At 36.6% G+C, this 72,089-nt stretch overlaps 1 protein-coding gene and 1 long non-coding RNA gene across 2 annotated transcripts; both read left to right on the top strand.

Moving 5' to 3' along the window:
• The first annotated feature begins 17,463 nt into the window (after positions 1-17,463).
• On the top strand, positions 17,464-52,307 carry LOC145683139 (uncharacterized). Its single transcript, XM_081754505.1, has 2 exons — positions 17,464-17,978; positions 49,100-52,307. The coding sequence occupies exons 1-2, from the start codon at positions 17,614-17,616 to the stop codon at positions 50,880-50,882; spliced, it is 2,148 nt and encodes a 715-aa protein (XP_081610631.1). The 5' UTR covers positions 17,464-17,613; the 3' UTR covers positions 50,883-52,307.
• A 144-nt stretch (positions 52,308-52,451) lies between these two features.
• LOC145683143 (uncharacterized) lies at positions 52,452-66,442 on the top strand. The gene is made up of 2 exons (XR_014130968.1): positions 52,452-59,485; positions 63,949-66,442. It is a non-coding gene; the product is annotated as an uncharacterized LOC145683143 (long non-coding RNA).
• Positions 66,443-72,089: the final 5,647 nt, after the last annotated feature.

Below are 72,089 nucleotides of genomic sequence, written 5' to 3'. Positions count from 1 at the left end.
TAAATTAATATTGTAAGTTTTGAGACTAGATTTGAAGGAGGGGCATTCATTAGTATATCCTGTTGAAAATCCATGTCACCACTGATTTACTCTTCTGCAAAATTCCTACAATGTAATTTTCTGAGAAATACTTAATGCTTAATTTTCTCAGAAATGCATATTTTGACGCAGAATTAATATAAATCTGTGATTAAAATTGGTATTCACTGACTGAACTTATTGAATGGAATATCTGTCGACCAGTCCCACAAACATCAGATAACAGGATGATACAACCTGGTCATGGGAGTAACTACACTTTTACACAAAACAGCATTACTGCCGCGACCAAGTTGTATCATCTCGGTATCTTACCTGATGGTTAGTAATCAGGAGATTGTAGCACTGGCTCTGTGATCAATTTCGAAATTTCTCTAGTAGTAGGAGTTTTGGGATTAAGCTACAGTTAAAATAGTTTAAAAGAAAATACTTCTGAAAGATTTATTTATAAAGAATCACTGATTTTTGTTAGCCTCATTTCCCCAGGCTTTAGTTAGTAGAATAGGTCCACCAAATGCTGACTCCGTTTTCCTTGAAGATCACTAGTATCGCTTATTAACATCGCTGCAGAAGGTTTCTACTTAGTTGCCACGGCCAAGAGCGTTAGGAAATTAGACGTACTAGAGACAAGACCAGAAGGTAGACGAGAAGGAGAACCAGTACCAGTAGCAAATAGTAGGTGTTGGTAATATTCAGTACCTTAATTTTCTCGAACTATTGGGATACGAACAGCAGAGAGAATGACAGAAATAATAAAAACTTCTGCTCTCTTCTTTTACTGTATATTAAACAAGGCCTCTTGATATTATTTGATGATAATAATTATAATAATAATACCAAATTATTTAATGGATGCTATGCATTTGTTCTATGTCGCCATAATCGATGGAGATTAATTACTTAGTGTACGAAGACTTCTTTCGTCCAACACGAGTCGTTTTACTGCAGTTTATTATTGCTGCAGTGCTATTTGTAAGTAAGCATCTCTTATTTTAGTATGATTTTCAACATTCAAGCAAATCAGAATGCAGACTGATTTTTCTTTCTTTTCTTTCTTTTCTTTTTTTTTTTTTTTTTTTTTTTTGTTGTTGTTCTGTCGAAAACAAAGAAGACAACCAGATACAGGACAGAGGTTAAAAGGAACGTTCAGATGCTGAGGTCAATGCATGCACCTTACAGATTTAGATAAATTTGATCTTGCTGTACTACAAACAAAAAGGAGCCTGAAGATTTTTTGTTCGGAACGCAGACTATTGCAACATACGATATTCTGCAATTGGTAACTTTGTTGTCGAGATATGTTTCGGTAGAAGTTTAACTTGCGGCCACTATTCACTCACCGTTTGTCCACATATAGCAGCATCACTTTGTGTGTGGGGGGGGGGCTAGGGAGGCCAAGATTTTGAGCAAGGGGGCCTGGCCCCCAGGCCCACCCTTGGCTCCGCCACTGCACTGTATTGCATAATAAATGTTCTTTGTTCAGTTTTAAATTTACTGCGTTCTTTATGTACACAGTTGGAATTTAATGTTCATTCGTGAAATGTCTAGTGAGCTTTTGTTCTAATTAAATAAACTTTGGTGGATTTTTGTTCTACTCTTAATAAAATACGCTCCGCATAGTATATATTGCAATTCTGAATGTTTGCTTGGTTTCAGAAGGCTGGTAAAATATGCTTTTTAAACATTTTTTTAAATTTTTAATTTATTTATTTTTGGTTTAGGAATTTGTCTTGGGATTCTCGTATCTCCATTCGAAAGAAACGAATTTGTTAACTAATTATGTAATTAATTCTTAGAATGAAATAGGTTGTATTATGTAATTCGTGTATAAGTGCAGAACAGATAGTGATAATAATAATCTTAGTAGTACAAATATAGCTGTTATTGTTGGAATTAGCTACGTTCGTAACATTATTGCCAACTAGTTGCTGCATCGTCGCAATTTCGTGTGGTGGTGGCAAATTTCAGAACTAAAGTAAGTGAATGAAAAAGGCACAAGACCTAAACGGCACAAGTCCTAAAAATCATATCGCGGCACAAGTCCTAAACGACAAAAGTCCTAAACGGCAGAAGTCCTAAAAATCATACCGCGGCAGAAGTCCTAAACTGCAGAAGTTCTAAAATTTAGGTCTAGTGCCTATATTTTTAAGATTTCTGCCGTTTAGGACTTCTGGATGACACCCGGCACATCATGCTGCCTCAGTGATGGTTTGTGGGGAGTGAGCTACTCAAGCACAACCCAGCTGTATTTTTGCGAACAAGGTGTTAAAACATCTGCCAAGGTATACCGGGACACAGTGCTAACACCTATAGTGTAACAACTGTCTGCTACCATGTTCCCTGGAGAAAGGTGGACCTTCCAACAGGATTCCGCTCCAGGCCACACAGCGAAAACAACTTAGGACTGGCTGGCACGGAACGTCCCTCACTTCATTTCTACCATTGATTGACCTTCTAGCAGCCCGGACCTTAACCCTTTGGACTACAAACTTTGGGCAGTCCTTCAGGCAAAGGTCTACCATAAACGGCATCCATCTGTCGACAGTCAGAAACAATCCTTGGCTCGAGCAGTGAACAATTTTCCCATGGACAGTGTTGGGTAAGATACATGTAAAAATGTAACGCGTTACAAGTTACTTTACTTTTAGGTCCGAAACTTAGAATATGTGAAAAAATGTTATCACTTCAATTTTTCGTACTACTATTACTATCGCTTTTATTATTATCATTATTATTATTATTATTATTATTATTATTATTATTATTATTATTATTATTATTATTATTATTATTATTATTATTATTATTATTATTATTGAACGTTCTGAATCGCTTTATGAAAATGCAAGGACAAATTTTTACTTGACAGCTATAAATTATGAATATTTTCATATAATGTAACATTGGCTAAAATGCCATACTGCGTTACTCGTAGGGATGGGCTAGGGTAACCAGACGTACTGATTTTCGTAGTACAGTACTGTTTTTCAAAGAGCTGTCCTGCGTGTTACGAAGATGCCTAGGAAATCGAGAAATATCCTTCTTCTTTAAAATGTCCAGATTTAATTTATTTGCAATATCTTAATGTTTCATTCTTTATTCACAATATTTTGAATCAAACACACTATTTTCCTGAATGATGAACCGCTGTGTTTTTTAACACTCCTCAAAAGACTAGAGATGGAGAACAATCAACAAACCATTTTTTACAATACATTGCTTTTACTGAGAAGGGCTTGTTGAGATATCGGTAAAGTAGGAAAGGTTTCTTTTTGAACTTATGATAGTGATGCTAACCTAGTTAAATAGAAGTTCCCTTGTGCCGGTCTAAATTTTCTCTCATTTCTTAAAATAATACCACGCTTCGAAATTTATTATTTTTTTTTTATTTTTTTAGCTCAACACGAACTTTGACTGTACGTTCATAAAATAAACCAATTTGTTATTCATCAAAGCATTTGGAGTTGTGTGTAATTCCTTTAGTACTTTTGTTCAGTGCTTCTTTTTAACAAAAATGTTTATTAACTTAAGGTTAACAGTAAATGAAATAATGATATGCGTATTGCCGACGCAGTAAGATATCATATACTATTGTACTTGTGTCCTACTTTTCGATTGTTAGAATGTGGTCATCCTACGATGGGCACGAGCGAGTACGAGCGAATATTCTTTGAAACTCAATTCGAATAAACAGACATCTTTGAACTCCATTCGAAAAATTTCCTCCAACTCGACTCGAATTCGGGTCGAGTCGAGCCAAATCTGGTTTGTAGTTTCGAGTATTCTCTTCAAGTATCTTGCATAGACAATATAGGTTATCAATGATACTAGTACAACTTTTATTATTATTATTATTATTATTAATAATAAATAATAATTATAACAACACTATGTTTAAACATGAAAGATACGCGGTCTGTATTTGAATACTAAAAAACTAGTTGATTGCGAACCTCGGTAGTCGTGAAGTCTAGGTGTCAAGGATATTGTTCACGAGCTTCTGAATTTGGGTTGAGAGTTTAGGTCGAGTATTCGGGCTCGAGCCAAACATTGTTAAAAGTTATAGGACACTGGCCAAATATCTTCAAAACTGTTCGGCCCGGGTTTACAATTGTCAACAACTTGAGTAGCTCGGCTCACAGCTCACTCACTATCGACCCGAACCGAGAAGTGAGCCGAGCCAACAGCTCACCGAACCGAGTCAGCTAAAGCCTTCGGCCCAGATGAGCCGAACCGAGCAGATGGCTCATCCCAACCAAGCCAGCTCGAGCTGATGGTTCGCCCCAAGCGAGCCGGCTCGAGCCATCGGCTCAGCTTTTACTTCTCAACTGAGCTGCTTATTAAAAATCTATTGTGGTCTCGATATCGAGACGAGAAGACATGCGAGCAGTGTTTCCTCTAGTGAGCAACATTAACCCTTAAGGGAACCTGGGTTTTTGGGGTATGTTTTAGACTTTCAGTCAAGCAGCTACTGCATCGTCACTATTTATTCTAGGATCATGGTTCATTCTCTTTAGAATGAAGCTGGCTTTCAAATGGTACCACTTGCATGCCCATATCATATATCAGAAGAGGGAAAATTGATGTCAAAGGAAAATTTCGGAGGGAACTTTTTTTCACATTTTGGGCTCCTCTGGAGAGGCACTGTGTAAACGTAGAGATCTTCCAAAAATCTGGTAAATATTACTTGGTAGACTGAATGTGTGTGCCAAATTTCAAGCTTCTATCTTGAATAGTAAGGTCGGGAGAAATTTTATCAAGAATTTCCACAATGCCCCAAATTACCGCAAAACACCATGATCTCAGGTAAAAAAAAATCCTGAGACATCCCTAATTACCCTAGGATCATGGTTTGCACATCATTTTCTTTAGAATAGAACTGCCTTTCAGACGGCATGACTCACGTGCCTCCATCATGTATCTAAGGCGGGAAAATGACGAAAAACGGGATTTTTGGGGTAAAATATCCCTTTTTCAACTTTTAGCCCCTCTGGACCGCCCTGTTTTAAAGCAGAAATCTGAAAAACATCTGGTAAATACTACTCGGTGGACTGAATGTTTGTGCCTAAATTGAATCTTCTACGTGCAAAAATAAGCCCGCCAGAAATCAGAAAATGCCCCATATTTCCCTATACAGAAGTATATTTTGATAGAAATTCCCTGACACATCCCTAATTACCCTAGGACCATTGTTTGCACATCATTCTCTTTAGAATAGAACTGCCTTTCAGACGATATGACTCACGTGTCTCCGTCATGTATCTAATGCGGGAAAATGACGAAAAACGGGATTTTTTGGGTAAAATATCCCTTTTTTCAACTTTTATCCCCTCTGGACCCCCCTGTTTTAACGCAGAGATGTGAAGAAAATCTAATAAATACTACTAGGTAGGCTGAATGTTTGTGCACAATTTCAATCTTCTATGTGCAAAAATAAGCCCGCCAAAAATATATATACCGACAATGAACCATATTCCCGTATACAGAGGGATATTTTGTAAAAATTCTCTGAGACATCCCTAATTACCCTAGGATCATGGTTTGCACATCATTTTCTTTAGAATAGAACTGCCTTTCAGACGGTATAACTCACGTGTCTCCATCATGTATCTAAGGCGGGAAAATGCCGAAAAAAGGGATGTTTGGGGTTAAAATATCCTTTTTTCAACTCTTTGTCCCTCTGGATCCCCCCTGTTTTAACGCAGAAATCTGAGAAGAAAATCTGGTAAATACTACTCGGTGGACTGAATGTTTGTGCAAAATTTCAATCTTCTACGTGCAAAAATAAGCCCACCAAAAAATCATTAACATAGGCTTCATAAGAGAAAATATATATTTTAAAATTATGACGTCATCACCTCCTATGTCTGGACGCAGGAAGATGTGAAACCATACGTAATGTCTTCTACAATGCCTCTGGACTTGAAAAAAAAACGGACGAAAAAGCTCAAATAGAAGAGTTATAACGCAGTGTACCATGAAACACCCGTATCGTACAAATTGTACCATAGGATCCCCAAAGAGTTAAAAGTATTCTATATTACTACTTAGCTTACATTTCTCATGGCTTTCGCTTTCCAGTGTAATCAAGCCATGATTTCAAAACGAGTTAAAACGTAATAATAACAACAATAATAATAATAATAATAATAATAATAATAATAATAATAATAATAATAATAATAATAGTAAATATAAGTATTCCATACATATAGAAATGCTTTTGACCAAGCACACAAGAAATTACATTTTGTCCATTTAGCACTATCATTCTTTTGTCACACACAATTATTAATATTCATATAGTAAATATCTTATAATTCTTATATTTTAAAATCAATTGACAGAGCTCTGATTGCTTTTATGAGAAATAAATCTTTGGTTTTATTGATCCTACGCAGTGGCGATGCGTCATCGTGCTTCATTTCGGTCCTATGGCGTTTCGGTCCTGCGCCGTGTCGATCCTGTGCCGTGTCGATCCTGTGCCGTTTCGGTCCTATGCCGTGTCGATCCTGTGCCGTTTCGGCTCTATGGCGTTTCGATCGTACGTATTCTATGCATATAACTTGCACAGGCATAGAATCGACAGGAGTTTATAATTTGTAAGAGCAAAGATTAAACAGATAATAAAAATAATATTTTTTTAGGCACATGATTAAAAGTTAAATTATTTCAGAGCAGCAGCGTAAGAGCAAAACGGCACAGGACCGAAACGGCATAGGATCGACACGGCATAGGACCGAAACGGCACAGGATCGACACGCACAGCACCGAAACAGGTTTCTGAGCTGAATTGTCGGTCGTATGCCGTGTCGATCCTGTGAAGTGTCGATCCTGTGGCGCATCCCCACTTTTTTCACGTATTTTTACATTATCATACTAACTACTTTCTAATTGTTTTATGACTTTGTACTCATCTTGCTACTTTTTATTATTTTTCAACTATTCAAATCATTAAATTTTACACGTTTAATTACCTTTCTAAATTGCCGATATTCTTGTTCAATACAGTGGTAATGATATTATGCACAACTTTGTGATGCTTGCTACAAACAAACAAACAATTGCCGGGAGAGCGTCGTGGATACGGAAATAAGCAACTGCAGAAGAGAAGGTTGGAAATATAAAGTTGCTATTGTGAACCAGCGTTGCCAGATCTAGCATATTTTGCATATCTTTAGCATCTAGCATCTTGCTTTTAGCATCCTGTCCAAATCTAGCATAATTTGAGCAAGTTTATTAGAAAGCCGTAAAACCTGGAGATGTGAAAGAAGTTGGTCGTGGGAAGAAAAAGAACGGCATAAATGTACCTCTCCCATTGATTCATAGAGTCGTTAAACCATACAGGCAGTATTATTTTCCGAAGTTAGAAACGCCTTTGGGCTTTTTCTTTTCTTTTTTCTTTTTTTGGCTCCACCCAGGGGTTTCTAATCCTTTAACTGCGAGACATGAGCAAAGCTATGGGAGCCATTCTCCCCCCAAACTTTTTGATGTTGCACATACAGATCTTTTTTTATGTGCTTTTGTTTATCAAGTTTTCGTTTAGTGACGTCAGGGTGAATGACGTGTATTACCTTACGCCCTCTAGTGACAATACGTAAGGGCAGTTGTAGTAGCGAATATGCACACACACACAGTTACAGTTCGTGTTCTGTATGAGTGCTGTGCGCTGGAAGTTGCTGCTCTGTAGGAAGCAGTCGTATGCAACTATCGTAGAGTGCGGTCAACACAGATCGTGTGCCTGTCTAACACAGATCGTGAGTTTAAATAGTAAGTGAAGTGAATATAATTACGTGCTCCGGTGTGATTTTTATAGCTACTGGAAGTTAGTACTGCAGGAAGTTGGGACGTGTATAATATTGGACTCCAGCCTATGCACAGGACTGACTGACAGTGTAAAAATCACGTCGAATCTTCTAGAAGATAGGCAGATCAAGGGGAGCATTACCTGTAAGAGAAGGTTTTTCTTTTTTTATCCACGACGACGAACGGAAACCACGTTTGTGGAAATTGAGGTAAGATACTCACGTATTATATTTAGTTTTTTTTCTTTTTGTAAAATTTCCAACATACTGGTTATGGGCCCAGTGTGCTTAATAAGGCCCAGTGTGCTTACTAAAATTTTCCGAAACTGCTGTGTCTGGTTTTAAGTGCTTGAATAGTGCGACGAATGGCTTACGCATTATTTTAGGCGTGCTAGTGACATATGCATATTCTAAGTGAAGTGCAACTGTTGTGGTGTGAAGTGCAAATAGATTTATTGCATTTTACGTTTCCTAGTAGTAAAAGTCGAGACGCTTGTATTAAAATACACCTAGTAGGTTAGTTGGTCTGGGTCAGTTTTTTTTCTTTAAACACGAAGATGGATTTGTTAAAGAATATAAAGCCGTTATCGTGTGAGAAAGAGTGGCCCATATGGAAAAGAAAAATTAGGGACTTATTAGAATACCATGAAGGGACACTAGAAGTTATCGATGGCAAATTGCGAAAACCGGAACCGTTAGAGGATTCTGCTTCAGAAGCTCAAAAGAAGAAATATAGAGCAGAGGCTGACGTTTACCGGAAAGCAAATAGTTATGCCAAGTCGATGATAACTAGTGCAGTAACGGACGAAATCTACCAGAAGATAATGGAGAACGATACGGCTGAAGAAATGTGGTTAGCTTTAAAGAAGCTATTTGAGGCAAGTTCCACAGATCAATTGTTCAAGATTTGTATGGACTTTTTCGCCTTTTCTTGGAGTGAAAGTGAAGATGTTTCCACGCACATAGCTAAATTGAACAGTTTGTGGATGGAACTCAACAGTGGATTGAAGGACAAAGGACATACTGAATTGCCGGATCTTTTGTTGATCTGTAAAGTGTTACATATCCTACCCAGTACTTTTGAAACTTTCAAGTCAAGTTGGATGTTGCTGGCCAAAGAAGTACAACGTACGTTTGACGAATTAACTACACAGTTGTGTATGTTCGAAAAGAACTTTGTACAGCGGTCACAAGTAGGCAAGTACAAGGATGCGCCTTCAGAGCAAGAAGCATTAGTAGTGAATCCGCCGAAACAATTACAGAAGAAGGTCAAGAAAGATGATATTTGTAATTACTGCAGACGAAGAGGGCATTGGGTTCGAACGTGCAAAAAGTGGATTGCAGATGGGAAACCGCCTAAGAATGAGAAGAAGAATCAGAAATCTAGTGAAACCAAGTTGACAATTGTCTATGCTGCGAACGAAGAATGTTCTACAGAAGAAAATGGACCTTTCATTTGGTGGATTGACAATGGTGCAACGAAGTATGTAACACACACACCCGATTTCTTCCTCAATTATCAGAAGTTTGAGAACCCGAGTAGTATTTCAGCAGCAGGTAAAGAGAAGCTGCTTGCATTAGGGAAAGGTGACGTCAAAGTGCTTTCAAAAGTGAAAGGCAAGAAAGTTGACTTAATCCTTACGGATGTGTGGTACGTTCCGAATCTTACGAAAAATCTGTTCTCAGTTTTGGCCGCACAGGATAGGAATAGGAATAGTAAATTTACGTCCTCTACCACAGAGTGTTTGTTAGAAGTGGACGGAGTTGCTATCGTTCATGGCAAAAGAAAAGTACAAGGGGCGTTGTTCAAAGCGCAGTTTGAACCAGTACCCTCAAGTAATTGTGAAGAAGTGAATGTTGTGATGTCTGACAAAGCTCTTTTACAATTGTACCATAGCAGATGGGGACATCAGGACAAGAAACATATCAAAGATTTAATGACGAAAGAGCTGAATATTTCTGTGAAAGATGAAAATGTTCTCTGTGACTCTTGTGTTTACGGAAAAGCGCACAGACTACCGTTTAGTAGTAGAAAACTTTCATCTTCAGTGGGACAATTATTATCAGCAGATGTCTGTGGTCCCTTTAGTGAATCGTTTCAGAAGTACAAGTACTTAGCTATATTCAGAGACGATTATTCAAAGTACAGGTTTGGTGTTTTTCTACATCAAAAGTCAGAAGTGAAAGATGCGTTGAAACAGGTGTTAGCCAGTGCCTAGGCAGAAGGACATACCATTAGGTTTAGGTGAGGTAGTTAGCTGTTTGGCACAAAAATGTGAACAAATGTCAAAGTGTGATACGGTAGTAATAATTGGGGGATCAAATGATGTGGCAAAAAACGAAGCTGACAACGTGGTTAGAAATTTGAAAAACATCTTGCCAAATCTCACAGAAACAAATGTAATTGTATCTACTCTGCCTCATCGGCATGACTTAATCGGTACATCAATTGTAAACAAGGAAGTTGAAACAGCAAATGCAAAAATCATTAAATTGTGCAGAAGGTTCAAAAATGTAAAGGTACTAGACATAAGTATGTATCCTAGACAATACCATACCGTACATGGTCTGCATCTAAACGGTAAGGGGAAACAATGCATGGCTGATAAAATATGTGTATTAGTGGAGCAATCGGAAACCTATAATGATACTGGTGTTATAGCTTTACCATTTAACAATAGTCTCAAAAGTAAGACCACCGTTGCTGTCAGCTCTGATGTAAACAGTACTAATGCGTATAAAGAAAGGGAATTAGACAGGATCTGCCTCGTTCAAAAAATACACGTAAATACTGAAAGTACTGTGGAAAATCTTGGAAAAGCAGGTAATGTAAGTGTGCCTAGTCCAACTCAGCGAAAATCAAATAGAATAAGAAAGGTTCCTACAAAGTATGATGATAATAGTTTTTTAATGCAAGTCCCAATAATAATTCCAAGCACTTAGCCAATAGAGGTAACAGTGACGACAATGTAATAAATGCATATTACCAGAACGTGCAAGGTATAGCTAGCACGGAGCAAGGTAAACCTCAACATAATGCTATACAAGGGTGCACGAAAAACAATACAAAATTGTTTACAGAGTCATATAATGGCACAGCAAAAGAAATTGAGCAAATAGATAATAATGAAGTTGGTCGAATTAAACAATCTAACTTAACTAGACTTCTTAATGTTAGAAACATAAATGATATAATTTTAGCACAAAGTAACTCTGGTCTGTTTTCAAATATGAAAGGTGTTATAAATTCTGACTTTGAAAATATCTTGCTGTTCCACATTAACGTACAATCAATAAGAAAGAAATTAATTGAAATTGAAATTTTTCTTGACTCATTTCCGTGCCATATTCTTTGTGTTAATGAACACTGGCTTAGAAATGAAGAAATACTTCTATACGTACCTAAAAATTATATCATGGCAGCAAGCTATTATAGAAGTAGAATTACCCATGGCGGAGTAGCAATTTATTTAAGAGATGGCTTCACCAATGACTATATTGTTATTAACGTAGATAATTTCTGCTATGAGGGGGAATTTGAAGTAGTTGCAATTTTATTTCCTAACGCGAAAACAATTGTGGTATCAATTTATCGAACACCAGATACGGATGTCAATGTCTTTCTTGCACGCTGGGAAGACCTTACTAACTACTTAAGTAAGCATGATAAATATAACATATTATATCTGGGGGATGTAAATATCAATGTTTTAGTTGATACTCCTACCAAGAATTATTTTTCTGATATACTTAGATCATATAACTTTTATTTTCTAAATGATCAGCCAACAAGAAAGGAAGTTTGTTTAGATAACATTATTACAAATGTATATAGAAATGATTTATCGTGTGGTGTAGTACAGTGCTCATTGTCAGATCACGATGGCCTATATGTGTTATACCCCTTTGTCAAACACAATAATACTAGGGTGGTGACCAAGAGTTTTCGAGTACTTAGTTTAGATAATATCTGTAGTTTAAGACATAAATTAAAAGAAATTGACTGGCAGCAAATATTCTTCAGATGTAAAAATGTAGTAGAAGCGTGTGATTTTTTTATGTATAATTTAACACGATGCCTAAACGAATGTTGTCCAAGAAAATTTAAACGCTATAACTTATCTACAAACAAATTACAGCAAAATGTTAGTAACTGGTACACTCCGCAACTAGCAGAGCTTCGTAAGGTTGTCATTGCTTGGTACAATAGGGCTAAATCGGGCTGTCCTGTGGGAAAAGAAAAATACATCAGAGCTAAAAGACACTACAGAAAGGAAATAAGTGCGGCAAAAATTAAGGCAAACGACAATTTTATTGTAAACCATACAAATAAATGTAAAGCAGGGTGGACAATTATAAACAGGGAAATAGGGGTACGAAAAGAAAATGATTTAATATCAATATCCCCTGACACTTTTAATGAATTCTTTGTAAGTAGTGCTAAGTATGTAAATGGTAATAAAAGCAATATCCCTAAGTCCACAGAAAACGGTGTTATAGACTTTAAAAGTATTCTAAGTTCATGTAGAAATCATACTAGTAACTTGACATTTAAATGGACAAACGTAACACCTGAAGCAATTTTGTCAGTGGTTCGCAAGTTTAAGACATCTGGTAGCGAGGATTATTATGGGTTTACTAATAGTACAATTAAAAACATCATAGACGTAATAGTGGAACCCCTTACACACTTAATTAATTGGATACTAGTAGAAGGAGTGTTCCCAGATTGTCTTAAGATTGCGGTTACTATTCCCATACATAAAAAAGGGGACAAAAACTGTCCCAGCAACTATAGACCAATATCTCTCGTACCAATTGTATCAAAAATTATTGAACATTGCATGAAAGAACAACTAACTCTGTACTTTGAAAATAACAAACTCATTAACTGTGCACAATATGGGTTTCGGAAAGGTATGTCCACAATTAAAGCTGTTGAAAAAGTTGTATCTGAGATAATTGATGCCTTTGAAAACAGTTCATTCGCTTGCGCAACATTATTAGATTTAAGTAAGGCTTTTGATACTGTTTCACATGAAATATTGATTCAGAAATTACAGTATTATGGGATCAGAGGAACTGAGCTCCTATTGATCAGGTCTTATCTTGAAAGTAGAAAACAAGTTGTGTGTGTACAAAATAAACAGTCAAACGTACTTGATATATTAACAGGAGTGCCACAGGGAAGTGTCATTGGACCTTTTCTATTTCTGGTATATATTAACGATTTACCTGACTACGTATTAGAAACCACTGTTATGTATGCCGATGACACTACATTTATAACGAAAGATAATAATATCAACGCAATACACACAAAAAATAATAAAGCAATAGATAAATCTACTGTTTGGCTGTTCCACAATAAATTACATTTGAATCATAATAAAACAGAGAAGTTATACTTTCATCTCAGCAGCTCCACAACTGATACAAAAGAATGCTCCTCAGTTAATCTATTAGGGATATACTTAGATACAAAATTAAATTGGAATGTGCATACTATGCAACTTTGTAAAAAATTATCAAGGGCAGTATATGTGTTACGTAAATTAAAAATATCTGTAAGTAAAAGTCTATTAATCACTGCATATTATGCTTTCTTTCACTCTCATCTTTCGTATGGCATACTATTATGGGGTAATTCTTCCGGGGCACAAACAGTATTTAAGTGGCAAAAAAGAGCGATAAGAACGATAACAGGAATTCCAGAGAGAGAATCTTGCAGACATTTTTTTAAAGATTTTGGAATAATGACCATCCCATCCTTGTACATATTATCGTGCCTTATGTATATCAAAGAAAACTGTACAAATTATGTTACTCGAAGTAGTGTTCACTCACACAATACAAGGCGCAAAAATGAAATAAATATTCCCCATGTGCGGCTGTGCAAAACTCAAAATAGTTATAAATATATAGGGATGAAATTGTATAATCTGTTGCCACTCAGAGTGAGAGAAATGGAGATTAAAAATTTTAAATGTTTTTGTAAAAAGTGGCTCTTAGAAAAGTGTATATATAGTATTTCAGAATTTCAGGAAGAAATTTCAGGATTAGAATAGAAAAGTAGTACTAGGTAAAATATAAAATATTGTATTGATTAATTAAAATTGTAAATATTACATGTACGCAAACTTAAATTTTGACGTTGTCTATTACAACATCATGTTGTTTAACGACAATAAATTATTCTTATTCTTATTCTATTCTTATTCATTAGAGAGTTTCTTGGCGACAACGGAGGAGAGTTCGATAATACCGAAGTACGGAAGATACTGAAGGAGTATGGCATCCATCAACGGTTCACAGCGCCTTATACACCGGAACAAAATGGGGGCAGTGAGCGTGAGAATAGAACCATTGTGGAAATGGCAAGAACATTCCTTTACTCTAACCAAGAAGTGCAATTTCCGCAAGAGATGTGGGCAGAAATGGCCTCAACAGCGATCTACATTCTTAACAGGACCGGAAAATCTTCACAAAAAGGTGTCAGTCCATATGAACTTTGGAAGCAGAAGAGACCAAGGATTAAGCATAGGAGACAGATCGGTTGCAAGTGTTACGTGCACATTCCAGTACAAAAAAAGAAGAAAGATGGACAGGAAAGCCAAGCAAGGATATCTCATTGGTTACAATGGAGATGAAGCATGTCGAGTCTGGATTAAAGAAGAAAGAAGAGTTATTATCTCCAGAGACGTCATTTTCAAAGAAAGTACACTTGAAGAAACTTCTAGAGAAGAAGTACAGCTACGAACAAGGGATGTTCAGAGTAGAGAACCGGAAGAGATATCAAAACCTATAGTCAAGCAAGAATCGGCAAAAATGAAAGAAGATAGACGCTAGTGTCTCCCAAGCCGAGTACGGAAGAGAAACTTAATGGTTAGGGCATAGTGTTGCGAGACCGAGCGACTCTGAAGAAACCTGCAAAATACGACGATTATGTGATGGCAGTAGAAGAGTTAGTTAGACTTAGACTTAGTTAGACTTAGTTAGTTAGACTTAGTTAGAAGACTTAGACAGTCCCAGTTCCTATGACGAAGCCATACAAAGCAAAGAAAGTTTTGAATGGAAGAAGGCAATGGACAAGGAAATGGAGTCGTTGCGCGAGAATGAGACCTGGGAACTATGCGATTTACCCCAAGGAAAAAAGGCAATTCCGTGTAAATGGGTGTACAAGGTTAAAAATAACCCAGATGGTAGCATTGAGAAATACAAAGCGAGACTAGTGGCGAAAGGTTTTAGTCAGAAGAAAAACATCGACTACAAGCAGACTTTCAGTCCAGTGGCAAAACTTGGTACAATAAGAGCAATGTTGAGTGTAGCAGCGAATGAGGGACTACATCTACTTCAATTCGACGTATCCACAGCTTTTCTCTATGGAAATCTAGAAGAAGAAATATATATAAAGCAGCCAGAAGGGTACCAGGATGGCTCAGAAAAGGTGTGCAAACTTAAGAGAAGTCTGTACGCATTGAAGCAACCATCCCGTTGTTGGAACAGACGGTTTGGTGATTTCTTGCTTAATCAGGGTTTTAAGAAAAGTGATGCTGATCCATGCCTTTTTATTCGGGAAAGAGATACGGATAAAATACTCTTAATTCTTTATGTGGATGACGGCCTGGTCGCATTTAGTAACAAAGAAAAAGTTAATGAATTCCTAGCGACGCTGAAAAGCGAATTCAAGATAACTGTTCAAGAAGAGGCTCACTACTTCCTGGGATTGGAAATAGAGAGGCGTGACAATGGCGATATCAAGATACATCAGACAGCATACAGCAAAAGACTGCTTCACAAGTTCCATTCTGATGCGTGTAGAGCTGTAACAACACCTGTTATTAAAATGAAAACATCTGAAGAAGAAAAGGTAAACAAAGACTATCCTTATCGCAAGGCAGTGGGTTGTTTGATGTATCTCATGCTAGGTACGAGACCAGATATTGCCTACAGTGTGAGTGTGCTTTCAAGAACGCTTGAACATCCTACAGACACTGATGTCATGAGACTAAAACGTGTATTTAGATACATAAGAGGTACTGTTGGGCTAGGAATTGTTTATCAGCTTAACAAGAATACAGGTATTCTTGAATGCTTCAGTGATGCTGACTTTGCTGGCTGTGAGAAAACAGGGAAGTCAACCACGGGAGTTTTTGTGCTGTATTCTGGAGGAAGTATAAGTTGGTTGAGTCAACGTCAAAGTATGGTAACGACCTCAACCACAGAAGCTGAATTAGTAGCAGCTACAGAGGCGGCGAAAGAAGTCATCTGGCTAAACGGCTTTTCCAAGAGATTACACAGCTGGAGAAGATGCCCGTCATTCAAGTCGATAACAGCGCAGCGGTGAGACTTGCAGAGAACCCGGAATTCCACAAGAGGACCAAACATATTCAGACCAAGCAGTTCTTTATTCGCGAAAAGGTGACTCAAGAAGAATTAGGGGTGAACCAGATCTCAACACAAGAACAGCTGGCAGACTTGCTGACAAAGCCTCTCATGAGAAATAGGTTAGCATTCCTTTGTAACAAGATAGGCCTTGTAAATTAGAACATAGTTAGTTGTACATTAATTGTATATATATATATATATAAGTAACTTTGATATTGTTATCCATGTATCATAGTATTGACGAAAACTTGTCAACAAGGGAAAGTGTTGCACATACAGATCTTTTTTTTATGTGCTTTTGTTTATCAAGTTTTCGTTTAGTGACGTCAGGGTGAATGACGTGTATTACCTTACGCCCTCTAGTGACAATACGTAAGGGCAGTTGTAGTAGCGAATATGCACACACACACAGTTACAGTTCGTGTTCTGTATGAGTGCTGTGCGCTGGAAGTTGCTGCTCTGTAGGAAGCAGTCGTATGCAACTATCGTAGAGTGCGGTCAACACAGATCGTGTGCCTGTCTAACACAGATCATGAGTTTAAATAGTAAGTGAAGTGAACATAATTACGTGCTCCGGTGTGATTTTTATAGCTACTGGAAGTTAGTACTGCAGGAAGTTGGGACGTGTATAATATTGGACTCCAGCCTGTGCACAGGACTGACTGACAGTGTAAAAATCACGTCGAATCTTCTAGAAGATAGGCAGATCAAGGGGAGCATTACCTGTAAGAGAAGGTTTTTCTTTTTTATCCACGACGACGAACGAAAACCACGTTTGCGGAAATTGAGGTAAGATACTCACGTATTATATTTAGTTTTTTTTTTCTTTTTGTAAAATTTCCAACATTTGACAACTTCACCATCTTTATTTCTGACTTCATGACCATCATTATTCCTGAAATGAAAGGTCCGAGACTAACCAAAAATCTGCCCCCCAGCAGACAAATCCCAACTCCGCTTATGCTGCGAGGTAATTTTCTTTCAAAATATGTGAACGAACACTTTGAATTCATTTATACGATATATACGCCATTGAGTCTGGCAACGACTGCATTAGTTTATTGAGTTAAAGCTTTGTTGCGTGAAGTATTGAGTTCTATCCACGCATTCTTGCGCTCTGCGTACTTTAAGTTACGTTATCGTATCTCAACCTCGTTTTTTTTTTTTTTTCCTTTTAAAACTCCTGAATTAGTAATTATGAGGATCTAGCATAATTTGACCGAATCTAGCATAATTTCGATCAGGTTTTGAATAATTCCGAACTGTGAGTCTGGCAACGCTGTTGTGAACGTTTTTGTAAATCATTTCGTTAACACTTGTAACATAAAATATAAGGGAAGTATAAGAACAGTGTAAAATTCTTATTATATTTCAATTCACAATGGCTGGTGAGGCGTCTTTTAAGGTGGAATTGATGTGCAAAGAAGAAATTGCTTATGACTTACCTCAGGAAGATCCACTCGAAGGGAAAGGGTGGACCTACGAACTGATGACTGACAACAAAGAGTTAATATTATCTACAACGGAAGGAGAGGAGACAATGGACAAGGATACTGCTATGTGTTCTTTGGATGTGAAACTAAACGTTGAGAGGGTGAAATCAGAAATAGCAGTAGAAGAAGATCCTGCATTTGAAAGTAATATAGAAACGCTAAGAAAAATAGTGCTTCAGGAGACTTGCGCGTCGTACTCTAATGACTCCCAACAATTAACAAAAAAAAGTTTAAATTCAGTTCCGCCAGAAAGGTAATGTTCAATTTTGCATATACTAACTGGTTCAGATTGATAATACGGTTACATGCGTTCGGAAACTTTGTTGGCTAAAAGCAATACTTCACGAGAAATATTTAGGTATACGAGATATCTCGAACGTAAGTTGGTAACCTACAATTTGGAAATGGCATGACACACATAGACTAGCTGTATACCAAATAGAAGTAATAGTAAGATCGATACCACTCATACAAATTTTATGTAGTTCATAGCTTGATAAAATAATTATTTTTTTTTATTATTGATTACATATTTTTAACTAATTGTTGCACATATTTAAAATATGGGTGCTCGACGATATTGTTTATTTATATTGATACTTATGTAAAATAACAAATCGTGAGAATGGTAATTATCCTAAAATTTTCCAAATCTAAACGTGGAATGTATTATATTGGAACAAAAGCTATGGACGTTTGTATTTTTACTTAGGATTTAGCTCAAATGGGTCTAGTCTCATTTTTCCGGAGGGCTTCGAAAGACATAAGCAAAATACAAGATAAAAAATATTTTAACCAACAATGAATGTTCATTAATTGTAGAGGTCCATACATCAATCCACTTCATACCTGCACTCATTTCTTTCAAGGAAGTCGAGTTTTTACATTCCCAGGAATCATTTCTAGGGTATGGACCTCCATTTCTCAATATAGGGGCTTAGTGAACGTATATGATATATAAATTATTGTAAAAACAACGCTAACCAGCATGTGCTAGATGGCCGGTAAAAATAAGATTGCTATGTAGATTAGGGCATTACGCAGAATGTGGGTAAAGGAGGATACGCAAAATTCTGTATTTAGGATAACATATCAATTACGTGTTGAATGCGTTTTTGTACGTTCGTAATTATTTTATAGGTAACATCCTGAAATGCTTTCTTTGCTTGTATATTTGTGTTCCAAAGTAACACAATATATTATGGACGTAACTTCTTAATTATATGGATTACTTCATTCCCGAACATTTTTCTAGTTTCGTGTTATGATTTGCCACATTGAATTTTGATACTTCATTTCGCTTACAGTTGTTACTAGTGATGGGCCGTGGGAATATTCCCGGTGGGAAGGAATTTAAAAAAAATGGGAATATTCCCAGTTTTTTACCCTGGCCTATAAATTTCCGGGAAGGAATTTATTTCCATTTCTTTACTTTATTTTCCAAATTTTAAGAACCATATGACTAATTACTTTGTTTTAATATATTATGATTTAATTCTAGGTTTTAAAGAATTTGGAGGTTAAAAAATTTAAAATTATTTGACGTACTTTATATAACTAATAATATGATTTTTTAAGTTCCATTTCCATTTTCACTAAAAGGTAAAGTAATTGTTTAGTATTGGGGGGCCAAAGCTAGCAAAAAATAGTATGATTTACGGAAAAAATGTGTTGATAGTGATGTTCAAGTAGTCAAAAAAAAAAACAAATCAAACGCATTTTTTAGGGCACTAGGGGATTTATACAAAACAGTAAGGTAAGTGGAAGTGATTTATGAGAGAAAAGAACGTGAATTGTTGGTATCAAAGATAGAAAACAACGTGCCATGCGGGGCTCTAATCCGCCTTCATTCGCTAACGCTCGGTCTGCAAAGATGTTTGAATTTAACGTTGGTAACGTAATTTAACGTATGAAACTATAAAACAGCCGCATCGGAATAGAATATCGCAAAAAAGTAGGTGTAAAACTGGCCCCCAATGCTAAAGAACAGCCAAAATTAGCAAAGTATTAATTTACAAATGATGAAAAACGACCATCTTGTAAAGTAATTTAGAATTATGTAGAAATAGAGATGAAGTACTATTAATAAACCCTGAACCACCATTAATAATAGACGTCGGTCTGTCTCCTCTCTCTCTGACTCGAATTTCTGAAGAGGTACTCGGACTTCTTTTACATGTGAATTAACGTATGGTATTTCGAGAAATAGGTAGAATCAAAGGTCGTGTAAGGCAATGTGACGTGTTAAAATATAAAGATAAGTAAGTATCTTGCAAATTTTGTGAACATAAATATGTATGCGCAAATGTTGATAAATTGGTGAGACATGTATCTTCTAGCATTTACCCAACCTAATTGGTTTATAACATTTATAAATTTAAAGTGTTATAATATCAGTAATAGAGTCAAGTTGAGCAAATCCACTTACATATAAATTTAAATATTACTATATAATTTACTATATAATTTTTTCACACATATTTAATTGATAGAACATATTGTAAATAAATATGCATTTATGCCTACTCTCTAAATATAATAAACTGTTAATAAAGTAACATAGTACCGTTCAGAATATATATTTTAAAGAATCCTCTGTGGACAACAGTCATAATATGCTGTGATATAAAAATTAATTCAACTTTGAAATCATAATATATAGTAATAGAATACAATTTTCTTTCTGATTGTACATAAATTCTCGGATAAATTCCCATTTTGGGAATCTTCTCGGGAATATTCCCTAAAAATATCTTCCCGGGAATTTACCCATCACTAGTTGTTACTAGCTACCGTGACAAGGGGTTACTTTGCACATCGGGCATTACTACCTACAAAATATGAAAAGAGTTTCACAGTCCTCTGTCGGTAAAACCATGAACTGTAAACATGAAGTTTCAACTACCCCGTAAGATAGAACCTGTAACGGTGTTTTCGCGTTAATGTTGGGGGTCAGCATCAGTTCTAAATACCGGGAGGGTTTGTTGTTGAACTGGTATGGAAAGCAGTCACTGTAAAGACCGCTAAATTTTAAAAGAATTTCCGTCAATGTTAAGTCAGTTTCGTAGACTACTAGTGTGCATAATGGGTCTTTGATGTAATTGTTGAAATTGTAATGTTTCACTGGTGGGGTTACTTTGCACAACATACAAACAAGTATGTTGAACATACGTTTCTGTGCAATGTTTTCCCTTCAGTATTTAAACATTTTACTTTCTACACAAAACTGCATGAATTTTATAAAATTGATATTAGAATGATGGTACCGGTATCAGTACTTAGTTTGAATTATCGATATTTGTAAAGAAAATTATGTATTTTCTGGTACCGACTCAGGAACCACATTCTAATAGTTTAGCATATGTCCCACAAAAGTGCCAACTCACGGGCAGGAAAAGTGATCCTCGTGAATTGATTTGATTTGGTTATTCCTTTTGTCCAAATTTATCATTTGAACCGTAATCAGTGGAAGATTTACGGGGTTCGAAGTGTGTCAACTCGAATTCCAGTGGAGATTCGAGACATGTCGACTCGTGCGCATCCCTAAATATTCATATTTTAAATGTGCAATACTACCCCGCGAAAAATGACACCGAAGTTAATTTACCAAAGTCTACTTTCTTCTTATTAGATTAGTGATTATTGTTTAGGATAGACTATCCAAAGTCAGATATGGTTATGTATATTTACACTTTCGTTTCTTTCTTTCAAAATGTATTCCTATCTATTCCCATTTATTATTAATATTTTATTTCTTGCATATATTAATAACTATCTGAAAAACCCATTATTCGCATGGTGGCTGTATTTGGAAGTCAACGCCTGTAGTAGTATCACCGTTGATTTCAGCGAGTGGGAAAACTATGGATTTGACATTAATATTGGTCAATTTGGATTACTTTTACAAGTGTGGGTATCGCCTCCGGTATCCCGACCCGCAACCAAATGCTGTGAATTTGGAAGTTAATGCAATCGGAGTTTCACCATTGATCTCAGAGACCGCCAAAACTATGAATTTTACAGTAATATCGGTCATTTTCTACTACTTTTACATGTCCCTGTAAATGTCTCTTGAAACCCCTTGGTTCGATTTTTTTTTAAAGAACGCTTCATCTTGATCTGGGGCCTTGATGAAGGTACCCGACACCAAAATTTGGTAACTCTCGGTCCTCTCGTCTGGTCTCCAGGCAGCACACAGATACATATAGGGATGCTCACGAGACGAGTCGAGACAGGATTTTCCTGACAAAATTCGAGTCGAGACACGGCTCTTCCAATAGTGAAATATATATTTTTCGAGTGGAGACATCACTTTTACAGCACATTTTCGAGACCAGACAGCCACAAATCTTGTCTCGTGCTCATGCCTAGATACATACATACAGACAGACAGATACATAAACAAACTTTTTATTTTATTTTTATTAGATTAATTGTATTTCAAACAGTTTTCTTCCAGAAGTGTTTTTAAAGGACACTGCTCGCCCGGAGCGGAGAGAGTACCCCCGGAAGAGACCAAAATAATACGTGTATAATATAATAATAAATAGAATAATATCAAAAGTTTCCCCCGGAATACGAAATGTGCCCCCCGGGAACATAGTTTCTGAAAGAAACACTGATTTCAAACACAACAGATAGAACCAACGGTGCCAACTTTCCAAAATGTATGTAGGTGCATATCAATGGCGGGGCGTGTTATATGTTTTCAGGGGAGTCTCGATATATATATATATATATATATATATATATATATATATATATTTGATTGATTTCTTTTCAGTTAAAATCTTTTATGAACGCTGTCATAAAGGGCTGTGCTGTGATAAAGTATAATATACCGGTAATATAAGTTGGGGCTGTCCTACCTCAGTCGGTAACACGGCTCACTTAAACGTAAAGAAGCAGGTTTAAACCCGTGATCAAGTTTAATTACTGTAATGCATATTCCTAGCATATACAATCGTGATATTTAGTGTATATTTTCAACAACTTACATGATGCACAATAAGTGCAAGAAGCAGTGATATTATCAATACGTTACTAAAAGAAAATACTACATTCATACAAATTAAAATGAAAAAATCATCATAAAAGAAAAAACTTTTATTGTTATTGCATAAAGAAATTGCAAGGATTTTGTTGCGGACATAAAGTATAAAGTGACTAATTTAATGTGTTTTTTTGGTCGCCTTTTCAGAAACAAACTTGAAACAAACAATTATGCTTTAGAGGTTAGAAATTTTAACTTCCATCTCGATGTTTTAATTGTTTATTTTTTGATAGTAGCAAGTGAGAAATATTTATTTTATTATGTTTCTATGAACCTAAAAACCTTGCCTGCAGCGCCCAGACAAGATTATTTGTGTGAGTGCTGGAGCCAGAGAGCTCCACGTAGTCGGCTCGCATGGACAGAACAACCCCTAGCATTTCTTACACAACACATGGTTGTTTGGCATAGAACGTTGCTACTATACTAGCGAGTTCCAGCTAGTTAGCCTTTTATTAACAGCCGGAGGCAGCATTCTGTTAGATCGTTGTAGGGAGTCGCATTTTAAAATACTCCTAGTGTCAGCGTTTTCATTCTTTTATTGACTTTGAAGGACAAAACAAATGCCTTTCGAGGAACACAAGTTGCCCTTTAATTCATGAAGTTGATATAGAAATGACCTTCCAACCTATGCTGTGTAAAAATCTGGAAGTCTTTCTAAAACGAGCGGAACGAGCGAGCCATTTATCAAACGGCTCGACGTCAAAAACTGACTCGTCGTCTCGGAACTCGATTCGAGAAAATTACCTTTGATTCGACTCGAAACTTGACTTGAATTCGAGTCGTGTTTTAGCTCGACTCGTGCCCATCCCAAGGCATTAGAAAAAATGACAGCTTATTATTATTCTGTTAAACTAATTATATAATAATAACAATGTTGTTATTTAAAATTAAAAATACAGAATATAGAGAAGCGCAGGATATGCAAACTGATCTGAAAGAACTCCAATATTACATACCATCAACAAACTATTTTCTAGTAGTACAGTAGGCCTGCTCATCAGAACACAGTTTATTCATATTAACCCTTACTGTATATCGTTAATTACGGTACCCTTGTTTTCAGGGTGCGAATTACCGGGGGGATGAGGGGGATTTGTCTCCACAAGATAACAACTGAAGTATCCCCACCGGAGATCCTCGCTTTTCCCCGAAAAACCATGCTTAGTATAACGCCAAATTTCACTGATTTTTGTAATTTCTTGTAAGTTTAATTTGCTAGCCTTATTTCAAAATGAGCGATGTAAACTGTTCAATATTGGTCATTCAAATTTCCCCACTATTTTCACCGTTGCTTAGTTTAACTGTAATATTATGACTACAGTTGTTACTTGCAACGGTATCCTCACTCTTCAGGTCGTCGTCGTTCGTGAATATTGAATGTACTAATTCCGCATAACAAAGTAGGATATGGATTTATAAATGCTCTTAGTGGTTGGCCAAGAAGTAAACAAATAGCTTCCTCCATCATACTCGTGCATGTCATATCCATCCTCTACATTTGTATCGATTACCACCTTGTTTTAATTTGTTATATATCATTTTAGTTCGCAAGTTTGCATAATATTTGTAATATTCAATAAATAGAACAAGTGGATTTAATAGAACATAAGTGGACTATTATTGCTTGAGCATCACTGCCTTTTACAGTTTACGGAAATGAACTTTTGACACTGTACTCAAAATCTGAGTTCGGCCTATATATTCTCTCGTAGCTATATGTTAGTGTATATACTTACGATGCGTACGTAGTGAGCAGACACGTTAGTGAAAGTGAGTAAGAGCATAAGATTTGTTTTAGCATTTGCTAATACTACTGATTCTCCGTGTCATTCATTGTATGTCTGTGTCTGTATAAGCACTTCAACTGGAGCGGGCCGTTTAAAGTTAACCCTTCACTATCTATCTTCCTTTTCGCTATACAGTTTGCTGTCCACGCCAATAATCTTGTCTGGAAAACTTCAATGTAATTATTATACTTCATTTGATAGCATAGAACATAGTGAATCAACTCAGCTCTATCCTAACAGTAAAGTAATTATAAGTGCTGATTTCCTGAGCTCCATCATAGACTTGACTTAGGGATGCGAACGAGACAAGATTTGAGGCTGTCTCGTCTCGAGAATGTGCTGTAAAAGGAATATCTCGACTCGAAAAATGTATATTTCTCTATTGGAAAAGCTGTGTCTCGACTCGAATTTTGTCAGGAAAATTCTGTCTCGACTCGTCTCGTGCACGTCTCTAACTTGACTTGATTTTGAGTTCAATTACAATTGTAATCATCTTTTTCTTTTAACACAAGCAAAGCACGAAGTTTCGAACACGGGTCATCTGGGTGGTAGTTCTGTACGGATCCAATGAACTACGGAATAATAGTAGAAACTCCCTACTCTGTAAATATATATTGCTAATATTCGTAAGTTTCAAGCTTGTAAAAGAACGTAGCTGTTTTTTTTTCTTTCTATTAAGGTTTACGATATTTCTATCGCATCTTGTCTGAGTTGCAAAACGAAAGATAATACATTTGTCGATTTATGGTTAGGGATTGGTCCTTTAAAACATTTAATTATTTCGAGAGGTGATAGAAAGATACTATCCCTCGAAAAACATGCATTTTCTTTTGTGACAGATGAGAGTACTACTTCAAGTTTGACTATTGAATTCATATAGATTGGAAATCTTCGTTTCACACTGTGAAACGATACTCACTTCTTTTAGTTTGGTATTGGTACTCGTAACTCGTCTAATATGTGCAACAAGTTGACACACTTAGTCATAGATTAGAAACTTGTAGCAATTCACGTTGAAACCGTATTTGGCTAACTTCAGCTACATCTGATTTGAATAGCAATTGGTGGAAAATATTCTAGTGATGCTGAACTCTTGGAGGAACACTTTCCTACGGCCCTGAGTTGATTGTAAAAAAGCCGTATCTTGATATCTCCTATTGTTTTGATTCCTGGAAACAAGAATTGAAATAGGAAATAATAGTTAATTTGAAACACTTCCTGTTGATCGTAAAAAAAAGCCGAGCCTTGTATATCCTATTGTTTTGATCTACGGAAAAAAGACTTGAAATAAGAAGTAATAGTCAATTTGAACCACTTCCTGTTCCGGTAGGGTGTTGACAATAGTTATGGTATATTGCCTTGAGACGCTAAATCGTTTGGACAATGATGTTCTAGCTATCTGTTACTGTTTTCGTTCTATGGCGAGGAACGTTCAAACAGAATATGGCTAATTTTAACAAATTCTGCTTTGATCAAAGCTGCCATGGAGAAGGAGGAAGCTATTCTTGAGACGATGAATCGATTGGAAAAAGCTACTTTTTAATATCTTTTAACATTTTTGCTCTACGGAAATCAGTATTGGGACCGAAAGTACTAGTAAATTTGAACAATTACCAGCTTTGGTATAGTTATATGGATAGTAACTATATGTTGTTGCTTCAAACTGCTTCTCGCTATCTGCTGCCGTTTTCGTTCTATAGCGATAAACGTTGAAACTGTTATTGAAACCAGTTATAGTAAATTCTAACTACAGCCGAATTTATTGGAGTATTGTAGATAGTCATGATATGTCTCTTTAGACTCTAAATCATTTGCAGAAACCACTTCTTAATATCCGTTATCATCTTCTTTATATATTGACAAACGTTCAAACTGGAAATTGCTAATTTGAACCAATTCCGGTTTGAGTAGAAGGTTAACGAAGGAAATAAAATCTATTCTTTGGACACTGAATTAATTGCAAAAGACCACACCTTGAGGAATTTACTATTTCTACTAGGCGGAAATTAGAGATTGAAACCGGAAATGATAGTAAATTTCAACCATTTGTGGTTTCGGTAGAATATATTGGATACTCTTGATATTGGCTCTAGATGGTAACTCGTTTTCAAAAATCAGTTCTCGCTATGTTACCGTTTCATGCTACGACGATAAAAGTTGAAACTGTTGTTGAAACCGGAAGTAATAATAAATTTAAATCCTTTTCAATTTTAGTAAAGTATTGTGGATGACCATGATATGTTGCCTCTAGATGCGCAATAGTTTACAAAAAAGTCTTCTCTCTGTGTGTTGCCGTTAAATGTTAGAACCGCAAGTTGCAAATTTGAACCACTTCTGGTTTGAATATAGAGTTAACGGATAAGATTGAACCTCTTCGTTGGATGCAGAATCAATAGCAGAAAACCATTTCTCTATATCACTGTCTTTGCTCTGGTATCTGTCGACAGCAGAGCCCTGCACGGGCCGGGAGCGCCTGGTTCGGAACAGAATATGTCCGTCCCGGCCCTGCCTGCCCGTTTCAAATAATATCAAACTGGACCGGACCCTAACCGGGCCGAACCGGGCCAGGCATATTCCGGGCCGAACCGGATCAGGCACATTCCCGGCCGAGCACAAATGCTATAGGGCCGAAACGGGCCCGGCCACTCTGATAGACGGATCGTAAACTAATCTTGTCAGCCTTTTTCTTAAATGTCCTCCACTACCCCTGCCTTTGCCGTGATCGTACGGTCTTACTGTCAGCCTATGCTAATCGTAATGTGTTTGGGAAGCTGACTCTTTATTCAAAACTGCAAAGTACTGTAATACTACCACTATTACTACATCTACTTTTACTATTATTACTAGGACCACTGCTAATACTGCTACAACTGCTACGACTTCGCGTCAGAGTTGAAATATCTCGTGGTACCGAATTTACCTTCTAAGTACAGAATAAAATGGAGAAATGCTAGTTATTATGGCCGGTCTGCGTACAATGTGAACCGATGCTTGATCTACGAGGGACAACGCTGGCTCAGTAGGAAAAATACTCACATCAGGTGCTAGAGGTAGTCGGATCAATCACTGCTTGTGCTATGTGAGCTTTGTGGTGGACAAACACCGTGTGCTTGGGAGTTTCCGGGGTGGTCCCGCTTCCTCCCACTGTTTTCATTCCACCAATTCACCCCTTCATCATCCATACGGCCTGAGCCGCAGTTACCTAAAGAACGTAAAATAAAGTTAAGTACTTGACCTACAAAATAGAATTTGGTACGCTACCATAAGACCACGGAGGCCAAAACCGTGAACTGGCGCGCTCACAACATCAGTACAATTTGTAGTAATGTTCAATTAGCAAGGCGAATACCAAATAGTGTTACATCTTTCTGTATTGTTTATATTATGATACTACAAATATAACAAAATATAATGATCAAATAAATCACCAAGATGCCAGGGTCGATTAGGTGTTCCTGGAATGGTGGCTCAGTGGTTGAACGTTCATCTCTAGTGGATAGGGTCCCTGGCTCGATGCCAGCTCTCGCCAAGTGAACTTTGTGGTGGACAAACAACGTGTGGGGGATTTCTCGGCGTTCTCCCGTTTCCTCCCACTTTATTCATCCCACCATTTCATTTATCTCTCATCATCACCGCCTCCTTTAGCCTAGCCGGCATAACTGTCGGACGTAAAACTCAAAGATTTCGTTTTCATTGTTTTGTTTTCGTATTACTAGTAATAGCAGTAGTGGTATTCGCTGTCGCATTAGTATAGTAATGAGTAATAACAGTAGTGATAGTATTAATAGTGTAGCAGTGGCAGCAATAGTGGAATTATCACTAGGATTCGTAATAGTAATAGTAGTATCAGCTGTAGTAGTTGTAGTATTAGTATCACATACTGTGTAACAGTTTTACATATCTTCTCTGTTATTCGTAATGCACTAATGAGCGTAGTATAAGACTTTTACGTTCATGAGCTGTATTATTGTATAATAAACATGGCTGGACAGAGCAAGCACAGATAACAAATATACAGACAGAATAGGGACATAGAAAGAAAACCTTGGGTAACCTTTCACACGATTTTCCTATTCGAGGACAAATAGACATTGCAATATTATGACGACACATTTCTCATTTCCCATTGCATATTGAAGGATTGACTTGGCTTATCAACTATGCTCGGTCCGTTTAAAGCCCGGCTCTTTCGTGCCCGGCCAGTTTAGTGTCCGGCCCGTTTGTGCCCGGCTCGAGATTCGGGCCGGGCCGGATCGGGTCGAGCCGGGCACTGAATATAGATCCATCCAGGCCGGGCCGGTCTTTGGGCCTGGGTTCGCAGGGCTCTGGAACTTTTCCTACTTTTATGCACAGCATAGTTTGGAAGTTTAAAACCTGTCCTTGGTCCCATAAATATCATTAACACTAACATATCAATGATACTCTTGTGTATAATTCAAAAAGTTAGCCGAGAAATTTAATCCAGATTGGAAGTAGTTGTGGAAAGGCCTCTTGCTATAATAGATTTGTGGATGTTCAGATAAAATTAACATAATCTTTCTATTTCACAACGGGTGAGTAATGCATAGGTCATTTCTACTGTATATCAACATCACGGAACAAAGCGACTTGTGTCTTCAAGAAAAAACATTTGTTGGTTCTTCAAGGTCAATAACAACAAAATTGCTAATACTAAGAGTACACGCGACCCATTATTCCATAGAAGAGGCAAATTCAACAGACGTATTTACGTATAAAAGACTAATGCCCTCCGGCACTTAGTAGAAGGCTTAACTGGGTGGAAGCAACATAGCAACGTTCTGTGCAAAAGAACGCTCTTTGTTCTATCTGTTGTGTGTATGAAGCACGAGTTTGCTTGTGTGTCTGTCTGTGTGCGTCCTGGGGATCAGATGAGTTGACATAAAGTTACTAAATTTTGATCACGGATACTTTTGTCCAGGCCCCAGACTAGGACGAAGCGTTTTTTTTTTAATTCGACCCACGGTTCTCAGGGGAGGAGTGCATTTACCAGGACATGTAATGATATTAGAAATTGGCCGATTTTGTGTCAAATCCATAGTTTTCACGATCGCTGAAATCAATGGTGATTCTTTCAAAGGCGTTAGCCTCTAAATACAGCTTGAGCCGCGGTGGTTCAGTGGTAGAGCGTTCAGCTCTGGTGCTTGGGGTCCCTGGTTCGATCCCAGCCCTCTCGAAGTGAACTTTGTGGTGGAGAAAAAGCGTGTGTCATACCCCACCAACTCACTGACAATGACTGATTTAACACGTTTGATAACAGCGCGTGTAATAGCTGATTTATACGGAGTTGATATAGCGTGTATACCTGTAGATAAGTGGGTAGCGTGTGTAACAGTTGTTGTAAAAATTCTGTGTTCGAGTCGCACCATAGACTGAATTACATTTTCTTTCAGGGAATCAAACACTATAAATGATGTTCGCGTTCGGTGCTGAAAGAGATTTATCCTATGAAGGAAGAAAACCCAAGACAGGTCCAGGGGCAGGGGGAAAGACCCAGACTGTGTGTTAAAATTTAATTTATTCCCATGTCTTTTTCTCTTTCTTTTCCTTCTTTCCTTTTTTCCAATTTTGTTTAGCTTTGTATACTTTTTCGGTCTCTGCATGATGCGTATTATTATTTTCGTTTTCTTTGCATTAATTTCTCTCTTAGAACTTAACATGAATGAAATTTCTCCAGATTTATCTCGTGGTTGTTTCTCTAAGTGATGCTCTCAGACAGCAATACTTTTCCCTCCAAATGGAGGAATATGCAAGGCTGCTGTATCATACGCGCACAACCCTTATGGGACTATGATAGTGAGTTGCGCAGTTTGAGCAATACGCACGGATAAACCACACTTACATTTATATTTATTAAAATCTCATATTAGGACTTACTCCGCAATACAAACTTTTAACAAATGCGCCTTTTAAAATTCTGTACTTCTTCTTCTTCTTCTTCTTATTATTATTATTATTATAATTATTATAGCAATAGCTATATGAAGCAATTATCTCGGCCAACTTGGTTTGGCCGCGGTGGCTCAGTGGTAGAGCGTTCACTTCTGGTGCTTGGGGTCCCGGGTTCGATCCCAACCCCGCCAAGTGAACTTTGTGGTGGACAAACACCGTGTGTGTGGGTTTTCTCGGGGTTCTCCCGTTTCCTTCTACTTTCTTCATTCCACCATTTCATTCATTATTCATCATCATCTCCGTCTCCTTTAGCCTAACCGGCATATTCGCGGGACGTAAAACTCAAAGATTTCATTTCGACAAATTTGGTTAATACACACCATTCATCAACGGGTAGTTGTAGAAATGAGTCTTTTACAACAGTTGTTAGCTCAATCGCTAGAGCGCTGACTCATATATTCAAGGGTTGTGAGTTCGAAACTATTCCGAGTGAAAGGATTTTTTTCTGATTTAATCCTTCAGATGGAAATGTTTCTCTATTCACTTTTATCCCGTAATTCTGGATAGAGATGTTTGGATGTGAAAAAAGATACTAGAATATAAGAAAAGAAAGATAAGTTACGTGATATCTTTTGCAATTGTTAACAATATTTTCACCTATCTAGGACGTTTCTAAAAGTTCAGACTTCTATATCTCCTTTTCGCTGTCTTACGTGTCCTTTAACTACGTAATTCCTACACTTATTTAATAAGTCACATATACATATATTGCAAATGTATCTCTTTCTCTTCTCTCTACATCATGTCTGAAGATAAAAGTTTTGACAACACGTTACAGACACGATTTACAAAAAAAAAAAAAAAAAAAAAAAAACAATACGATCTACGATATCAGTGATACATGTTGTGGTGTTTAACTTAACATATAAAACAATAAATAGAAAAGCTGGGAATACGAATCTTTACAGAGATGACAGTGCACTGATGCTTCAAATTTGTGTCTTTACTCCCTATACCTATGGTAATTCACTAGTCAAAATAAAAACTCTTCATAATTAATCACAAATTCTTATACAACTATCCCTTCCTTGTAGTACCGCGAGGTAATATACCCGTCACGGCGATGTAACGGTACTTTTGGTGACGAGGATAAAAATACGCATACATCAGAAGTCCCTAAACAATATGGAAAATTGCAACGAAACTTCGTATTGGGACTATTTGCAAAACAATAAATGAATCGTGTTTTAATTTTTGCGGAAAAACAATGTTGGGGTCTAGCCCCATCCGAAAAAAGAATTAGTAATACCGTAATACCGAAGGAAGGAGTGGACCGAAGGAAATGATTTTGTGTAGATATTATGCAGGGTGGTCGTGCATCAATGACGGAAAATTCGGGAGATGAATCTACAGGGAAAAGCAAGCAAAAAATGTCATATGAACATTGGGTAAATGCGGCTTCGTTTGGACGCTAGAGGCGTCTGAAATGTCACCTTCCAAGGCGGCAATTTGCAATATCACAAGAACGGAAAGAAATACGAATGTCGAGTCAAAAGATATCAAAGGAAACCCATCCGATGAATCCAATTATGCATAAGTGATGGCGAAAGAGTGGTGGCGTTAGAGGGGGCACAAAGAAAGTGAATGTAACATGGAGAAAAGTGCACAATTTACACTGACAAATTGTAGGAGGGGATGTTACTTGCAACATGCAACAACAAATGTTAATGAACGAGGGCAACAATGGCTACGCTGTAGGGACACTATGGGAGGCGGAATGTAGAAATACAGTATCTTTGTAACGGAAAGAAATAGGAATGTCGGGTCAAAAGTTGGCAAAGGAAACCCAGTTCAAACAATTCAGTTATGCATAAGTTATGGCGGAACAGTGGCGGCGCCAGAGGGCACAAACGAAGTGAATGCAACGCGGAGAAAACTGAACAATTTACACTGACAAACTGTAGGAGGGAATATTAGGTGGAACATGCAGCAACAAATGTTAGTGAACAAAGGCAACATTGGTACGCTGTAGGGACACTATGGGAGGCGGAATGTAGAAATGCAGTATCTGTACAACGGACAGAAATAGGAATGTCGGGTAAGAAGATTACAAAGGAATACCTATCCGAAGAATCCAATTATGCATAAGTAATGGCAAAGCAGTGGTGGCCCAAGGAGCAAAAAGAAAGTGAATGAAACGCTGAGAAAAGTTCTACCACAGATGTTCTCGAATGAGGCATTCATATGGGGTGGCATCACCAATGTCCGCCATGACCATCGATGGACATCCAACAACCCGCATGCAATTGCAGAAACGAAGCATCATCAGCGTTTCCAATTCCGTGTTTTGGTTGGTATTATTGATGACGACGTTGTGAAACAACACTTCTTACCACAGCGATTGAACGCGTGCAATATCGTGTATCCAGTTTTTAACCTATGGCCTAACTATTCTAGTTAAAGATGTGCCACTGAGGACACGGCAGTATATGTAGTTTATGCATGATGGCGTTCTTTCCATTCATGTCCCACTATTCGTGCATATCTGAACGAAAAAATTCAACGCAGGTAGGTAGATCGTAGAAGCAAAAGAGTATGACCCCCACGTTCACCCGACCTGATTACCCTAGACTTTTTTCCTGTGGGGTTACATGAAGAGTCTTGTGTATACATAGCTCGTGCTTGGCATTGAAAATCTTTGCTAGCGCGTATGAACTGCATTTGCTACATTACGGAAAACTCCAGAGTTATTGCCAAAAGTCAGAGAATCCTTACGCAATCATGTAACTGTCTGTCTCGAAGAACAAGGAGGACATATTGAACACCTTCTATAAGACAGCATTATGTTGACCACGGTAAGTACAATACCTCTTGTTTTTACAGTACACTGGGCCTCATCTTCCGTACGAGTTTTGTACGATTTGCACGTATCAACACTAAGAGTGTTTAACAGTTTCTTTGTAGTACTGTTCCGCAGTACGTGCGCATAATTGGATTCTTCGGATGGGGTTTCCTTTGATATCTTTTGACTCGACATTCTTATTTCTCTCCGTTACAAAGATACTTTATTCCTACATTCCGCCTCCCATAGTGCCCTACAGCGTAGAAATTGTTGCCTTTGTTCACTAACATTTGTTGCTGCATGTTTCAAGTAACATTCCCTCCTACAATTTTTCAGTGTAAATTGTTCACTTTTCTCCATGTTACATTCACTTTCTTTGTGCCCCCTCTATCGCCGCCACTCTTTCGCTATCATTTGTGCATAATTGGATTCTTCGGATAGGGTTTCCTTTGATATCTTTTGACCTGACATTCGTATTTTTCTCTATTGAATTTCTTGTGATATTGCAAATTGCCGCCTCGGAAGGCGACATTTCAGACGCCTCTAGTGTCCAAACAAAGCCCCATTCTCCCAATGTTCATATGACATTTTTTGCTTGTTTTTACCTGTAGATTCATCTCCCGAATTTTCCGTCATTGATGCACGACCGCCCTGTATAGACCCTATGTAAAATAAGCCCTTTCGTCTTTCTGAAGTAACCCTATCAGTTTTGCTTCAAATTTGGCAGACAGGAGCAAACTGGAAATAAATCGTCACGCCTTTTTGTTTATGCGCATAAACATTCTAAGGGTTAAACGTGCCTCCTGAAATACTATAAAATACGCTATAATGTTTTTGCGTATAGTTGATCTGCCAAATTTGAAGAAATCGTATGAAGACACGACACTTGTGAAACACGAAAGGCAATATCTTACATATCCAATATCTACATACAACTTCGTTCGCTTCGGTTTACTTCTCAACCACTCAACGCCTCTGTCCACTCAACAGTTTTTTTTCTTTGAGGAAAATACGAAACACGTATTCCCTCATCTTACCTCTACAATATTTGTGCACATTTCATCCACTTCGGTCCACTTCATTTTGCCTTTCGGGGTCAAATTCCAAAATTTTGGACGGGGACTTTTTCCCTAAAAAGCGTTTTCCCCCCGAAAATAAAAAACGCCTATTCGTTTTTTTTTGCCTATTGTTAATACACAAAGTTATGTTGCAATTCTACATGTCCTTTACACACATCTGACATACTGTTACTAGCACTTTTAATTTTTCGTGATCAAAGGTTTGGAGAGGTCGGTGCCTCACCCAGCCGTTTTCTCCAGGAAAACATGATACCGGAATCCTCATTTTACGTCTGCAGTATCTGTAGACAATTTCATCCACTTGGGTTCATTTCTTCTTGCCTTTCGGGCGTCAAATTTCAAAATTTTGGGTGGGGGCTTTTGAAACCTAAAACCGTTCTTATGCAGAACATAAAAAACCCGTATTTGTTTATATCTTTTCGTATTGTCCATACGCAGTTATGTTGCAATTCTTCATGCCCTTTACACACATCTGACATACTGTTACTAGCACTTTAGGTTTTTCGTGATCAAATGTTTGGAGGGGTCCGTGCCCCACCGAACCGTTTTTCCAAAAACATAGGAAACCCGTATCCTCCTTCTACGTCGTCAATATCTGTGCATACTTTCATTCACTCCGGTTCACTTCTTGCCTTTCGGACGTCAACATTCAAAATTTCGGGTGTGGGCCTTTTCCCCCCTAAAACCGTTTCTCCGTAGAACAAAAATCCCGTATTCGTTTATTTTTTGCGTGTTGTCCATACACAAAGTTATGTTGCAATTCTTCATGTGCTTTACACACATCTGAAATACTGTTACTGGCACGTTTGATTTTTCGTGATCAAAGGTTTGGAGAGGTCCGAGGCCCACCCAACCATTTTTTTTTTTTCAGGAAAATACGAAACCCTTAATCCCTCATTTTATCTCTACAATATCTGCGCTGAATTTTATTCACTTCGGTTCACTTCATTTTGCCTTTCGGGCGTCATTTTTCAAAATTTTGGATAGGAGCTTTTGCTCCTAAACCGTTTTTTCCGCAGAAAATAAAAAAAGACAGTATTAGTTAATTTTTTGCGCATTGCCCATACACAAAGTTTCGTTGCAATTCTTCATGTCCTTTACTCACATGTGACATAATGTTACCAGCACTTTTGATTTTTCGTAATCAAAGGTTTTGAGGGGTCCGTGGACCACCTAACTGTTTTTTCATTAAAATAAGAAACCCGCATTCCTTCCTTTTTGTCTACAGTATCTGTGCACAATTTCACTCACTTCGGGTCATTTCTTTTTGCATTTCGGTCACCAATTTTCAAAATTTTTGGGAGTGGGATTTTGCCATCTAAAACAGTTTTTCCGCAGAACATAAAAAACCAGTGTTCGTTTATTTTTTTGGCGTCTTGTTCATACACAAAGCTATGTTGTAACTCTTCATATCCTTTACACACATATGACATAATGTTACTAGCACTTTTGATATTCCTTGATCAAAGGTTTGGAGGGGTCCGTGCCCCACCCAACCCTTTTTTCAGGAAAATACGAAACCCGTATCCTCATTTTATGTCTAAAATATCTGTGCACAATTTCATTACTTCGGTTCACTTCTTGCCTTTCGAGCGTCAACTTTCAAAACTTTGGGTTGGGGCTTTTGCCCCCTAAAACCGTGCCTCCGCAAAACATAAGAAACCCGTTTTCTTTTATTTTTTGCGTATTGTCCATACACAAAGTCATGTTGCAATCTTTATATTCTGTACACGCATCTCATATACTGTTACTAGCACTTTTGATATTTCGTGATCAAAGTTTTGGACGGGTCCTTTCCCCACCCAACCGGTTTTTTCAGGAATATTCGAAACCCGTATTGCCTCATTTTACGTCGACAATATCTGTGCACAATTTCATTGATTTCGATTCACTTGTATTCGCCTTTCGGGCGTGAACTTTCAAAATTTTGGTTGGGCCTTTTGCCCCTAAAACTGTTTTTCCGGAGAAAATAAAAAAACGTATTCGTTTATTTTTTGCGTATTGTCCATACATAAAGTTTCGTTGCAATTCTTCATGTTCTTTACACACATCTTACATACTGTTACTCGCATGTTTGATATTTCGTGATCAAATGTTTAGAGGAGTCCGTGCCCCACCCAACCGTTTTCTCCGTTAAAATTCGAAACCCGGATTCCCTCATTTTACGTCTGCAATATCTCTGCACAGTTTCATTTACTTTGGTTCAGTTTTTCTTGCCTTTCGGGTGTCAGCTTTGAAAATTTTGGGATTGGCTTTAATATTAAACCTTTACATTATGTATTTTTTTCTTTTTTTATGAAATTCATCTTCCAGGATGGAAGGAGAGAAATGGTTTCCTCTGATATCTGTTTCTTGCCGTTCATCTTGTTCGAACTGCTTAAGTAAGATCATTTTGTAACTTTTGATGTCATACAACTCCGTCACAATAATAAATTTGTCATTTTTAACAATTTGTTTTATTCTCTTATTTGCAGTTTGCTACACTGATATAATTGTTACAAAATTGAGGTTTGGTCCAATGCCTTTAGAATTCGCAGCCAACCGAAGCGCCGGGGCTTTTTGCGTCGCCTGCTATTGCAGGAAAAGGAGAATTGCAGGTGGTAATGCACTTTTTAAGTCGTGTATACAAAAAACCAAACTGCTGGAAAAAGATTCAAGATTGCTTCCCCTATACGAGGCTTGGTTAATAAAGTTTAAAATTAAAATTGTCCTATTTTTAAATTCAAAAAAAAAAAACGAGCCTCATGTCGGTGATAGCCGAAACGTTGTCTTTAAGGGGTTATGCTGTGTATAGTACTTAAATTTTGTACAAAACAATTTACATTTTGATGTAATTTCGCATTTTTGCACAGTAAATAAAACGGACAAACCAATACTTCCAAGGTTGATTCGGTAGTCAGATTGTTAACGCGTTGATCTCTGGAATAACTGGTCGGGGGTTCAAGTCAGAGCAGTTTTAACATTTTTCATTCTAAATATGTTTCCATGTATTCACATATAATATTAAAATTTCTTTCCTTCCGTTTCACGTATGTTATCTTAGGTCTTGCGTTCAGGTTTCGTTATATATACTTACAGTTTTCTATCTTTTCTTCAAAATGGATTTCTATATGTTCACATTTGTTAATAGTTATTTATATATTTCAATTTTAGTGTTCATAGGTTAGCGGTGATTAGGTAAGGATATGTTTGCAGAAAATATAGAACGATGCCAAAGCACATTTTTTTTACACAGCTATGCGTTATTTTTCCTTTATTCAGAAAGTTACTGCGAGTGTGTGCTATGCCTTCCACTCACTGTTAGTGCCGGTGGCATCAGTTTTCCGGACGTACACGCATTGTCAAATAGTTCTTTTTCTTCAATAATGACCCATATATTATTATTCTGATAAAAAATATAAAGTATATGTGTTAAAATTGTATTGGTTTTATTTGAACACGCACACATTTTTATACTACATTTTAGAACATTCATTCCAAAAGTGGTGTCGAGTCTGGCGTAATATCACGACTATTTTTTAGCTATATACATAAATCTCAGTTGTGTGCTATTGTTCATAATGTACATGAATACAAACAAAGGTTTTTAGACTGAAACTATGCTGTGTGACGGCAGTCTTCTAGAACGAATTTGCTCGTCCATGCGTCTGTCAACGAATATCAGAGCAAAATGGTTAGAAAATATAGAGAAACGTTTCTTGCAATTGGTTCAGCCTCCAAATATAGGTTCCTTCTTATTTAACTCTCTATTCAAACCTGAATTGGTTCAAGTTAACCATTTCGAATTTCAGCGTTTATCGCTGTACAGTGAATATTGCAATATAGCGAGAATAATTTGTTTGCTAACGATTCAGCGTCTTAACACAATTTCACTACTATCCAATGTACCTTTTCGAGAACGAACATGGTGCAAATTTACTATTGCATCCAATCTCAAAAGTAATTTTTGTGTAGAATAAACGGTAAATGCTTTCATGATGCTGTTTCTTACAAATATTTCAGCGTCCCTCGAGTAGATTCAATTTCCTCGGTTAACCGTATACTCAAACCGAATTTTCTTCAGACTAGCCATTAGTTTCATACTTAGCTAACGAAACCGTAGAACGGAACGGTAAACGAAAACGAGAAGTGATTCTTCCAAATGATCCTGTGTCTATACACAACACATAATGACTGAGTAGACCCTCTGCAAAAATGGGCTATTTTCCAAATTCTGTATTGCTGCCAGTTTCAGTACCGGTTTCGTCGTTTATTGCTGTAGAACGAAGACGGTAACAGGAAAGTGGAAGTGGTTTGCTGCCAAGAATTCAGCGTCTCAAAACAACATATCGCTATTATCCTGGATATTACTAGTACTACTGGTTTCAAAATTTATCTCCGTAGAAAGAACACTGTAAAAGCTATCAGGAAGCGACTTTTTGCATGGGATGATGCATCACAAGCATAGGTTCCATCTTCTGCGTTGAATTTTTAATCAAACCAAACTAGGTTATACTAGCTACTTCCAATTTTAAATTTTATCGCCAGAGTACAGAAACATAGCAAGGAGACGTCTTTCAAAAAACAATTGAGCTTTGAACATAAAATGACTACAACACTCTACCAAAAGAAGAAATAGCTCAAATTCAACATTAATTTTGGTTTCAATAATTATTTCTATATGACAATCGCGGTAAGAGTTATGGAGGTGCGTTTTTACAATCAGCTGAGCGTTCTAAGACAAGGTTCCACATTTTCCACTAAGCCCTATTCAAGGCGGAGCGATTTAAATTAACCATTTGTGGTCTTGATATTTGTCATTGTAGGATGAAAACCGTAGACATTAACAAATGGTTTGTGCAACTGATTGAGGGTCTGTAGTGGGCATATCATAACCAACAGTACGTTACGAAATCGGAAGTTACTGAAATTTTCTAAACTGGTAATTTCAATACTGATTTCTGTAGAGTAAAGACGATTAGAGATATCAAGATACGGTTTCGTACAATCGATTCAGCTTCTCAATAATACGTCCATCTCTTCCGTCCACCCTCTATTCAAACCGTGAGCGTTTCAAATTAGCCATTTCTGATTTCAGCATTTATCCCTACAGAACTGAAAAGGTAACAGACAGCGAAGTGCGGCTTTCTGAATACATTTCAATTTTTAAATTATACATATCGTGATTACCACAGAGCTCTCCCAAAAACGAACGGTTTTCAAATTTACTGTTACATCCGATTCGATATAGTTTTCAACTTCCGTTGCCATAGAACAAGCAGATAACCAGAATCAGTTTTCTGCACGCAACTCAGCGTCTGTATACAATATATAATGACTATTCAGGACACCGTCAAATACGGAAGTACTTCAAATTTACTATTACTTCCAATTTCAATACTTATTTTCGTAGAGGTAGAATGCTAAAATCTATCACGTTGTAGTTTCCTGTAATCGATTCTGCATTCAAATAGTATGTTTATTTTTTCCGTTGAAATTAAATTCAAGCTGCACGTGGTTAAAATTATCCGTCTCCGGTTTCAACATTTATCGCTACAAAACGAAAATGGTAACAGGTATGTAGTAGCTGTTGTTTCGTAAGTGATTAATAATCCTGCTATTTAATTTTCATAGAGAAAAAGTGTATAAGATGTCGAACAGCTCTTCTGCGATCGGATCAGCGTCCCAACGATACCTTCCACCTTCTTCCTTAACTTTCTATTCAAATTAGAAATGCTTCAAATTAACAATTTTTTCAACATTGATCTCTATAGAAGTGAAAGAGTAACGGATAAGTGAAATCTGTCTATATTGGCCACCATCGGTTTCATCGAAAAGTGGCCAACTTACACAGGTGGCCAACTTACAGAAAATAAGTGTGATTTGTGTATGTTTAGAATAGGATTTCTAGTATTTTTGATCGTAAAATTTTAATAAGCAGTGGCACGACAGCTACTTATAAATAATGTATATAGAGCAATCATAAAAATATACAGTACTAGAAAATATTACTATAGTATGTTTAATATATGTGCATACTTTTCTCTTCCTGAAAACTAGTCTGGTACATTGGACTATTCGGATTGAAAACACAATAACACAAATAACCATGAAATAGAAGCGTATGTACGCAGTTTATTGAAATTGATATAGCACACTGATTGAAAACAAGAAAAGCTAAGTTATAAATTGAGAAATTCACATGCAATTTATGACATCTTTTTAGTAGTTACTGAATGGTGGTTCATTCTAGACGTATTTGTTTTATTCTTTTTGGCAGATATGCACATTCTAATATTGTACGTGTGCGTGGGTTTTCTCGGGGTTCTCCCGTTTCCTCCCACTTTCTTCATTCCACCATGTCATTCATTACTCATCATCAGCGTCTCCTTTAGCCTAACCGGCATAACCGTGGGACGTAAAACTCAAAGATTTCATTTCATTTCTAATATTGTAGTTAACTACCTCTTCCTAATGAGCTAGAAGTGTTTCCCTCGGAACAAGAGATGTTTTAAGAAAATCGTCAGGGAATTGATATCTCAAACACTCCGCTTTCTTTTGACAAGCCGACAGGTGCCAATAGTTGACAATTGAGATGGTTAGTTTTAACCTTGAGAATTTTCCGGAATTACTAAAGCTCTCCACTGACGAGAGGAGTTGATATAGCTAATGGTTTTACCAAAAGAGACAGGGTAAACAAATACGTACAACCATTTCCTGAATTCCTGTACGTGCTTTTTCTTATTCACACCTTCCTTCACCACCCCTTTATGAGGGCAGTGTTCTGGCCAATGACCTCGAAGAACAAATCGTGCGAATCTATGCTTCTTTGTGTCCAGTCACAAATACAGAACATCTGTTACAGAAAATAAGTGTGATTTGTGTATGTTTAGAATAGGATTTCTAGTATTTTTGATCGTAAAATTTTAATAAGCAGTGGCACGACAGCTACTTATAAATAATGTATATAGAGCAATCATAAAAATATACAGTACTAGAAAATATTACTATAGTATGTTTAATATATGTGCATACTTTTCTCTTCCTGAAAACTAGTCTGGTACATTGGACTATTCGGATTGAAAACACAATAACACAAATAACCATGAAATAGAAGCGTATGTACGCAGTTTATTGAAATTGATATAGCACACTGATTGAAAACAAGAAAAGCTAAGTTATAAATTGAGAAATTCACATGCAATTTATGACATCTTTTTAGTAGTTACTGAATGGTGGTTCATTCTAGACGTATTTGTTTTATTCTTTTTGGCAGATATGCACATTCTAATATTGTACGTGTGCGTGGGTTTTCTCGGGGTTCTCCCGTTTCCTCCCACTTTCTTCATTCCACCATGTCATTCATTACTCATCATCAGCGTCTCCTTTAGCCTAACCGGCATAACCGTGGGACGTAAAACTCAAAGATTTCATTTCATTTCTAATATTGTAGTTAACTACCTCTTCCTAATGAGCTAGAAGTGTTTCCCTCGGAACAAGAGATGTTTTAAGAAAATCGTCAGGGAATTGATATCTCAAACACTCCGCTTTCTTTTGACAAGCCGACAGGTGCCAATAGTTGACAATTGAGATGGTTAGTTTTAACCTTGAGAATTTTCCGGAATTACTAAAGCTCTCCACTGACGAGAGGAGTTGATATAGCTAATGGTTTTACCAAAAGAGACAGGGTAAACAAATACGTACAACCATTTCCTGAATTCCTGTACGTGCTTTTTCTTATTCACACCTTCCTTCACCACCCCTTTATGAGGGCAGTGTTCTGGCCAATGACCTCGAAGAACAAATCGTGCGAATCTATGCTTCTTTGTGTCCAGTCACAAATACAGAACATCTGTTTCTCATATGGGAATTCGAAAGAGTTAAGAAAAATAAAACTGTATTTTGCCTGGCCAAGATACTCAGGTAAATTTATCATTATCATCATAGGGTAAACATTGCTTCAGTGTGGCCAACTTCCAAGATAGACAGGTGGCCAACTTACAGAGTAGTAAGTAACGAATGTCTTGTGGGAAAATGCGGGTTCAAGACAAACTAGGCCAAGATAAGCAGGTGGCCAACTTAGGGAGGTGCATGTTCGGCCTTTTTTGTATATATTGGTGATTCTATCTACCTGCACAATTTTTTAAGTCATGGCTGAAAGGGAGCTGAAAAGGTTAAAAATGCTTAACAATCAGCAAAAAGACGTTAAATTTTGAATATCTTACTTAGGGTGAGATGAACGAAACAAATTTTACGTGGTATATATATAGTTAGCATTTACATTAGAAAGACATCACATATTTTTACACAAATAATGACATCGATATGTCTACCATAGGCGGGTCACGTCGCTTGCGTCAGAAATATGCATGTGAACTGTAAAACTTTTGTGAGAGGTTGGTGTGTCAAAAGCGATAAGATAATATTATACAATACAGTACTCTAAGAATGGGCTATAATAATCCAAGTTGGCATGGTTTAGCGTAGGATGATATCCAGTTGAGAAGTTAAATTTATGAGGTGTCGGATTTGGGATTTGTTAATCACTGGGTGAATGAGTTTCGTATATTCTTGAATGTATACTAAGGTTTAAAGTGAAGTATATATTTTAGTTTTTAAGCTTTTAATATTTGCTGCTAAAATTACACAGTGAAAATTACTATGAAAACTTCAAATGAATGTCACGTTAATTGCAATTAATTGACATTTTCGGCCTTCATTTACAATTTCGCGAACGTATGCTCAGTATGTTGTACTTCCTTGTAACCAGCGAAACAAACATCTGAATACGAGGGTGCTACCTGTGCAAAGGATTGTGCAGAAAACCAATGCTTAACTTCAACTTTTAAATTTCACAGATGGTACAGTAAATACAACCAGGACCAAGCTTATGCTTCTTGTCCCTGGTTCAGAATTTGTGCAGGATCTTGATCGTACTTTAATGAAATGTGGACTAGTTTCAAGACGTAACTATGCGAAGAAAATACACTTTGTCTGAAATAGTATAAATAAAATGTATCCTTTCTTCGAAATTCGATGGTAAAATCGGAAAAAAGATTTTCTTGAAAATTTATTTTAAATGTGTATTATTATTATTATTATTATTATTATTATTATTATTATTATTATTATTATTATTATTATTATTTTCTAGTTTTTACGTTGTAATTGTTTATAAGTGTCCAGTGTTCATTACAACATTAGACATATAGTATTACGTGATTTTATTCCTCCGTTAAAGGTACGTAGATATACTTCGTGAAGAGTGTCCGTAAGTGTTCTTCCGTGCGTATTGTATTGTAGTATCGCGGGAATAAATCAGGTAATATTAATGTGAATTACGGAGGAAGAAAAACTGATTCTTTGATATTTTTCCCAAGAAGTACGTAGATATATTTTTCCATATAAGTAGAAGCACGTTCGGAAGGGATAATGGCGTTGTTTGAAAGAGAAATGATGAAAATACTGTTTCCCAGCAAATAATTTTTTAAGTCGTATACTACAAGCCTATTGCTGTTTTTGACGTAGCTATTGATAAAAGATCTAAAAGAGTCTATAAGTTGATTTGAAGTTTGCAGCTTAATTTTACAATATCCCCTTGTAAACGTAGTTTTCTATAACTATTTTTATGCTAGCAAAATTGTGATCACTTGAATGCATCAGGCAATGCGTGATGAAGCTCTGTACATTGCCTATTAATTTTATATCATATGGTAAATTTATGTATTATGAAATCTGCGGAATATGCCCGTTTTCATCTCGTAAGTCGTAGATCACTTGCTCACTGGTATAGCGTAAAGACACCTGCTAAGGATAATCCACTCACAACTTTTAGCGTAAAATTTAAATCTGTTCTCTTACTCGTAGGATCTTCATTTTAGTGACAGTAACGTAATAAAAGATAAAAAGTTTTCTAAATGAGATACATGTCTGGCCAATTGCAGACAGGTAAAATTTAATTTCAATCGTTTCAGCTATTTATGTAGCTGATACCAGATTAGGTTCATGTCAAATTTTTTTGTACTGTGGTATTGTATGCAGATTGTTCGTCTTCTCTCCCTTGAATGTTTATTTCCGAAAACTCTGCTGTACGCGACTTTTTTAAAAGTAAAAAAGCTAGTGTTCCAGCTGTCCTTTCTCTAACAAAAGAGAGCACTCAGATTATAATATTTGACGTACAATTTTAATCCTCTTCCCGTCTTTATGATACCCATTTGAATGAACGTAACGTAATAAAATGCCCCTTAAATAAACACGCTCAACATATTAAATTATATACTTCAAACAGTTCAGCTCCCTGTATTTTCTAATGTGATGCATAACATATTTCTTCAGATGATGCATAACAGTTTTTCGGTATGCAGAGTGTAGCATTTATCTTCCGCCTTTTTTACTTTTAGCGTAAAAGAACAATAATGTCTAGAGTGTTTCACGATGCTAATAACACTCGTGGGGCATTGTTTGCAAAAATCCTGTAATAGCAGGATTCCAAACCTAGTATATATTTCGATTTCTGCGGAGAGCATTACAGTAGGTTATGATAAATTTTATTTTGAGAGCATAAATATAAAAGCACTAGTAATAATCTAAAAGTAACGAGGGTGCTAATGGCTGTCCATATTACCTTAACGTGAAATTCTGGAATCATTATATCATGTATTTCAAATAAGTACATAAAGATTACAAGAAATTGAAAACTCTATGCTTCTCAAAAGTAATTATTTTATTAGAATGTATCAAATGTCACTAGGTTCCTGCATATCAATATACGTAAATTTTACTATCTCAAGGTATCATACTATATAAAATCGCAACTAGTAATTGGTATACTTAATGAAATCACGTATCTTCTGCAAAATTTTAAAAGATGTTGTATCGTCCCTTTGTTTCTTTGTAATCATAGTAACAGTTTGTTGTAGCTGCAGTTGCAAAATGTTCTTCCGATTTTTAAATTATCTGACACAAAAAGTAACAATATATAAACAATGTTAGTGACAACGGGTCTCTATTTTCATTTATAATAATGAAATGTTTATTCCACATAGCACAATATAAGTATTTTTGTATGTACCTGAGTTAACTTTGATATCGTATTTATCGTGACGGACATAAGTCTTTGACCAGGTAATGGCGACTGCTTTGAAACAAATGCAGAGTATGATAATTAAATCTGTCATATATGTAGATTCGTGTGCAGAAGATACATACTTCTGGGTCATGATCGCAGTGGGTCATGGTGAATGGTGAGTCGTAGTGGGTCATGGTGGTGGTGGGTCGCAGTGGGTCGCGTGCTGTTGACTTACGATCGACTGACCCACCAACTCAATGACTGATTCTAATTGTGGCACCTTTCAGAATATCCGTACAGAGCACCAAATGATATGTAATGGTTACATTCTAGGTTAAGGTATTTCTAGTGTGCTGTTTCATTCCTGAATGCAATTATGATTGGCCATGACTTTTTCTACATATTGTTTTGTGAGAAAACGTTAATGATCAATAGAATATACAACTGTTTTTCGATTCGGATTATTTTGGGTTAACAGCTTGATAATGAAATCGCTTAATGTCCAACCTGTTAGGTTAAGGAAGACTATGATTGAAGCAAGTGAATTATGATGGACGAATTGGTGGAATGAGGAATTGGAAGTGTCCCGAGAAAACCCACGAGCACTATGTTGTCCGTCTTAACCTTAATTGCCTTTTGAACGAACTAGGCACCACACCCATCAGATTGTTTAGTAGGCGGGGTCTCACTTTCGATTCCCGATGGAAAAGCCTTTGAAATATAAAATGCCCTCGATGAATCTTTGTTCGTGTCCCTGTCGTTCAAGGTTATTTAAATTACCTGTAAAACGAGAATAACCAAATTTAATAGAGATAAGTTACAGATATACTTTCCGTCGTTTTAAAATTTAATCTTAAATTCTCTGGACTGCACTATTTTTTCATGACCAAAATCAGTGATTCATGGTTAATAAAATATTGGAATCGTAAACGTTTTGCAATTTCCTATATAGACGAGTGATTCTTGACTTTTACTTAAAAGAGCGGTCTTAGGGTAGTGGCTTGAGCATTCGCTTCGTGTGTTAGGGGTTCACTGTTCGATTCTCCGAGTATATTCAGAAAAAAATATATTTTGGAATTCTCTTATTTCTGGTGTATAATAAAATGAAGAAATGTCAATTTCTCTAGTTCTTAGAAGTTAGAGTTGAAACGACTTCCTTCAAAAAGTAATTACATGACTTCCCAGTCTACAATCTCGATTTCTACTGTCTGAAAACTTGGCTTGTTTCGCAAACAATTTATGAATACGAACGGGTCATTCTTCAGGCCTAGTATGAGCCATAAATTTGCCTGAAACGTCATTGTGTAATTGTTGCTAAGTGTCCTTTCACTCTTACTAGAAATAATAATAGTGTTTTCGTTCGGCATTTACAACACGTTCCATATATTCGTTCAAGAAAAAATGATAAATAATAATTATTCTTTTTTTATATTTTGAGAATATATCAATATAACGCATACATAGTCCAATGCCTTTTACCCAAAGAAAGGGTGTTACTTCGAAAGGGTATTGTGATGAAGACAAATCCTACTTACCTTCTGTTAAGGCATCCGAAGGTTCGATTTTCACATTATGGAGTAGCTGACACCTTTAACCTATCTTTTCTTTGCAAAGTATCTCTCATAACTCAATCCATCCTTACATAGGGTCCAAAGAATTTATTTTCATTTTCGTAACATCAGTATGTTTGTTGCATTGCAGTAGGACGTAATATTGAAGTCTCAAATATTCAGTAATAGCAATAATAATAATAATAATAATAATATAGATAACAAATTCCGTATGAGGACACATTGTATTAAAGCCTGAAAAATCGCCCGTAGCGTAAGCCAGAAGTTACAAAATAATCGGAATTGGAGAGGAGTGTCAGGACCAAAGGCACATACCCTCTCCATACGTTCCTACAACTAGCTAAATGTTATAACGGAAAGTTTCCCTACAAATAGCTAAATGCTATAACTGAAAGTTTCCCTACAAATAGCTAATGTTATAACTGAACATTTCGAGGCAAATTTCGTGTAGAAAGTACGGATTCTGAACTCACAAAAGCCGTAAGAAAATTTGTTTTTAAGTAATGGTATTGGCGGCTTAGCTACAGAAGACGTCGATGATGAGAATGAAAGAAATATTGGAATAAAAAAAGTGGGAGGAGGCACAACACTGAGAAAGACTATGAACACGTTATTTTTTCAGCACAATGCCCACTAAGTGGGAGTAGGGTCTAACATGTTATACCATTAAATTTAAAACACTTCATTAATAATAATAATGATATTAAAAGTTTTTAAGTTGCCCTAAAATTTGTCAAAACTTACTTAAACGTAGGGTCTTCGTGGAATGGGTTCTGTACCTTCCTGAGACACCTCTACAGCTACTCAAATTTAAACAAAATTTTCCTCTAATATTTCGTGTACAAAATACTCTACTGTACGTTTTCAGGAAATTAACTGTAATAAAAATAACTGAATATAATTGAACACTTAAGCTTGTAATAAACTAACTTGTGGAGTTTGCAGATGTAATTATAAAAGCTTTGCTACAAAAATATACACACAGACCATAATTCAGTGAGCTCTGAAATACAAAGTAACAAAATAATATATAAGATTCAGTCTACATAGCAATTGTTGCTTAAAGAAGCACAATTTCGTGAATCGAGATAAGACGAGAAATGTTTACGATACTTTTCGTCACGTCTCGGTTCTCAACTCCAAAGCGTGACGATAGTGTGAGTTAACCTTGTCCCGTCTAGCATTAAAATGTTACGTCTCATCCCGACTTTGTTTTGTTTGTTTTAGAATCGAGATGAGAAAATCGTCTTTTCATGGGCAACATTACACTAAACCGAAATCTATTTTGCCTAATATCACGTTTCTGCTTGTAATGGTATGACTTGAGCGATAATAAGTTTTTAATTCTTCGAGATAATTGTTATTATTACTAGTATTATTCCTGAAAATTTGATAGTTCAAGTGTTGAAACAAACGAGTATTCAGATATTTCAATGTAATAAAGCGTGTGTTATCTCCGATCAATCGCCATCAAAATTCCTAAAGTAAAAAAAAAAAATGCTCGAGGTGTATCCGGTCGAAGATTCTCCAGATTGCTTGTCAACCGCCTAGTACATTTAACCATTGATCAATACGCTGTAAATGTTTCGTCTTAAGTTTCTCTGTCTCAGCTTGGAATGTTGTATGTTATTTTTTTCTTCGATTCAAAAAGCTTTTCATGTTCCTCTTATGATGATATAAGTAAAAGATCTTCGGTGTACTTTATATTAGTAAGTTGACTTGCTCTTAAACCTGTGGATCGCAAGTTTATATTTTGTCCAAGTGAAACAGATAACAGAGATTTATTTCTCATACTGCGCATTTGTTTAAAAGCAGGTGCCATTACCTGGTCAAAGACTTATGACCGGCACGATATAAATGATGGTTCAATTTGATATAGTGAAACAAACTACAGCCTTTTTATTTGGGAATAGAGAGATATAGAGACTTCTCTGTGGTACTCCATTTCATATTTCTACAATATTTTATGTAATAAAACAAATTAAGTATAATCTTATCATGAAATATAGCGAATGATTATATTTTTTTGTTGCTACTTAATCATAATCTCCATTCACATTTCCTTTTTGGTTGAACTTGTTACAGGCACTCTAACGTATTAGCTTTCCACGGAGAAGAGGATACGTTTATTACAGTAAAGGAAACAATTTCTCATTCAGATGGGGAATCACATACTTCGATGCAGTTTGGCAAAGGATTTCATCGATCACGTTTGTCAAGACATATGCTGCCACAGGAAAGTGAAAAGCGTGATAAGTACCAAAAGAGTGATAAACGCTTTAGTCAAAGTTCAACTTTGTCAAGCGGTAAGTTAGTGCATATAGGTGAAAAATCCCACACCTGCGGAGTATGTGGAATGGAATTTACTGTATTTTCAAGATTGGCTACGGACATGTTAATTCATACAGGAGGAAAACTACACTCATGCCAAGAGTGTGGTAAGGCATTTAATCAACATTCAAATTTGGCTAGACACATGTTAGTCCACACAGGAGAGAAATCTCACATTTGCCACGAGTGTGGTAAGGCATTTAATCAACGTTCAAATTTGGCTAAACACATCTTAATCCACTCAGGAGAGAAACCTCACACGTGCCAAGAGTGTGGTTGGGCATTTAATCAACGTTCACATTTGGCTAGACACATGTTAGTCCACACAGGAGAGAAATCTCACATTTGCCACGAGTGTGGTAAGGCATTTAATCAACGTTCAAATTTGGCTAAACACATCTTAATCCACTCAGGAGAGAAACTTCACACGTGCCAAGAGTGTGGTTGGGCATTTAATCAACGTTCAAATTTGGCTAAACACATCTTAATCCACTCAGGAGAGAAACCTCACACGTACCAAGAGTGTGGTAAGGCATTTAAACACCGTTCAACTTTGGCTACACACATGTTAATCCACTCAGGAGAGAAATCTCACACTTGCCAAGAGTGTGGTAAGGTATTTAATCACCGTTCTAGTTTGGCTCGACACATGTTAATCCACACAGGAGAAAAACCTCACACATGCCAAGAGTGTGGTAAGGCATTTAATCAACATTCAAATTTGGCTCGACACATGTTAATCCACACAGGAGAAAAACCTCACACCTGCCAAGAGTGTGGTGAGGCATTTAACCACCGCTCAACTTTGGCTACACACATGTTAATCCACTCAGGAGAGAAACCTCACGCTTGCCAAGAGTGTGGTAAAGCATTTAATCGACCTTCAAATTTGGCTGCACACATGTTAATTCACTCAGGAGAGAAACCTCAAACATGCCAAGAGTGTGGTAAGGTATTTAATCACCGTTCTAGTTTGGCTCGACACATGTTAATCCACACAGGAGAAAAACCTCACACCTGCCAAGAGTGTGGTAAAGCATTTAATCGACGTTCAAATTTGGCTGCACACATGTTAATCCACTCAGGAGAGAGACCTCAAACTTGCCAAGTGTGTGGTAAGGCATTTAATCACCGTTCTAGTTTGGCTCGACACATGTTAATCCACACAGGCGAAAAACCTCACACTTGCCAAGAGTGTGGTAAGGCATTTAATCGACGTTCAACTTTGGCTACACACATGTTAATTCACACAGGAGAAAAAAATTACACATGCCAAGAGTGTGGTAAAGCATTTAATCTACGTTCAAATTTGGCCACACACATGGTGATCCACTCAGGGGAGAAACCACACACTTGCCAAGAGTGTGGTAAGGCATTTAAATACCGTTCTAATTTGGCTGGACACATATTAATCCACACAGGAGAAAAAGCTCTCCTTTGCCAAGAGTGTGGTAAGGCATTTAATCGACGTTCAACTTTGGCTACACACATGTTAATCCACGCAGGAAAAAAACCACACATGCCAAGAGTGCGGTAAGACGTTTAATCGACGTTCAAGTTTGGCTGGACACATCCACAGGAGAAAATCTCACCTGCAAAGAACCTGGAATGGAATTTATTCAACGTTCTAACGTGTTGATCCACACAGGACCAAAATCTCACACGTGAATGATGTGGAAAAGATATAGTCTACGCTCAAACCTTGCAAGGCATTTCAATACACAAGTGAAAAACCAAAGAGCGTAGCATGGTATTTACTCAAGGTTCACATATAGCAAATTAAATGCTAATCTACAGAGGACAAAAATCTCACGTGCGGAGAGTGTACAAATACATTTACTGGTAGTTCACATTTGGCAAATCGCATGTTGAAGCACAGTTCAATAACCAAAGAGAAGCGTAGGGTGTTCAATAGGATTTAGTTTCGGTTCAGCTTTGGTAAGAGACGTAAGTAGGCATAGTAAATACAAAAGAATTTGACGCACTCACAACTTGTTAAGTCAACGAATGTTAAGTGCACTATAAATACCCTTGTTAAAGACGTCTAAAATAGAATTAAATGTTAAAGGAATCAGACTACATTAGGTTCTTGAAATGTCTTACCTGCTCTTTGTAATGGAATGTGAGTTTTGGAAGAAAAGTTTTAAGTTTGTATTTTTGGGGCAGGTGTTACGGGAAATTGGTTCCCCATGTACCCTACGAACGGCGCTTCTGCTTTCCTCCACAGGGTTTGCTGCATAGTGAAAAGATGGCTGATGCCCAGGAAGATTCCAATGACGATTTCACAAGTGAATGTTTATCTAAAGATAAAATCTCCGAATATACCCCTTCCTGAGACTTCTTATATGGAAGGGAGTTAAAGACATCGGGAATGAGGGTGCACCTTCCTCATGTTCTACAAGTGTGTATCCAGCGGAAAACTTGTTCCATGTCTATTCCAACACTAGGACTTTCTGGACCATCTGCGTTTTGGCTGCATCTTGCTGGCCGATACATGGTTGCGGAGTTCTGTTTTCATCTTATATATTTATATTACCCGTTTCCAGGACATTCTTTCATGCTCACTTACAGGAACTGTGGACAAATTGAAGGTAAGAACCGATCAAAAAATCAAGTCCTCGTCTCCTCCAAATCGGTTAAACTGATCAGACAAACTTTAGGTTAAAATCGTATTAAGGGTGTATGTGTCAAAAAATGACTCACTAATAATAGCGAACATGATTGCACTCCAGTTGTTGACGTCTTTGATTTCAAAGCGACATTACTGGCACTCTTATCCAAAGTGTTAGTGACTTCACCGGAATTCGTGCTGTATGTTCGGAAAGAGGGTGTGTACCAAAAGTTCGTCACACACTATCTTCTATTCCTTCTCGCTCACAGTCGTTACTGAAGCGCGGGATGATGATGTAAATTGAATGTGCATGTGGGTTGTTAAAAATAAAGTTCGTACTTATGTTTCGTATTCCTTACCTATTCTTTATTATGTGCTCAGAAGTTGTTGAGTATACTGACTTACCAACTTTTCACTCGTTTTATAAGAAAAGTTGTTAAATCAGGTTTTAAGTTTTATTCAAAAACCTACTGTTTACGTTATAAGTATCTCGTACTGTAAGAAAACGTCACACCTGTCGAAAACGAACCAACATACAAAATTTTAGACCATTGTACTAATATATCGGTATTTCAACACTTCTATAAAATTAAAAGCGCGATCCTGTAAAATCTAGCAATAATGAGTTAGCAACTTCTGAGTCATTTGATTCGCGTTCAAGCTTGGCAAGACAAATTTTAATATACACAAGTGGAAAACTTCACACATACGACGATTGTGGAAAAGTATTTGGTCTATGTTCAAGTTTGGAAGGACATTTTAATACACAGATGAAACTCTCACACATATGAAAACACACAGGTGAAAAGAAGATTTATATGGAGCTCACGTTTTGCAATGCACATGTTAAAGCACACAGGAGAAAAAAATATAATTAAATACTAAGGAACAAACTAAAGCGTTCTAAGTGTGTAGAAAGGATTTAACTAAAGTTTATATTTCGCAACAGATATATTAATACAGATGGCGAGGAACTGCTCGTGTCAAGACTATGAAGAATGGTATAATCGAAGTTCAATTTTGAGGAAACATGCTATCTCATACAGGTAAAAGATGGCTGTGCATAATTGTGAAAAGCGTTTACATGAAGTCAATATTTTGTTAGTGGAAAGACATTGTAAGATATGTGAAACTAGTTACTGAAAATTCATGTTTGTACATAAAAAGTTATATTCAAGTTACACACGTGATAAAATATACAAATGCTAAAAATCTTAGTTGTCAAAAGTGCGATATAATTCGTTCAATATCTTCTATCAATCTCACGTACTGCCAATTCACGTTTCCGCTCGCGACGACGGCAATTCGGCCGTGATCGATTATTCACATTTTTCAGCATTGTGCATGATGCAAATTGTATGTTTTGAAGCATTTAGGTTTAGTAAAGACAAATCATTGTTGACCAAAAGTATACGTTTAAATTAAATTACAACACTGCTAAGTATGAGTGAACACACTGAACAAAACACAAAAAAACAGCATCTAACCTAATCAACATCCATGTCACTGAGCTTGTGATAATGCTGATACTTATTGCAGAGGGCAGTAATGATTGAGTGCTTTTTGCATATGTTTTTCCACAATATGTAGACTCAAGGGGTTCAAAGTTAATCAACATCCACGTCACTGTCCTCTTTCTGAGATTGCTGGCATGTATTGCAAGTAGTGGTAATTGTTGACTGCTTTTTGAATACGTTTTTTCCACAATCATTACATTGAAGGCGAGTTCTGTTGTTTTCTCTTTACCCGCAGATGTAGCATATATATCCTCAGATTGGTTATACTGGTTCATCATCGGTAGTTTGTTTTGTGTATTGTGCCAAGCACACTAGCAATTTTTTTGCAAAGTTGATATTTTAGGAGGAGCTTTCAGGTTTTCATTTAATAGTTCTAATGCTAACTCGGACACATATGATCTTCTTGTATTATTTTTGATGTTAGGGCAGTTAAAAACGAAACAGCGGCTGAAAAATAATGAAGCTTTTATTTACATTTTTATGTAAAGGGGAAACAAGAAAAAAAATCACGTTTTGGCTTCCTCTATCGGCAGATTGGCCGTCCACCCAACACTACCAACTTTGGGATTGTACTGAACGGGAAGTAATGTCTTTGATAATTTTCTCGCAGAGGATTGATATGTTTCAGAGTAGCGAGATGTTGCTCTAAAATGACACATAACTTTCTAATCCACATTTAGAAGCGGGAGATAAACGGGCTGTTTTCTAAGAACAAGGAAAACAGGTGTTCGTGAAACATCTATTAAAAATGAGCGAAAGTGGAAAAGAAATAATGTATGATGTCGAACGCAGAAAGGTCTAGTTTATTTTGTCCTGGCCAGAGGCTCTCAGGCCGGAGAGAAGATAAGAGTAACTCATCTTCTGGAAGAGTAATAGATAAATGAGATATAGTGGACCAGTAAACGCTTTGAACAGGGAAGTACGTTGATTATGTTGGTGATAATTTATTACAAAAGAATTCATTAAAATTTTCTGTTCTTTCCTCAACTTGTGCACCTGATACATCATTGTACTTTACAAGAGGTATGCTAAAAGATTTACACTTAGATCTGATAATATAGCAAAATTAATTTGTGTTGTTGATGCTGGTGTCTGAGTTTTTTTTTTTTTTTATTTAGTCTAGGTATTTGCTGCATCTCAATAGCTTTTTTAATATTAAGTCCTACATCAGAAATTCTTTTAAGATATGTATTCATTTGGAAATGCACACCACAGTTCACAAAGCTTTTTTTTTTATTATTTCGTAATGTGTGGCGACTTGTTTTAAATTTCATTGTTTTTCCTTTTTGAACAGTACAAAATATTTATTGTTGCATTAAAAACATGAGCGTAAGAATCCAGTGCCTCGTCTATTGTTCCATCTAGTAAAAGTGTCCATTGTAACACCTGTTGTATTTTACAAATTTTACCCAAGGCGGCTTTCCTTCAGTCAGGTACAAACTTTCTTTTTGAGTTGCATTGCTTGCTTCTGGGATTGGGAGTAAGATAGGGAACGGTGAACTCGCTGTCTGGGAGAAGGAACTCTATATGAGATGACGCATTCTGTCGGAAAAATAGAGATGACATAATCTAAGCTATTATTTTTACGCGAGTTATTAAAATTGTACTATCCCACATCGAGTGCTTGAGTAGAATATTCGACAAAGGGATGTCATTTGCGTCTGATGTTATCCCATGTTTACTGTAGATCCATATCTAAGCCCAAGTTATAGTCACCAAAATGAGCAACTTTGTCATCTTGTGACATCATCTGGAAATAATTTGTGGCACGTTTCAAGTAAACTTTGAGGAATGGTCTGCAGAAACACCCGACGAAGCTTGTTTTTGGACAGACTTACCTCTGCTCAAATACTTTCACAGTCAGGTACGCGATCATTCTGTGCTCTGCTGCTCCATTTATTTTAATACTACAAACAATACGCCTCTATGGTCTTGCGGTCGTTTTTCTATGTAGAGAATTGGTTGAGAAACGGCATTCCACTGTTCCTTAGCGATACTTTCAGACATGTTTCACTCACCACTAAACAGACATATTTACGGCACAGTCCGTAAAACTGTTTTTAATGCTTTGCATATTTTGGTAGTATAGTTTAAAGGTGGTTTTCTGTTCACTGCACTTTTGAGCAGCATTCTTCTGTACATCACCACATTAAATGCAGAGTATGGAGCACCTGATTTGGTACACTTCTCTACCGTGGGATCACGTTTTCCAAGTCACTCTTACTCATTTCTTGCCATCTGTGTTGAACATTGAAATTATATTAATTGAGTGTTCTGTACGAATAAATGATAACGATATTTCACTCCATTTCCAACTGGAGATACTATCGAACGCAGACTCTAGCCGCAACCTTACTACTGGGTTCACAATGGAAATGATATAGCACAGAGATAGCACAAATATTTTTCCCAAAGCAGGAGCACGAACTTTAACTTTTCTACGGTTTGATGCCTCTTTTTGAACTTTATGCATAGACGATCCTAAGTACATACAAAGATTTATTACTGCTAAAGTTAACATTGTAACGTATATTAGCGTTTTCGTCGAAGAAAAAAAAAGATTTGTGATGGAACTGACATATTGTATATTGAATGTAAAGGTAGGAGTTAAGTAATACGGCTTCTACTCGCTAGATGCCCTTCCACTTCAGTTATAAGTGCTAGTTGCGAGGAGTTCCCTCGAATGTCAAGAGATGGCAGCCAGCGGCAGCTTGCTAGGTGGAAGCGGATGGTGGCTCGGCCACTTGAAGATTCGAAAGGGTAAGGGATAATTATAAGAGAGTAGTATGGAAATTAATCTAAATTTTGTTTCGTGGGTTTAACATTGAAATTCTATTTGGAAAACGCGTTTTGGAATTATCTGATGATTGACATAATGTTATATGAATTTAGTGGCTTTGAATATAGTGTTAACCGTATATTTTGAAGAATAGATTATGTGTGATCTTTTTTATGCTCGTTTGGTAAGTAGAGTGCTATATTCTACCTTTTTGAAGAATTGGGCTTGAATTTGGTACTGTGTTGGGGAATGAAGGGAGGACGAATTATTTAACATCTTTTGGCAGTGGAAGAAGATTTGAAATTTATTCGCCCTCTCATTATTTTCCATTATAGTGCATAAGATCCCCAATTCCTTGGTTTGGATCACATCATATTCGTTCGGATTTCCCATGTGGGTTCGAATCCCAATAATCATTGAGTATGGTAGAGCTTAACCTTTTTCAGAGCGCATTAATATTGTTGGGATTTAACAGAAATGAATATTTGAGTTAAAACAAGAGTGGACGTATCACTGGTAATTCCTAACCTACCAGAGAAATATTGTAAGTTTTGGGAAAGAAAAAAGTTAATTTTCAATATTTGGAAACAGTTCGTCAATGAGTACCATAAACAAGTTAATTTTCAATACTTGGAAACAGTTCGTCAATGAGTACCGTAAAGAGGTTAATTTCAGTATTTGGGATCAGTAAGTCAATGTGTACGGAAAAAATTGGATCTTTGGAAGTAATAATACTTTTCGGGTAAATTAATGTTTTACTATTTTGGAGATTTCTTGAATATTTGGAAAATTAATGTTAATCTTTCGAGTTATTACTTGTTTAAAAGTTTTTGAAGAAGTTGGGAAATTTAATCGAATTACTTCGGGTTTTGGATATTTATTGTTATTGTTGGATATATATTTGGTTTGTAATAAATTGTTCCAAGTTGAAATTTGAGAGTTTTACCTGTATTTCCTGGTTCCAAACTTAAGCCTAATCGCTACGAGGAAAAAAAAGGGATTTTATTTTTCAGTGAATTTACTCTGCATGCCAAAACAAGAATCGGGGAACGACTATCCCGTCAAAGTGTGCTTGTGATTGATTTGTATGCAGGTAAAGGGAGGAATTGTCTCTAGTAGTTAGGCAAGGTTTGGCTTTAACCTGCAGACAAGTTAATCGCGAGACCACGGTTGGTGTGTATGCATGCAACGTTACAACTTTCGAATCTTCAAGTGCTACTTGTTTTGGCCATATACTTGTTTAAATTTGAATGTAATGTTAATAATAAAAACGCAGAGTAATATACAGGAAATATATGGAAGAAAAGAAATTTGTGAGAGAAAAATTTTTGAGGGTGCATCTAGCATAAGTTGGCACGAGTTGTTGCGCATTTATTTGTTGTTTGTAAAAGGAGAAGAATTTACGGATAATTTTGAATTCTGGCTACAGGAAAGATGGATAATAGGCAGAATTATGAAAATATTGATAATTTTGAACGTAGTAGTTCAAGTAGTGAAGAAGGGTATGTAGGGTATGAAGGTAGGGTATGTAGCTTCTGAAAATCCCTGTTTTCGGAATGTTGAATCAAATTTAGATGGTAACTTTGTCGAACCTAATCGTGGGAGACAACGGATACGTTCTTCCTCTGTTCCAGGCTTAGATAGACGAAATGTATACAGACATAATATGAGGTCTGAGCATTTAAATTTTGATTTTAATAAATTAGCAACCGAAGGGGTGTATAAATTATTATTGGCCGAGACTAATCAATTACCTTTGGTAGACGGAACAAATACGGAGATGTCATTCCAGTTCATTTTGAAACTAGATAAAATTGTGCGTAGTAAGGATTTACCGTGTGATGTAATTTTAATAGCTAGTTTAGCGCGTACTTAAGGGGAATTTAATTACCTTTTACAGCCAATGATTGGTACAGGTTCAGTTTGGGGAGACATTTGTAGACAACTTATTAAATTCATCTCACCTTTGGCTAGAACGCAGTTTATGCGCTTGGAATTTTACCGAGTTATGAGGGAAAATCAAACACTGTATGAATTTGTGGAAGAGAAATTGGCATTGATACATGTTTTGGATATGAATTTCGAAGAACCAGTTGTTTGTAATTTAATTTGTAATATGGTTAGTCCAATGGTTCATAAATTTTTCAACTGTAGGGGCTACCGATGACTTTTGAACAACTTGAGGACGCAGCTTTACATTTTGATAGCATGTATAGATATAGTAATGATTATTACAAACTGCGGAATGCTGTCGGACCGGTAATGGGTAGTGTAAATAAAAATCCCCATAAGGGAATAACGAATAAAACGCCTATTTGTAACGTTATTAGTCAACCTAGTATAAATTGTAAACTCGTAAATTTGGCAGAAAGTAGATATTCAGACGGAAATCCTGAACTGAATCAAAATGTAATAGTTGCTAGTGACAATACTCATACGTCATCAGGTAGGGAACAATTTCAAGGTAAAACAGGTGCCATTCGGAAAAATATTGTGACTAGTTCTTCGGGTTCAAATTAACATTTTCAAAAAAAGAACAGGTAGAAATTCGGAAGATGGGTCATTGGTGAATAAATCTGGTTTCCAAACTGTAAATTCTTCACAATATAATAAAAACAATAGAGATCTTCTAGTCGTGCCTGCATATATAAAAGAAAAATTAGTCAGTACCATCCTAGATACGGGGAGTGAGTCCTCCTTTGTGAGTGAGATATTCTTTAGAAATCTGCAAAAACAGTGTAAAATCAGAGAAATAGACGTTAGTTTACAAGTTGTAGGTCTTGGAGAACAACAAGTGACAGTTAAATCACGTGCCCGCTTATATTTTCGTATCGGTTTTGAACAGTTTTCTAAAAACTTTTATATAGTTCCATCTTCAGAGTTTGACCTCTTATTGGGAAATAGTTTCCATCGAAAATATCAAGCAGTGATAGATGTGTCCAAAAGACTTTACAAAATTCAATCTAGGAAGTTAATAATTCCTATAAATCCCACATCTAACCTGCAACAGTCTACTCCTCGGACGAACTTTTTATCTTTTGGGGATAGCGTAGTCCATCCCACTCCAGCACGCTTGAATCGGGTTGAGGAGGCTGCTCGATTCCCTAGAACCATGCAAAATCGGATATGCAGATCAAGACAGCAGGCGCTAGGAGAGCAACAATTGGCTGCAGAATTGGAAACCTATGTCGATCATGAGGTGCTCCAGGTCCAGAATGCAGCATCTTCAGAAGGTAATTATAAAGTTTCTTCGGAACTTTTAGATAAAGATACTGAGTTACAAACTTATGTAAATAATTTAGTAACTTCTTTTTCAGACGTTAATACGGATCGTTTAAGGTGTGTGAAGGATTTCTATTATCAAGTTGAATTAGTAGACAATACTCCTGTTAAGTTACAACCATATAATGCACCAAACTATAAACAAAAGGAATTGGATAATTGTATTCAAAATTTGATTAAAGAGGGGGTGATAGAAAAGATTAATGCCTCTCCATTTTCCAGCCCGTGTTTTTTAGTAGAAAATAAAGACCACAGTAAGTGATTAGTCGTGGCTTATGGATTTGTGAATAAGAAAATAATTACACGTAATTTTCCGTCACCCAATCTTCAAAATGTTATCTGTAGTATATCAAATAACCATATATTTTCAAAAATTGACTCAAGAAAAGTTTTTATCAGTGCTTGCTCACTGAGAATAGTAAAAAGGTAACAGGTTTTGTAACTAAAAATAAAATGTATCAATTTCGGCGCCTGCCGATGGGTCTATCAACTTCACCACATGTTTTGAGTTATTTGATGTCAAAAATATTAGACGGCTTGATTGGGGATAACTTAGAGATATTTTATGATGACGTGTTAATATTTACACCTGATTTGGAATCACATAAAAAACTGGTTGAGGAAGTACTAAGTAGGTTCCGGGAAGCTGGATTAACTGTATCACCTTCAAAAACTCTTTTGTTTCAAACCAAAATAAAATATCTAGGGTTTCGATTCAAACGTGGGACGATGACCATAGATGAGGACCGACTTGAAACTATTAAAAAACTACCAAAACCTAAGAATAGAAAGGGCTTGAATAGGGTGTGTGCGTTTTTTCAGTTCTTTTCTAAATTTGTACATAATTTTGCTGAACTCATTGCACCATTACAGGAGATGCGTTCCGGAAAGGTTCCATTCAAATGGACTAGAGAACACGATGATGCCTTTCAAAAATTTAAAGATGCGTTTTGTGATAAGGTAATCCTTAAGGTTCCTGATATGAACTCAAGTTTTTTTATTCATTGTGATTCTTCTTTGAAAAACTACAGTGCTATATTGTCTCAATATTGTATTGTATTGTATTTATTTTCTTCCTTTTTCATACAAATTGTTCACAACGTGAACGTATGAGTTGGATACGTCATAAGAACACTGAATGTGTACATATGTATAGATTTAAATCTACATGCAATATTAAAATAATGTGAATTTATATAAAACAAAAAAGGTACAATTTTTCATTATTCTAATTTACATACATCGATATAAAAGAACATAACAGTTAATAAAACCTTACATTATAGATATACAAAATATATATACTTTAAACATTATTTACTACAGGCGAGATATTCTTCTACAGAATAGAAACAGTGCTCGAGTAGGTAGGACTTGACTGCTTTATTGAAACCAGATGTTTTGTTTTTTAAAGTGGAAGGAAGCTTGTTATAAATATTCACTGCCATAGGAAATGTACTATTCTTATGTACTTTTAAACGTGAGGACTCTACATCAAGGTCAGACGCTTGTCTTGTGTTACGCATATGAATATCTGAGTTCAACCGGAAGGTGCTTGTATCTATCTGTATATCTTTACTTACAAATTTTAGAATTTCATATATATATAAACATGGAAGAGGTAAGATTTCAAGAAATTTAAATGGAGGTTTACAAGAAATTCGAGGTTTACTTCCGGTCATAAACCTTAAAACTCTCTTTTGTAAAACGAATATGGAATTTAGCAGTGCAGTAGATCCCCAGAATATAATACCATATTTCAATTTAGAATGAAAAAGTCCAAAATAAGCTGTGAGCAGAACATGTTGACTGACACTATTTCGTAAAAGCTTTAACATGTAACAGGTTTGAGCCAATTTACTAGATAATTTTTGAATGTGAATTTTCCAATCTAATCTGACACCCAAACACCAAGAAATTTGATATCCGAGACGTAATTCAACGTTTTGCCGTTAATTGTTACACAAGGGCGTTTTCTTATCTCGTTTTTTGCTACGTGAAAGCACATGCACGAAAACTTTGTTGTGTTTAGTATTAGTTTATTTCTATCCATCCAGCCACTGATGGCAGACATGGTGGAATCTACTGCATTACATAACTCAACGTAAGTTTCTCCAGTTACTAATAAATTTGTATCGTCAGCATACAGAACAATTTTAGCAGAGTCTAAACATTGTGGCAAATCATTTATATATGTTAAAAATAGAATAGGGCTTAAGATTGAACCTTGAGGAACTCCAAATTTTAACTTTTTGGAATCTGAATAATATTTGCTTACTCCCTGAGTGTCTCGAGTTTGACAGTTAATTTCAACAGTTTGCCTTCTGTTGGATATAAAGGATTTAAACCACTCATAAGCATTTCCCCTAATACCATAATCTTGCAATTTTTTAAGTAAAATTTGATGATCAATTGTATCGAAAGCTTTGCTAAGACCAAGAAATATGCCGGTTGTATATTTCTTAGCGTTTATTGAATTTAAAGCAGAATAGAGAAAAGAGTAAAGAGCAGTTTCAGTAGATTTATTTGATCTAAAGCCATTTTGAGCAGGAGATATTAAGTTAAAATTATTTAGAAATCTAACTAGTCTTATATACATAAGTTTCTCAAATAGTTTAGAGAGGGTAGACAGACATGATATTGGTCTATATAATAAGGACGGTGATTTAGTGCCGGTACACATGTTTTCAAAGGCCATACCACCATCAGATTGGAGCAAGAATGTTTATGAGTTGGAGGCAAAGGCTTTATCTTTGGCTTTAGAACGCTTTGAATACTATTTGCATAATTTCTTTGTAGTTTACACTGATTCGAAGGCTTTATCTTGGTTATTACATAATCACAAACGGCAAAGGAAATATGGTACATTAATGGGAAAAAATTCACAGTTTAAATTCAAAATTCTCCATATTAGGACGAGTACTAACATAGCAGCAGATTTTCTGTCACGTATAGGAAGTCATCTGGAGTTTTATACAAATAAACCTAATACAGCTGAGGTCATAAAGGATAATGTTAAAAATGTCAACTTAAGTTTTGTAAATTTTTGGAAATTGCCGTTGTTAAACGAACCATTAAAATCTCATCAGCAATCAGATAAAGATCTTCAGGAAATCATAGGTAAAATAAAAAAGAAAGAAGGTGTAGACTCTTATATTTTAAGAGATGGTATCTTATTAAAGAAAACGAAGAGCCAGATTGGGGATGGTTATAGAATAGTAGTTCCACAGAGTTTAGTACCAACTATACTTGACTATTTCCATTCTCAATTGATTAGTGGCGCACCTAGAGGGGTAGAAAGACAACGGCCGCCATAGCTAGACGTATGACATGGCCGAATATGTTTAAAGATATCAATGAATTTGTAAGATCGTGCCCTAAATGCCAAAGGATACGCGATAGGAACACCTTGCCTCAAGGGAACTATTATACAAGACATGCAAAAGCTCCAAATAACACTTTTTATTGATATTGCCGGAAAATGGCCAAGTAGTCAGGGGTATGAGTATGTATTAGTTGTTGTTGATGCCTGTTGTAAATTTGTATTTCTAGAACCTTTAAGAAAACTATCTAGTCAAGCTATATGTAAGAAATTGATGGATATATTTTTAAGAACTGGGTTCGTCTCTAAGGTGGTTCACGATTGTGCGACATACTTCGTATCAGGGTATTTTAGACATTTCCTGTATAGCCTAGGGATACAGGACATTAAACCTCGCCATATAACCCATCACCGAATACCTGTGAGAGAACTATACGTAGTTTGAAAGGGATATTGAAGACACATTAATAGGAATCAAAGAAATTGGGCCCAATTATTACCGAAAATCGCTTTCTCTATCAATGTGAGTCTTAATTAGACTACGGGTGTGTCTCCATGTGAGGTCTACTATGGAAGAACCATGTATAGCCCGCTTGATGTCAAGTGGCTAGTAGATCTGGGAATTTTAGACGACGAAGTAGACAAGAATACGAAGTATGAAATCATAAAAAGAAATTTAGAGAACGCCTGGAAAAGATGTGAAAAAACTTACTCTAAGAGGCATTTGCCAGTTAACTTTAAGGTTGGAGATCAAGTTTTGACCAAAAGATTTATAAAAGCACTTTGGAAAAACACTTTAACCCCAAACTTGCTGAAATTTGGGAGGGTCCTTATTTTGTAGTTGGTCAACCGACTATGCATACCTTGGGTTTGGAGAAGGTGGACAACCCCAAGGTTAAGATAAAGAGACACGTTCAGCATTGTAAACGTTATATTTTGCCAAGAAATGCGCAACCCGTGAATCAAGTTAGAGACTAAAGGTTAATGTGTAAAGTAACCCGAAAAAAATGTAAGGAAGATTATTTTATCTTGTTTGTATATGTGATATGTTTGTTTGAATTGTATGTGTCGCTTAATTTTTGTATCCTGCAGGAGCTGTCCGTGGTCTTGATCCTAATGTATTTTGTGGGTATTCCGATTGAACGAGATTAGACGATCATCCAACATTTACCCGAATTTGGATACACATATGTACGAGGACTTATCTAGCCTTTGTAATAGAGCACGTCCTCAAGGTATAGATGGATGGAGACTGTAAGTTATAAAATTTTTTGTATAAGCATGCAAAGCATGGAATTTGTAATTATAATTAAGATCAGGATTCTTCTCCTGAACGCATATACTTTAGAAGGTTGTAAATTAAATTTTTGGGCAGACGGATCTATATGTAACGTATATTAGCGTTTTCGTCGAAGAAAAAAAAACGAGATTTGTGATGGAACTGAAATATTTTATATTGAATGTAAAGGTAGGAGTTAAGTAATACGGCTTCTACTCGCTAGATGCCCTTCCACTTCAGTTATAAGTGCTAGTTACGAGTAGTTCCCTCGAATGTCAAGAGATGGCAGCCAGCAGCAGCTTGCTAGGTGGAAGCGGATGGTGGCTCGGCCACTTGAAGATTCGAAAGGGTAAGGGATAGTTATAAGAGAGTAGTATGGAAATTAATCTAAATTTTGTTTCGTGGGTTTAACATTGAAATTCTATTTGGAAAACGCGTTTTGGAATTATCTAATGATTGACATAATGTTATATGAATTTAGTGGCTTTGAATATAGTGTTAACCGTATATTTTGAAGAATAGATTATGTGTGATCTTTTCTATGCTCGTTTGGTAAGTAGAGTGCTATATTCTACCTATTTGAAGAATTGGGCTTGAACTTGGTACTGTGTTGGGGAATGAAGGGAGGACGAATTATTTAACCTCTTTTGGCAGTGGAAGGAGATTTGAAATTTATTCGCCCTCTCATTATTTTCCATTATAGTGCATAAGATCCCCAATTCCTTGGTTTGGATCATATCATATTGGTTCGGAATTCCATGTGGGTTCGAATCCCAATAATCATTGAGTATGGTAGAGCTTAACCTTTTTCAGAGCGCATTAATAATGTTGGGATATAACAGAAATGAATATTCGAGTTAATACAAGAGTGGACGTATTACTGGTAATTCCTAACCTACCAGAGAAATATTGTAAGATTTGGGAAAGAAAAAAGTTAATTTTCAATATTTGGAAACAGTTCGTCAATGAGTACCATAAAGAAATTAATTTTCAATACTTGGAAACAGTTCGTCAATGAGTACCGTAAAGAGGTTAATTTCAGTATTTGGGATCAGTAAGTCAATGTGTACGGGAAAAATTGGATCTTTGGAAGTAATAATACTTTTCGGGTAAATTAATGTTTTATTATTGTGGAGATTTCTTGAATATTTGGAAAATTAATGTTAATCTTTCGAGTTATTACTTGTTTAAAAGTTTTTGAAGAAGTTGGGAAAGTTAATCGTATTACTTCGGGTTTTGGATATTTATTGTTATTGTTGGATATATATTTGGTTTGTAATAAATTGTTCCAGTTGAAATTTGAGAGTTTTACCTGTATTTCCTGGTTCCAAAATTAAGCCTAATCGCTACGAGGAAAAAAAGAGAATTTTATTTTTTAAGTGAATTTACTCTGCATGCCAAAACAAGAATCGGGGAACGGCTATCCCGTCAAAGTGTGCTTGTGATTGATTTGTATGCAGGTAAAGGGTGGAATTGAATCTAGTAGTTAGGCAAAGTTTGGCTTTTACCTGTAGACAAGTTAATCGCGGGACCACGGTTGTATGTGTATGCATGCAGCGTTACAACATACAGATTTACGGCCTGGATAGCCGCATCATCCAAAATCTATCAAAAACTTTTGATCCTCTAACCAAAGGTTTTCCACATAGCTTTCCTTGTCCGATTACCTAGTCCCACTCTGGAGCTATACCAACGCATAAATATCCCCATATTACAGTACTATATTGAAAAACTAAATCTCACCTATATCGGCAAACGCTTGCAAATTCATCACCCTTTATTCATGCAATATATAGTACCTCAATTTAGACCCTACACCAAATCGCTATCATCATACCCCTTGTCCTTAACGTTTACGCTCTGCCACTATACTTTAACCTCGTGTGATTAATCGTTCTTAACCCAACAGTGGTAACGTGAAAGAAAATTTCATGAATGGTAACATTTTGCCTCCTGGATCCAGGAAAACTTTTGCCTGATAAGATGTGAACTAGGATTTAAATTTGTATTACATTTACAATAGTAAATACAAACACCAGACAGTGGATACGCTTTAAGCGAAACTGTACATTCATTTTTATTAAAGCAATATTTCTCTTGTTATAAGTAAGTTCGATACCTATGTGACTATTTAATTGGTTAGAAACCGGCACTCAAAATAATATATTTATCAACTAGAAAGAAGTAAACCAGGATTTCTCCTAATAGCCGTATATTACACATAGGGAAATTCACGTTTCAATTCTGCAGCAGTCTCCAGGCATCATTTTTGCGTGACTTAGGCAAATCCACTTAGAACACTTTTGGCAAAATATCTGGTCTTACTGTGTTCATACATGTAACATAGTCCTCGTTTTGCTGCTTGAGGAGGTACAGGAGCATCTTCTTCTAGAGTCAATCCAAACAATTTTGCCTCCGATTTTCGAAGCTCTATGGGATTTCGTTTATTCAGTGCTCTGTTTCAGTCAACTTTTCCCAGTTGCTTTACGTATTTTCGCTGTTGGAATTTAGTCGCTGTGTTCGCTGAATGTATAACGTTACCATTGATCGGTTCTACATTTTAGAAGTGATAAAATAACGTCATTGGCCATCGTGTAGTGTTTCTGTCTTCGCCATATTCAGTACGTATCTGGTCTACTGTGTCCACCCCACCTTTAGTATCATTGTAAAATGTGACGATCTCTGGCTTCCTGTTATCTCCGGTATTCTCATCTAATTTGATGTGATTGTGCATATTTGAGATCAGCACTAAACACCGATTTTTCTTAGATGCGTAGGAGACAATGGTACAGTTCTGATGAAAACCAAATACACTACTGTATTCTTTCCTCCTTTTGGCATTCACAAACGCGGGGACAACTATTTCTTGTTTTTACGATTTGTCCCTATAATTGTTAACTTATTGTCCCATTCCATTGATTTAACCAAATTGCAGCTTGTAAACCGATTATCGTCAAAGGTCACTTTGCGAAATGAACCATAAATCGGTTGACACAATCTCTTTACTACTTCCTCAGGTTTGTTATCTATCTGGAACGGACCTTCTGGTTCGGTCCCCATCAGTGGCGTAGCACACTTTTGCGCCCCCTCCCCGCAAAGTATAGAGAAGGGGCCCTAGTTGTAAAGCCGACAGAAGTAAGGTTGAATGAAGCTCTACTTCTTTAAATCTTTATTCATCGCAAGACCTCGGGACCCCCACGCACTGCGGGGTTTGCGGGGGCAGCTGCTACGCCACTGGTCCCCACGTATACTTCCATATTTGTTGTGTAGTATAATGCTTCCCCAACAAGACTAAAAATTTTAATTCCATATTTTGGAGGTCTTTTGGGCATATACATACGAAATCCACATCTTCCCCGGAAACCGACAAGTGTCTGATCCAAAGTAGCTAACATACCAATTAAGAAAATTCTTGTTGCAGTTGTTTACAAATAAAAAAAAAGTCACGAATTGGGGCTAATCTGGGGCTGAAGGTTATATCTGATTATGTTATTCATTAGCATCTTCCACTCTTTCATCCATCATATCCTGCACAGTAATCACTTTCTGCTCGGTTTGGCTTCCCCGGTTCCCATCATCAGATAGAGATGACCCTACGCAGAAGACGCATTCATTTGTCTGATTAACAATACCCATGTGTTAACTTGTGCTTCGCACCTCCCCTCATTCTCCATCCTCGCTATCACTTTACAAACTTTTCATTTTCTCTAATTGTATTGCATTTCTATTGAATCAATCTGTCTATATTAAGTTGTGTGTATATATGTTTACCTACTTCATAATGCTAAGGATCAAAGTTCCATACGCCCATTTTTTCTTTTTCTTTTTTATTTTTGTTAGTTGTTATACCGTATAATTGTAAAATTTCGATAGAGCACAGACCACCACTTACATTTTGTACGTAAATTCATTTTCATCACTCACGTTACAGAGGCGTAACCTTCTCATAGGTTGCTAGCTACTTTGGCTGACCGATAAAAAGTAGTGCATTCGCATACTTTCCCAGCTGGCGCACATGTAGTGAGGCGTAGCTGCCAAGTCTAGGCTATTTTATTGCACTCGTGTGGGCACACAGTGATGCTAATTCATTAACAGGCGACAGTTTGCAAGAAATTGAGAGATTTCACGAGCGGAATCAAGCTGGAGTACACAAGTAGTATAATTTTTGATCATCATTATGATCATTTTCACTCTTATCGTGATCTCATCTCATAGTTTTGGATACTGTTTCAGTTCGGTTATTTTACCGCATATGATAATTGACGATGGAAAGTCTTTCATACATCCTTTGAAGATAAAATTGCCGGGGTGGCTCAGTTGTAAAGCGTTCACCTCTGATGGATGGGGCCACGGGTCCAAACTCTTCTTCCTCCAAGTGAATTTTGTTGTGGACAAACACCGTGTGCGTGGGTTTCCTCAGAGTTCTCCAGTTTCCTCCCACTTTCTTCATTCTACAATTTCATTCATTGCTCATCATCACTGTCTCCCTTAGCCTAGCCGGAATATCCGTGGGACGTAAAACTCAAAATTTCATTTCATGTATTCGTTTGAAGATAAAGGAGATGCGGAGAAATCGACGAGACGGAGCATACACTGAAACGAGTTCTCAGAGTTCTCGTTCTCTAATCAGTGGCTACCACCAAGCATCAACGAGTTCAAAACTATTTAAGAAGCATACAAATGCACTTAGCATCTCGAGCTCCGACTCTGACTCCAACCGGCTTATCCTCCTCTGCAGCCTGTCTACAGCTTGCTACAGCAAAACTACAATCCAAAGTATTTTAGTTCGAAGGTTTTACTTCTGTAACTTCTCCAGTATCGGCAACGTAAAGATATTTCGCAAATGGTACAAACAAAAAATGGATTCATCATTAAATCACAGTCGGCAGACTTCGCAAAATAATTCGTGACAATCCAGTTTTGAAATGTTCAGGAAAGCTGCAACTTTAACTTCTCTCAATAACATCCGACACTAGCAACCTCAGCCACATACCATGTCAACAGTAGTACGAGGGGTCCCTCCATCTATAACACTTGACGATGTATAAGCTGAACTTCCTGAAGTGGGATACACCTTTAAAAATGCATCGGTATTCGGAACAATCAGGGACCAACTAACATAGTTCAAATTCTGAGAACATCACAGGATACTATCAACGACCTTTTGCATAAACAAATCTTCATTTTCAAGAAGAGACGCCGATTTGAACAATCCTGCTCATTACAACCAATTCCTCTCCAAGGTAAACGCTGTCAAGAATACAAAGAACATCCTACTAACAGGTGCATCCTATGAAGCTGTTATCCTACGAAGAGGTGCACACTTTTCCTCTTCCTATGAAAAGCTGTCCGAATCTGTAACAAGTTCTAATCTACAACACTTGGTATCAATTCCCGCCTGTGACATACAGCTGGAAGTGTAAGTCTCGGCTTGCTCCAGAAGAATTCAAGTCGAAACTTGTAGTACCATATTGACTCATTATGTTGATAATCGAAAAGGTAAGACTTCACGTGAGACTAATCAATTTCTTTATTTTCATAAACTATTAGCATTTATCACCCGCACTCTTCAAAACGTTCTTCTTTTGCACAACCATGAATATTACACGTTCAGCACGAAGCTCGCAACATTCTTCACCTGGATTTTCATGCCACTTGAAACATTACTTAGGAGATCAATTCAAAGAGCTAATTGAGTTCAAGTATATAAAAATGTTAATACAGAAACAATATTTAAAATAAAAGGTACTAGATTTATTAGTAAGGGGTTATGAAAATGACGTCACGACTCAGAATCGGAAAGAGAGAAGGAAAGAAAAGAGTGAAAAGCCGGTAGCTAAGATGCGAGTCTCTTGCAAGTGTTGCAAGATTATAAACTTGAAAAATCTTATATCAAAAACAGAAGACCAGTAAAATTAGTTAATTGATCAATGTTAGAAATCGTCCACAATGGATAGGAAATGGCTTAATATTTTTATATGATATATAAATTAAATAGAGTTGCTACCCCGTAAGAAACTTCTATGCCTCCTGATAAATGAAACAAAAGAAATAACGGGACTCACATGTAACTTCTGCAATTTTTGTGCAGAGAGTAACACTGCTCTGCCAAATATCGTCTTCACGCATGTGTTAGTGTGGGTACGTGGGTGTAGTGAAACTGAAACCATGGAGAGTGTTAAGCGCGAAATTGAAATCATGAATGAATCCGAATTATCTTCTCAGTATCAGTAGCGTAACTAGAATATTTCTCAGAGGGGGCCAATGAAGGGCCCAAGAAAATTTTGAGGGGGCCATCTTCAATGAATGAAGTTTTTCATATATATATATATATATATATATATATATATATATATATATGTGTGTGTGTGTGTGTGTGTGTGTGTGTGTGTGTGTTTGTTTTCAAGGTGAATGTTTTCATCTTTATTGTTATTGATTTTACTCTTTTACGGTGAAAATGTATGAATTTACTACTTCAAACAACTAGGATACATTAATACAATTGATTTCCAATATAAGTAAGTAGTAATTTAATCGCTGCATTTAAAATATGTGTGGCTGGTAGATTTAAGTGGAAGCAGAGAAATATACTTTTACAGGTCAAGAAAATAACTTAGAGGTTCATGCCTCTACTTAAGAGGATCTTTCTATTCTTGTGGGCAGCAGCAAACTTATCAACAACTTCTTCAAGATCTAACGATTTAGCAATTTTCTTCAATATAAAGTAATCCTAAGTTTTTCAACCTATCATCAGTCGTTGAATTGCCTATATATCTTTAATGAGATTATATCTAACTTGTTGGTTTCTAGGAATGCGTTTTTGTAGACTCAAAGATCAACGAAATTCACCAAGGAATCAACTTTGGTTTTCTCTCGTCTTCATACAACTTAATTGTGTTTGGGAGGATTTTGAGCTTACATTTAAATATTTCAAGATCACTTCCATAATACTGGGCCATATGCTCCACAATGTTGTAATTTAGAAAGTTTTCACCTTTTCGATGTAGAGTGGTGATTGATCTAATGATTTTGCTACATGATCAAAAGTGTTTTTCCGTCTCAGTGATTGCTTAATCAATAGTAGGCAGAAAATTTCTCTTAGTATATTATCTTTAGAAAATTCGTTTCCTGCCTCCAATGAAGGAAGAGATTAATCCAAAATGAATTTGTGATATTTCGATGGGGAATGTCTAATTCGTTTCCACGAGGAATCCCTATAGCCTATCTGTTTCCGGCTCTGGAATTTCAGGACCATTTTCTATGCATATTCACAAATATTCTTGATAAATTTGTTCGAATGTTGTTCGTTGAGAGTCATATTCTCCAGACCACATTTTCGACAGCGTTTGAACTAGTGAATCTACAAGAATCAAACCTTCCGACATGTCTGCATCTACTTAAAATAAGACGAAGCTCAAAGATACAGCAGTAATGTGGAGACAGCATGGCAGATTATGAAGACAGCATGGCAGCAGTAATGTTAAATTTTACCCGAAAACATTCCATCTCGTATAGATGATATTTATTTCCCGGGTGGAATGATAGAAGTAAATAAATATCACAAGTTCCAGATTTGGTTTAATACCGCATAATAATATAAATAGTTGTTTGGTAGATAAACTGTATTATTAATAATAATAATAAAGTAAAATGTGATGTACGAGGACAAAAGTACTTACGAGACAAACGTCGCACAGAAACAGGAACTGCACTCTAACAGGACAGTGATTTGCCGTTCCACCCCACTTTAACTTATAAGCCTTGCTCTTGAAGCTTAAGTTTCACTCTAAAGTAAACTGCCAATAATTATCATATTTTCTTAATATTTCAGAAAAATATCAAAATTTCACGCTCTAAAAAATGGTAGCGTAATCAGTGACGAAACTAGACATTTGGCGCCCAGGGCAAATTTTGCGATTAGTACCCCTTTCATCTACATCCACACTAATAAACA

Source organism: Thermobia domestica, chromosome 1 (genome assembly GCF_964235325.1).
Source record: "Thermobia domestica chromosome 1, izTheDome1.hap1.1, whole genome shotgun sequence".
Lineage (NCBI taxonomy): Eukaryota > Metazoa > Arthropoda > Insecta > Zygentoma > Lepismatidae > Thermobia > Thermobia domestica.
This window is presented reverse-complemented; position numbering and strand designations above follow the sequence as displayed.

Bases quoted from the DNA above. Each gene is read 5' to 3' on its own strand.
- LOC145683139 (XM_081754505.1), top strand. From the start codon at position 17,614: ATGGCTGGTGAGGCGTCTTTTAAGGTGGAATTGATGTGCAAAGAAGAA. The intron at 17,979-49,099 runs GTAATGTTCAAT...AACTTGTTACAG, and splicing joins AATTCAGTTCCGCCAGAAAG to GCACTCTAACGTATTAGCTT.